The sequence below is a fragment of the Pinus tabuliformis genome, chromosome 1_2, assembly GCF_031772625.1.
Source record: "Pinus tabuliformis cultivar Carrire ecotype Pingquan chromosome 1_2, CPIR1, whole genome shotgun sequence".
Classification (NCBI taxonomy): domain Eukaryota; kingdom Viridiplantae; phylum Streptophyta; class Pinopsida; order Pinales; family Pinaceae; genus Pinus; species Pinus tabuliformis.
In genome coordinates this window covers 512902764-512974852 of record NC_142298.1, presented here as the reverse complement: position 1 = coordinate 512974852, position 72089 = coordinate 512902764, and the positions used below count along the sequence as shown (strand labels likewise).

Genomic DNA, 72089 nt, shown 5'->3' with positions numbered 1-72089 from the left:
CACAATTTGTAGGAATTCCAGGCAAAATTCAATAGTCTTCTTAGGACTTCAAATGACCTCACATGGAATATACAGTAGGGGCACATGCTTGGAATAAGAACATATCTATATAGAGCACAAAGGGATAGAATATAGAATGAAATAATGGTACAGAATATGTTAATGAATATGAGTTACAAGAGGAGAGAGTTGAATTGGAACCTGTTGCTCTGATACCATGTCAGGCTAGGTTTGTAACTCCGAACCAAATTGTGTTTTTCATTAAAATAGAATATGAATATATACAAGGAGAGAGAGACTATTGGGTTTCATCTCCTAATGTCTCTTCATCTTTTATCTTCCTTTATTTTTGGCTATTTAGAAAATTTACATAAGTTTTCCTAATCCCAAAGATTGGGTGTCAACATTTCCTTTTTTGTGCATGGAGTTTCCCTAAAATTAGGAGTGCATGAGGCAGTTAACTGATGTGTTGAAGTTGAAGGCAGAGTTTTGATCTTCTAGTGTGAGTTGATTAAGGAAAAGCATGAGTGATTGAGTTTCAAGTGGTTGACTTGAAATAGGACATGTTGCATGAGTATTTAACTCATTCTAACTCATCAATCACAAAAACACTTACCTTAATTAGAAACTCACTAATTTTAGCCATTTGAATTGCTTTAAAAGGAGCGAAGGCACAAGATTAATCATTATTTTGGTGAGCACGAGTTGGTGAGACCAAGCAATAGGAAGCACAAGTTTGTGTGTGGAGCTTGTGAGAGGAAGAGTGTGCAAGAGAAGCTTGTGCACAAGTTAGTAGAGGGCAGCAAAGATCAACAATCTTGCAAGGGTTTCATTCTTAGATCAAGTAGGAAAGACAGGTGTGTCTTTCAGATTGAAACAATTGTATTTTGTAAGAGATCAATTGCTCAATTTTTGTTATCAATAAAATTATCATCAAGCAAAGGGTTTTCCTAGTTGGATTTCCTAGTAAAAAAAATGTTTTGAATTGTGTGACTCTGTTTTATTCTCCGTTCCTATTCTGTTGCACTCTAGTAGAGAATTTTTGTGTCTTATGAATAGAACTAGGTTCAGATTGTTCATAGCAACAGATCAAATTCATGGAAAATCTACACTCTACATGTCTTGACTTTGCCCAATTGTCAAGTCATGGACACTACTATGTGCATCGACAACCCTCCTCCACAAGACCTCAAAGTGGATGTTGCAAACATGGTCCCAACCCTACATTTTTTTCATGTTTTCTATAGACTCATCCACTTGACAAGTGTTAACTTTCTTCCATGAAAGTTTTCATCTATTATATGTATTTTTAAACTTTATAAGATGTCAAATTTAATGCCAAATTTTATTAGGGAAATTTTCATTCGTGAAATTTTGTCAAACTTCAATGTTGTCAAGCTTGAATTCAAATTTGAACTAGGTGACTTTGGCCTACTTTGAGCTTGAACATTGTCCTTTTTCCATCTTGTAGTTGTAACCATATCCTACCACCACTTCCACCTAGATTGTTGCTAGAGGCTTTGTTGAATATGCTTTGGGTTGATTCCTATCTTCTCTCTGGGTTGGTGGGATCCATGAGGGCCTTTTGAATGGGTGAGGCTTTAATAGATCCCATGTTTGCTCTCACCCTATGGAAGACCTCCAAGGGGGAGTACTTCTCTTTAAAAAAATTGTGTTGCATGCCAGTTGTAAAGACCATATCACCTCAAGAAGTAAGACCAAGGAGTTTTCCTTTTTCCCTTATGATAATCCAATGAGGGGCTTGCTTTAGTGAATTCCCTACCTAGTTTCCTTTAAAAGGGAAGGTGTCCCAATGGTGCTTCAAACCTCTAGATAGAAGTGGCAATTTATGAACAAGTGATTTACCATCTCTCTTTCATGTAGGGGACATTTGGTTGGGCCTTCCAAAATTTTGCATTGAATATTATTGCATTTGAAAATGGTATTTCTTAGTGCCAATGATCCGGATTTAAACAGGAACGCAACAAATTACAGAGATAACCATATACACAAAGATGCAGCGGAAATAATACTTCATTTCATTAATGGAAAATACTGAAATATGCTTACAAACAGAAATGGCAATAAACTAGCTAGGGCGATGGTAGCTTATCTCTGAGAAGAGATGTGATGGCTACATGCCTCTGAACTGTGTTACAATGAGGCTCGAAGGCCTATTTATTGTTGAGAAACAATGGACAACCCTTAACATTCCAAAACCTAACCCTAGGAGATGAAACGCCAAACTGTGGGCCCCGTTTGGGTAAATTGGTACATCAACTTCCCGGGGTCGTAACTTTGGCATACGATCTCCGTTTGACGCGTACAATAGCTCGTTAGAAAGATCTATCCGAGCACTACCACTTTGGGAAGGGCAACATCGGTCCATGGACCCATGTTGCCCCCAGATTTCCCAAAAAACGTCGTTTAGGGCCTCAAAACGGCTCCGGAAGTTCAGGACCCAAAAAACTGCTAAAAATAGTAAGTTGTGCTACAATTAAGGAAACTGAAAATGCTGAGAAAGACAATGGTGGGGGTCCAGGTGGACTTGGCAGGTGGCCACCAATATCCACCTGGATCATTCCTCCCCCCTTAGGAAGCAATGGTCCCCATTGCGTTGAGCTCCTCCATGAGATGAGGAAACTTCTGCTGAACTTGTTCCCTGGTGAGCCACTTGCCCTGCTGAAGGAGTTGGCCCGCTTTGACAACTCGATAAAGTTGGATATTCTGTTGGCGAGTGTTCTTGATCTGTGTGTCCATGACCCGATCAGTTGCAGCTTGTTCCATGCAATCTGGATTTAATTCTGTGGGTTTGAGCTGTTCTGCAATGTCGGATGTGTCTAGCAATGGTGGAAAGTATGGCCGAAGGCGGTCCACATTAAATACTGGGTGCAGGCCAAGGAATGGGGGAATGCTGAGCTCAAATGCATTGTCTCCCATAGCCTTAGTAATGGTGTAAGGACCATATCGGAGTGGTCTCAATTTCCGATAGGCTCCAGTAAGGCGTTCCTTTTGCAAATGCAACCAGACTTTGTCTCCCACCTGAAACTTGTGTGGCACCCGATGTTGATCATGTCGCTGCTTGTACTTGGCATTTGATTTCTCAAGAATGTCATGGACCTGCTGGCGAATATGTTGGATTCGCTCAATGAAGCTGGTGGCCTTATCTGTTTCGGACTGGACATGAGCTGAATTCATATGAGTAGCTGCAAGTGGCATGGCCACATCAATGGGGCATAGTGGCTGGAATCCCAAACCCACCTGAAAAGGGCTATGGCCAGTGGAGCTGTGAAGAGCTCGGTTGTAGCTGTGCTGAACGTAGGGGAGGCTCTCGTCCCATGTGCGTGGATGCTTTGAGTTATACATGCGCAGAATGTGCACAATCATCCTATTGACAACCTCCGTCTGGCCATCAGTTTGAGGATGGAAGGCTGTGGACTTCGTGAGTTTGGTGTCCAGCATTGACCAGAGACTAGACCAAAAGGTGCTGAGAAACCGACTGTCCCGATCTGAGATGATAGACTGTGGGATCCCAAAGTGCACCCACACTCGTTCAAAGAAGAGTTTAGCAGTGGCTTCTGCTGTGATATTCTTCTTGCAGGCCATCATAATGGCCATCTTTGAGAACCTGTCGACGACCACAAAAACACAGTCATTTCCATGCTTAGTGGAAGGAAGGCCTGACATGTAATCCATGGAGATGGATTCCCAAGGTCGACTAGGGGTAGGCAACGGGGTATAGAGGCCTTGCTTCTTAATGGTCGGTTTGGCAATGGCACAGGCAGTACATGATCGGATGTACTTCCCAACATCCTGTCGAAGATTCGGCCAATAGAAATAGTTTTGCAGTACTGCCACTGTTTTCTCGACCCCGAAATGCCCAGCAGCCCGACTGTAGTGTGCTTCCCAAATCATCTTGGCACACTCGCTTGAAGGAACACAGAGGTGACCGAGGTGGCATAATAGGGCATCCTGGAGGTGAAAATCTGCAACCTGCCGACCCTCCAAGAGTGTCTGGTATGTGTGGCCGAATTCTGGGTCGCTTTTGTAGAGAAGTGGCCAATCAGAAGTCTCGTGCCCGCAAGAGTTGAGCACGGTGGTTAGCGCCATGATCGGTGGTCGACTGAGGCAATCTGCAACATTATTGGTGCTGCCCTTTTTATACTTGATATTCAAGTGAAACTGTTGCAGGTATGTAGACCACTTCTGATGGCGATCATTCTGCAATTTCCCTTGGGTCTGTATGAACTGCAGAGGTCGGTGGTCTGTGTGGATGACCGTTTCCTTCCCCAAAATGTAATGCTTCCATTGTCGGCAGGCCTGTACAATGGAATACATCTCTTTATCATAAGTGGGGTACTTCCGGACTGTGTCTGAAAGTGTTTCACTGTGATATGCCACTGGATGTCCATGTTGAGTAAGGACTGCCCCAATAGCATAGTCAGAGGCATCTGTCTCGACCTCAAATGGTTGTTGTAGATCTGGTAACGCGAGCGCTGGTGCCGTGCAGAGGCGATCCTTCAACTCCCTGAATGACTTCTGTTGAGATTCAGACCAAAAGAATTTTGCTTTCGCCCCGCCCTTGGTGACTTGACTCAAGGGCCAAGAAATATGAGAAAATCCCAACACAAACCTGCGGTAGAAGTTGGCAAGACCTAGAAAGCTGCGGAGTTCTGTTAGAGTGGTTGGAGAGGGCCAATCCCGAATGACTTGGACCTTGGCTGGATCGACATGCACCCCCTGTTCATCAATGATGTATCCCAGATACTGAACCTCGGTCATGCCAAAAGTGCATTTCTCCAAATTGGCACATAGCTTGTGTTGCCGCAGTGTTTGGAGAACCTGTCGGATGTGGTGGAGGTGCTCTTCCCAACTCTGGCTGAAGATCAGAATGTCATCCAAGTATACTACTACAAAGGAGTTGGTGAATGGCCGCAAGATGTCATCCATTAGCCTCATAAAGGTTGCAGGAGCATTCGTCAATCCGAAAGGCATGACCAACCATTCGAAGAGGCCCTCCTTGGATTTGAAGGCAGTCTTCCACACATCTGAGGGTTCAATTGGTACCTGGTGATATCCTGACTTCAGATCGATCTTGCTGAAATATTTCGCCCCCTTTAGTTGGTCTAGGAGGTCATCAATCCGAGGGATCGGGTACCTATTACGGACAGTGATCTTGTTCAGTGCCCGATAGTCAATACAGAGTCTCCACGTCCCATCCTTCTTCTGTACCAACACTATCGGGCTCCCACAGGGCGAAGAACTCGGACGGATGTGACCTTTCTGCAGGAGCTCCTGAATCTGTCTCTTGATTTCATTGTTCTCCAGAACGGAGCGCCGATAAATTGGTCCATTGGGTAGCGGCGCACCTGGGGTCAGATCGATGGAGTGCTTGACTTGACAGTGCAGAGGAACCCCTGCCGGGGAAGTGAAGATGTCTTCGTACTCCTCCACAATCTTGTCCATCTGTAGCTGCCATGCAGAGGAACCCCGTTTGGAGGCCGCGGCCACTGTCTTCTTCTTCCCTTGAGGGCGTATCATCAGGAAAACAAATTTCCTGGTTTTGGAAATGATCTTACTGCATTGTTTTGCAGTAATCAAAGAGATGGCGGCAGGTGGTGCTACCTCTGGTATCCTGAACAACTTATTTCCCAATGTAATAATAACAGCACGGGGCCTTGATTCATATACAGCATGTCGCTTCCACAAGTATGGTTGTCCTAGTAATACATCACAAACTTCAAGGGGAGCAATGTCACACAATACCTCATCCGTGAAGGGCTTGATGTTGTATGGAAGGCGACACTGCTGGCTCACGCGAAGATCTCGCCCTTGGTGAAGCCACCCAATGGTGTATGGTTGTGGATGTGCTGTGGTCGGTAAGCCCAACCGCTTCACGACCTCTGCCGAAATGAGGTTCTTTTGACTCCCGCTATCAACAATGAACTGTATCGGGGAGCCCCTTACCCACATCTGGGAGTGGAAGAGACGCTCCTCCTCCTCTGGATCTTCGGGTTCATTTTTCTGGATCTTTGCGGTAGCAACAGTGGCGCTGGGATCCGCATCAATGATCTGCTTCCCTTTTTCATACCCCTTATCGGGTTCTGACTCAGAGTCGGAACATGCATCTGATTCTGAAACCTTTAGCTCAGCCACCAGTGACTGCTTGGCCCGACACTCACTTGTGTTGTGAGTGGAGCTCTTATGGAACTCGCACCATTTTCCAGTGTCCTTTCTCGGCTTCGCGGCGTTGCTCTTTGCTTGCAGCTTCGGCTGGTTGTCTTGGGCTGTCCCGCCTTGGCTTTGTCCTTTGTTCTGTGGTTTAGGGGCACCTTTCCCCTGCTTTGGATTCGCAGATCCAAAGTCTCGCTTCTTTTGTTTAAACTTCTGCTCGACCTTGACGGCATACCGGTATGCTGCGCCAAGCGAGGGGATGTTTAAGAACTGTATTTCTTCCTGGATGTACTTGTGCAGGCAGCCACGGTATTTGAGTATCAAATGTTGCTCCGAATCCTTGATACCCAACTTTGTGCGAAGGGTATGGAAAAGATTGGTGAACTCCGGCACGTCTTGGTCCCTTCCCTGCCGCAGCGTGGTCCACTTTATGTATTCATCCTCATAGCTTTCGACAGGGTAGTACTGCTCCTTGATGGCATCTCGGAACGAATCCCAGGTGGGTGCGGCTGAAAATAGTGAGCCAGTACTTTCATCCTTCTGCTCGCAGTAGGTTTCCCACCAGTCCTTGACGTGGGGGGCTGCTTTGAGAAGAGCAAAAACAATCTTTTCCCGACGCGAAAATTCATGAACAGAAAAATAACCCTCTAGCAGATTTAACCATTTATCTACGGCATCGGCGTCTATCTGACCCTCGAATATGGGGATTTCAAAATTAACTTGTACCTTAAAGGGTGTGGCGTTTCCAGAGGAGCTACTGGAAGCCGATGCGCCGCTTCTGGGTAGCCGCTGAAGGATCTGCGCAAAGCTGTCCATCATCGCGTTCCGTTGTCGCTCGAGCGCTTCTTCGAGCAAGATTTTGATGGGATCTCCTGCCCCCTCGTCTTTCTTCTCGTCCGCCATGGGAGGCCGTCGGGATTTGCGAGGCTGGTCTTGCAAAGGTTCAACCAGTTCAAGCCCTAACTCCTTATATCCCGACCTTGTTGGGGACATGCAAAGAAAAACAGAGAAAAAGCAGACCGCTCTGATACCACTGATCCGGATTTAAACAGGAACGCAACAAATTACAGAGATAACCATATACACAAAGATGCAGCGGAAATAATACTTCATTTCATTAATGGAAAATACTGAAATATGCTTACAAACAGAAATGGCAATAAACTAGCTAGGGCGATGGTAGCTTATCTCTGAGAAGAGATGTGATGGCTACATGCCTCTGAACTGTGTTACAATGAGGCTCGAAGGCCTATTTATTGTTGAGAAACAATGGACAACCCTTAACATTCCAAAACCTAACCCTAGGAGATGAAACGCCAAACTGTGGGCCCTGTTTGGGTAAATTGGTACATCAACTTCCCGGGGTCGTAACTTTGGCATACGATCTCCGTTTGACGCGTACAATAGCTCGTTAGAAAGATCTATCCGAGCACTACCACTTTGGGAAGGGCAACATCGGTCCATGGACCCATGTTGCCCCCATATTTCCCAAAAAACGTCGTTTAGGGCCTCAAAACGGCTCCGGAAGTTCAGGACCCGAAAAACTGCTAAAAATAGTAAGTTGTGCTACAATTAAGGAAACTGAAAATGCTGAGAAAGACAATGGTGGGGGTCCAGGTGGACTTGGCAGGTGGCCACCAATATCCACCTGGATCAGCCAACTATGTGAAGCAGATATATTTGGGGGGAGCCTTGACCTTCAGATAATGCTTCGCTACGAAGGTGGTGGGTCTTGGATTTGTTGGTGGTTAAAAATCAATTCATATGCCAATTTAATTGAGTAGGTACCCTAGGTTGGATTTTCACTCCAAGCATTTGAATCCTCTTCTCACCTTCTCTTGATTCTAGCCTTATTTGGTTGAAGCCTCATCTCCTCCCATTGGATTGTTGCTAACCGTATTAGCCCCAAGTTGATATTACTACTCTAGACCTAATCTAGGGATTGGTGAGTGTGTGGGAAATATAGATCTACTAAGTGCTAAATGCCTTTAAAGCTTAAAAGGCTCCATGAGCTGACCTAGGATTTTGTAGTGTACCTCTTTGCCTATCCAAAAATTTGTAGCCACTTGGATTCTAGCCTTGTTTCCTACTTTCCAAATTAGGTAATATCTAATTAAATGGTAAGAAGATGATATATCTTTCCAAAAAAATTACCCCCTTTTTTAGTTCTTGTATGGGGATCTCATTCAATTTGTGATAGTTCTGAGGGAAATATATTTTAGATGTAGGATTTCCTGCCATAATCTTTTTCTTGTGAATAATTTATAGCCTCCAAATTATTGAGCTTTACATTAACTGCTGGCCAAACCTCCAAAGCCTCCGAGAGCAGCTTTAACATCTCTCTGTATATTGTAGACATTTCTTTATCCTTGGGTTCAAAATTAGGAAGGCCACTTTATTTTTTAACTTTCTTGGTCAAAGAATCTAGAAAGCCTGAAGCATCAGATGGATGTTTTGCATGTACTCTTACTCTGATCATGTAACCTCCTACAACTGGAGTCAAAAGTGGCATATCCATAGACTAAACATGCCCCTTTGTGTCTGATGTTGCATGTGCTTCTGCTTGATGTTGTTTTTCCCATGCAACAAGAAGCCCAACGAGCTCTATAGCTAGATGTTTTTTCTTGGGGGAGTGTTTTGATACAGTCCAAGGTGACAGAGAAAATTTAGCATCTATGACACAATTTGGGCTTGGTAGCTATAAAACAAGTTTGAATGCCGTAAGTAAGCTGGAAAATGTGAACCAAATTAGAAATTGAATGGCACTCTTCAACTAGTATTTCCTTCATATAATGGATCCTTAGAGGTATCTTGCTTTCTACCAAGAGAAATATATGTGATAGTTGTGGTATGAATATATGCAGAGCTCGGTTAACTATATCCTTGTTCTCTGGTTGGGACATTTTTTAAATCTCAAGAAATGTGTGAAGTATGGTTTTCACAAGAACTTCATGAGCCTGAAGATATTGGAAAAACATAACAAAGGCACACAACTTGCTGGCACTTTCCTTTTGAGTGAGACAGTTTTCCACTAAATTTTCAAGTTCCTTTTTACGTTCCATAAGATCATTAAGGACATACTTCAACAAGTGCATTGCTAGCTGCAAAAACTCTGTCTTTAAGGGCTCACTGTATTCTGCACTTATCCTTTCAAGTGGATCAATCATCTTTTCAACAATGGTTTTTATAATAGAAGAATCAATAGCATGACCATTTTGAAAGGCATGGACCAACATAAGAAGAATCAAAATTTGCATAGCAATGACTACTTCATCATGTGTCAGTTCCTTGGACCAAAATAAATTTGAAAAGTGCACCAGAAGTGCCTTCTTCATTTGAGGATTGTATCCTTGTTTATCAGGTCTTTGACAAGCCTCTCACTTTCTTTCACCTGTTCCAAGATGAGTCTTTGTTCATGACATATGCAATTTTGTACATGAAAATTATTGTTCAGCCAATCTAGCAGCAATTTAACCAATGTTGACACCTATGAAATTCCCTGGAGATGGGCATCCTGCTACATGGTCTTCCTAGTAGTCTGTATGTAACCATTACCCCAAACTTCCATCACCTGAATGTTGACATGCCCCGGTGAAAGAAGAAGAATGGAGCTTGTCTCCACAAATTTTCCATTTCCCTAAGTTACAAATAAAAAGAGTCTAATTCTATAGCCAATAGACTAATAACCTCTTGAAATACCTTTAGTGAGCTATGCATAGCTCTCACCTATCTCTATGGCTCAATTTTCCCAGCTAGACTCATAGTGCAAAACCCCAAAAATCTATTTTATGGGCTATTGATGCGACAATTCACTAAAGAAACTTTACCGACTACCTTCAATGGTTATGTGCTTAAACCCCATGATAGGAGAATAGTAGTATTCAAAGGTAATGAGTGAAGCCCAATAAATTCCATACAGTTAGAGCTAGATCCTTCGAAGGAGAGTCTCAAAATTGACCCTATCTTTGTGACTCATCATTCTCACTCATGGCTAAGGTTGGATCCACACTTATGTTGACCAACCTATTGAAAATGATCTATTAGCTTTTCCATAACATAAAATCAACAAAGCATGTTGAAACATAGCAATGGATTATGGAAGTGGGATAGAGCCCTAAGGAAAAACTCTCTAAAAGGTACTAAAAGAGTTAATTGATTAGTTGCGTGTAAGATCATATTATCGGGGGCTTATGGTGGTGGATCAACTACTTCTGGCACAAGGTAAATCGGTAATGGATCTCATGGATATGGGTAAACTATTGTCTCTCCCATTTACATTCCACCAAATCGTTCACAAATCATTTTGATGATGCGACATTATTTGATTGCACAATCCTATGGTATAAACCACTCAAGCTAGGACAATCTAATGCAATTTATTTAAATCTACCCATAAGCATCCAATAAGCATGGTCATGCCATCCCACCAATGAGCATGGTTCATTCTCTACAAAATCACTCTCAAAACTATCATTTATGGACAATATACAACAACCCAAGTCCCGATCCATGCTATAAATGGGAATTTTTTTGGTTACTGAGCATCACTCAAATAAATCATGTCGAAACATAGCAGCGAATTATGGAAGTGGGATAAAGAATGTGCTAAGGAGTTGCTGCATCAGTTCAAGATGCTCCTTTGGTGATGAATGACTGTTGAGATTAGTGTCTGTATAAATGAATTCCTTAAGCCTTGAATAATGCCTCCAAACTCCAATCTAAACACATAAATTCAGATAACATTAAAATTCCTATTAGCATGAGGATGGGAAAGATGAGAATAACTAGCATGAGAATGGAGAAGTTGAATAAGCATACTACAACTAATTTCATATAATAAAAAGAACCATCTATTTTTTTTTTTTTTTAAAGCTTGGTAGGACTCTCATTTTTCGATTTTACATGTTCATTATTCACCCCACAACGAGGGGAGGGTAGTACAAGATTCGAACCCAAGATCACTAGTTCAGTAAGACTTCATACCATGGCCATCACCAGTTGAACTACCCCAAGCAGACAAAAGAACCATCTAATTTAAAAAACAAACATTTAAAATAATCTATTTATTTTTTCAATATATTTTTTCATATTTTCTCTAAAAAAACAAAAGTATAATTAAAAGAACATTTTAAAATATGATTAAAAAACTTTATATATATATATATATATATATATATATATATATATATATATATATATATATATATATATATATATATATATATATATCTGTTTTTCATATTATTTTAAGAAAGTCAAAAAATAATGTCTCTAGGGAGAAAAATAAAATTATCTATTAAAAAATGTAATTAAAAAATATTTAAAATAATTTATTTTTTTTTTAATATATTTTTTCATCATTACTATGAAGCTTTTAAGAAATTTCTTTAACACAAAAATATATTTTGATCTTAAAATTAGAATTTTGTATTAACTTACTCACTTTTCAATTATTTTAAATAAAAAATCGCTCACCTTTTCCAACTTCTCATGGCTGAGCATCCTTTCATCTTAAAATGAAATTTTTGTCTTAACGTATTCACTTTTCAATTATTTTAAATTAGAAATGGCTTGTAGTTTCCAATTTTTGGTCTTTTCTTAGAATTTTAGGGCTATAGGATTTATTTCTTTCGCATGGAAGTTATCAGGGCATGGATAGTTAAGGGGGTTATAAAATTTCACTTTCTTCACACCAGAGTTATCAAGGCACTAAATGGTAAGAGGAGAAGATCAACGTTGCCCATGGCTAGGGTCAACACATGATTCCTGGTGCGTGACTCATATACATCTGTTTGTAGGTGAGCGAGGGAGGGTTGTGAGATGTATCCTCAGGGAATCGATGACCAATCCAAGAGGCACTTCTCTGTAGCCTGGTCTGTGGAAATTGGTAACTGTAGATGTGAAATTCATCTGCACTGATTTTGTTTTTGATTCTTTTCCTCCAATTATTTAACTCAAGGGACCTCTTTTTTGATGTAGAATGTGCTTCGGCTCCTTTCAACCACGACCGTTGTGGGGTTCCACCACCAGGGAATGGCCTTTAAGTGAAGGGAGGTGAGGAGGAGGAAGCTCTCCTTCTCACAATCTATGTTTAGGTAATGTGTCCAGCAAGACAAAAGAGCCTATGCTCATGGAAAATTTCATTAAGTTTGGGGAGATCGACAACATAGTCATTTACCCACAACGGAACCACACACTTGTGTATTTCAAGCCCATTGAGCATGCCAAAGAAGCCAAGGAGTGTCTGCAGGGTTTTTCCATGAGAGGCAAATCTTTCTTAATTGAATTTACTGAGGTGGTAAGTATTTTACATTTCATTCCTCTTTGTTTGTTCCTCCTCTGGTGGAGGTATTTCTGTTAGTTCTCCATACACCCTTAGCTTAGCTCAATATTGTGATAAATGTTTTGCAAACCCTTGATTATCAAAATATATTTAATCTGAACACTATTTCCCAGGGGATTTTATCAAATTTCCTCTAATTTTTTTTTATTTAAAGTATATGGGTTGAGTTCTTTCAATTTATTGTTTGGTTGTTTCCTCTTAATGCTTGTTTGCACATGAATTTGATTTATTTGCATATTTCAAAATTTAAGGAAAGATAGGAAGATGCTATGATATTTCTTCTTTCTTTGGAGTGCAAGCCGAAAGATTGGTTCAAGCACTTATGCATCCTGAAGAGCATATCTTCTATGATAGCTCTCATTAAATGTTTTCTCAAATATTGGGGCCTGGAAATGCATATTTTTGGAGACACCTACCAACACTTGTTGGTAGGTTTAGAAAAGGAAGGTCTTCTTGCTCACCATGAATGATACTATTAAAAAACCTTCTTGTGATAAATCTACTACTTTGAAGGATAACATAGGCCCAAAATTTGGACTGAACAATGTTGTTTGCTCTAGGGATAAATTCTGTACTAAAGAAGCTATCCTTCACCATTTTTAAGACAATAATGTGCTAGATCTAGGAGGAAGCTGCCAGGGTTGTCCTGATGGTGAATGTAAACATAATTAAGAATCTGACCCTCAAGCTTCACATATGTAACCCTCAAGCTTTTCCGTTGCTTTTTCGAACCATGTAATGCGCAGAAATCCCAACCTCCCTTACCATTCAAAAATGCGCAGTGGTTTCCTCCAGTGTCCTTCCCTCAGCCAGAACCCACTGTCTCTCAAAAACTATGCAATTTTGTCCCTTGACTACCCAGTCTGCCTTGCATCCTGAAATTTCATAGATGTGTTCTCCCAGGGCCTCGTCCCATAGTAGTGCCTTACATCCTAAAACTGTGTAAATGTGTCCTCCCAAGGCCTCATCCTGCAACAGTCACTGCCCATTGAAACTACACAATTATGTCTCTCACGGGCCACGAAGAAAGATGACATGATAGATGACTCTCAAGGAGCTAAGGAGAAAAATAAGCAGACCAAGAAACCCAAGGTATGGTAGAATATTAGGACCACATGAAGACTCCATCTGATGCCTAACCCTTTGGAGGCTACGTATGGAAAACAAAGCACGTATTTTGAAGTACACCTCTTAATGTAGCTTAAAAGTTTGCTTATCATTGTCGTATCATTTCGTCTTCAATGACATTCATGGTTGCAAGAACTAAAATTCATTCCATGTGTTTGCTCTACGTGTCTTGCTCCCTTTCACTTGTTTATTACATATCTTAGAAGATGAAGAGTATTACCACTTGTTGATTTAAGCTATTGAGCTTGTGACCAACATGAACTTATGACTAACTAGGCACGATGCAAGGCATCCTAAGTGGGATGAAAGATGTTTGATGATATGTATGTAGTCAGTACACTCCTCTGCATTACTCCTTTGCATTAATCCTTGCTATGTATCTTGCATGTACCCTCACCGCTTGTCAGATTCGGCTGCCTGCTGCCAATAGTCTCTTAGCTCTTTCCTGACAAAGCAGGTGAAGGAATTTCCTTCAACTTGATTTCTTCAAGGCTCTTCATAGAAATTATAGAGCTAAGAGAAGGAGATGTGGAATCTCACTATCAAACTCTTGAAAATACTTTGCATGATCGAATATATCCAAACAATTAAGCTACCACTCAACAACATTGTCAATCTTGGAAGACTCAAGAAAGATCACATCTCTAGATATTATAAACGTCTTATTCACTACATCATAGAGATGGTATGCTTTGGAGGTATGAGTACCCAAAGAAGATACATTTGTAACTCCTTGCACTGAGTTTTTTTATCTGTTCCTTAGGTATGAAGGCATAATATGAGGAACCAAAAACCCTGAGATGCCTCACTGAAGGAATGTCACCATACCACATTTCATAGGGTGTCTTGTTTCTAATAGCAAGAGTTGGACACCTATTATTTATATACACAACACATAGAACCACATCAGCCCAAAACCTTATGAAATTAACATGTGAACTATGCCAAGTTCATAGTGAAAGTAATACATTCCAATGAACTATGTGTTGAAAAATGCAGCAAGAAATTCTCAATTTGATTTTTCCTTTATTAAATTGAAAAAATTCAAATTTCCACATCAACAGACAACTTGGATGATGTTAACTTGTGTGACATGGCTTGTGTCACCTAGCTTACTCAATAAATTCGAGTTGGAGGAGTTAGAGTTCAGTTCTGCATATGCGATTGCTAACTTGTGGCAATAAAGGTCAATTATCTCAGGTTGTTTTCAGTTAAACTAGTTCTAACTTTTGGAGGAACTAGTGGAAGGTCATTTAAGCAGTGGAACTTCAGTCAAACTCGGTGATCATCTAGTTAACTGATGAATCCACCCAAAATAGTTGGGGCATGAAGAGAAGTCAAGTTCCCTAAGATTGGTGGAGATTCAAAGGTAGTTTTAATTTCTTGTAGCTCACACAGTTGCAAGAACTTGCTATAACCATAGTGGAGGAGGTAGCTTGATTAGGAGCTTCTTGTGAAATTAGAGAGCGAATGATTGTTGGTAGCATTAATAGCCTACCAACAATTTTTTTTTCACCACACTTCAATGTTTTGGGCATGGTTTTTGAGGGTGGATAATTTTTTTTATGCTTTTTGGTCATGCACGTCCTCACTAAGTATGCATGTCCTCACTAAGTATCTTGGGAGGTTTGTAATAGTTCCTTGCATGCACATCCTCACTAAATATCTTTTGGGATGTCTGTACTAGGTCCTTGTAAATTTTTATTTGCCAAGGCTTAACTACTTATGATCTTAGGTGCTCACAACAATTCGATAGTTTATGGCACTTTCCAAATCACCATTCCTGAAAGGATCCAACAAAACAACTTCAGAGGAAGATGAGAAGGGAAAACTCTTATTGGAACTAGCCTAGAACTAGTGGAATTGGTTGGTCCCAATGGTTTTAGAGTTGTACTAGTCTAGTTTGGTGGTTCAGATTGGATAAGGTTGGTCTTGTATTGAACTAACCTTAAAACACCAAATTCACTAGTTCGCTAATAAACTAACCAATTATGAAGAATGTAGTGCAACATAGCTAGTGACCACCAAATAATAATTTTTTAATAAAAAATATTGAAAAGGAAAAAAAAGATTATTAAGTCGAGGGCCCTACAAAACCTAACCCTAGTAATTAATGGTAATATTTAATTTTTAAAGTTAAAGTAAAAGTTGACATTCTCCTTATCTTTCCTTTTTGAAAAGGAAAGATAAGGATAATGTTAGATTTTACTTAAATTTTTAATATTAACATTAATTGTTTCGACTTGTTTCAGAGTGGTTCCAACTGCATTCAATTTTGAGAAAGTCAAATTTTAGATCCCATTCAAAACTTAGTGGTTATTGTTTGAACCGCTTCTTTATAATGAGTCCTAGAATTTGACTTCCAATTTTTCAGGTGCAGTTATTGCATAATCATATTCCTCGTGAGACTTTGCAGCAGAAGTTGATCTTTAATCCATTGGAAGCACTTTACCTAGCATAGGGAACCATCAGCTACCCGTCCCAAGTTGCACCTCAACATTGAAATTTTATTTTTCACTAGACATTCATTTTATCCATTAGATCATTTCTTCCACTGTGATAGTCCAACAACACCCCTGCCAACATATGCTTGACAATCCATCTCATCTTTACTGCTACCTTATAAACACTCTTAAATCTTGTGTCTCCAATATAAAAGAGGAAGAACTAGAAAGGGCCTTCTTGGGCCTCTTCACAACCCATAATATGTTTAGCTTCTCTCTTGTGCTTACACTCTAGTCTTCTCGCAGCTTCAGAATGGTGAATCTTAAACACAGTCTCATGATGTCCATTCAGCGAAGCATAATTCACCCTTTGTTTGAATCAAATTACCCCGCTAGCATTCCCTTTACCTTTAAATGCAAGCATATATTTTCCTTCTGGATGATTGTTAAGCTTCCCATCTCTATTTCACCTCCCTCTCCTACCCTCATGAACCCGATAAGCTAAATTTAACTAATCTCAATGTATCTGAGATAAACAATCCATCCTACTGGGTAGATTGAGTTGAGACCCTTTGAGAAACTAAATCCATCCCTCCACAATGATATATCCCTCCCCAACAACATCATCATGCTATGTTAGAGATCTATCATTCCCATGATCACTATAAATTTCTGAGTCCTTCACTTACATATTTGGTAACATCATCATTCAGATCACTTAAACTTTGTTTTGTTGTTTCTTGTGTTATGATTTCCTTTAATGGAAATATCTCCCTAGTAGGCACGAGTAACTAAATTCAATTTCTCATTGAACTCTTGCATTAACATACTTAATTTTCATTTTGACCTATTCGGTTTCAAATTCTTCTGTGGTTGGTTTACTGGTAGACTACTAGCATTCACCAAGTGGTTATTGATGATCATGGTTAGTCTAGAGTGAACGTTGGACTTTGCCTTGAAAACCAAGCCACAAGAATAAGCACTTATCATGGAACATTTCAGAGCCCATACTAGTGGAAGGCCAATTGTGTAGTGGGACTTTAGTCAAACTCAGTGATCATCCAGTTAATTGATCAATCAACCCAAAATATCTAGTGCATGGAGAATTCGAGTTACCCAAATATGGTAGAGATTCCAAGGCAATGTAACATCAATTGTAGACTAGCCTTGAGTGTACAGGTGTTGCATGTAGTCACATGATCAACCTTGGGAATTTCACAATCCATTTTGTAAAAGTTCCTAAATAATAGTGGCCTAATTTCTCAAGGAATTGCGCAAGGAAATATGGGCTCAAATAGAGGTAGAAATTTACTAAGTCTGGGTTATAGCTTTTCAGTGAGACGAGAGACAGGTTATTGACTTGTAGGTTCTGCTCTGTTGAGCAAATAAATTGAAATATTTTTCTATTCATCATATTAATGCAAGCAGAGATTGGGCTTTTTAGCATATTTCTTTCCTCGGGAAAAATTATGTGTGCATGTGTGTTATTTCGTATTGCATGTATGAAATTTTTGTTCTAAATTGTGAATTAACTTTGAGAGAGCAATAGAGTAGGTTTGTGTCTTCTGATTTTTATTAAAACTTCATAAGTAGTTGCAACTCTACACCATAATTTCTACAAGGATGGTGGAGGCAAATTACAGAATATTTTTTAGTAGACAATATCCCTACTTAAAAGTATCTATGACAACTTTTGCAAGAAGAAAACGTTGAGGATAAAATATTGGATTGTGGAAGAATTAGTCATAAAATTCACAAGGGTAGTAATTTTGGTTGTAGGTGTGGAGGAGGATGGATTAAATGTAATTGTGTAGTAGACAAGTCACAGCTACTCCTTTGATATTTGTTGATGATGTGTTACTATTTGGTAGATTAACCTATTTTGATCAGTATCTGCACCCCTTATGAATAATAATAAATCTCATATGATTTCTTCTTACCGAGATGATGCATTGGTACTGAAGATTTATCATAATTTTGGTGTTATCTCCACTACATTGGATGCATATTTTGAAAATCTTAGATTTATGCTCCAACCTAATTATTATGGAATTAAGGATTGGAGTTGACTTATACAGAAAATCAACTGTAAACTTTTATTATGGGCACAGAGGTGGCTCTCCCTAGGAGGCAAGTTGACTGTAGTTTGAGCAGTCCTTCAGAGAATCTCTATATATTGGCTTCATATTTTCGCTCTGCTTAAGAATATTAGTAAATGTATATTTTTGTCTTCATCTTGGCATGAGACAATGTGTCGTAAAGGACATAGTGGGCCTGGTTGTTGTTTACAATGTATGGAGGCGATGGATAGCTAGAGTCATCTATTTCTTTGATTCTCCTCCTAAAAATCATTTTGGAATGGTGTATTTAATATGTTGCATTTACAGGCAGATTATAACTACTCTTTTGTGGTTGATTGTATTCGAGACTGGATTATTGAATATAAAACATTTGGACCACTTCCAATATACAATGGGGTTTCCACCCAAAGAATGCATTATTGTCTTGAGCTCCTTTGTTGTGATACATCCACCTGCATCCTTGTCAAGAAAGCTAAAAGCCTCCCTGAACTTAGACATAACCTCCATCCCATATTCCTTTAGTAGATAAAACCCTTCTCTCATTTTCTGACCATGGCAATCTACCCTCCATCCCATATTCTCTCAGGAGCCCTGTGTAAACCACCATTTCATTCAAGGATGGGGAATTTGATGCGTACTCTAACCATATTTGCTAGATACTTTCCCCCTTTTCTTGCTTATTCATTCACTGCCAAACACTATACCACTAGTTCTAAGAATCTTGTGGATACTATCACCACAGTAAATGTATATTTTATTTTATACGAGACAAGAATTGTATATTTACCATTGGGACACTCCAAAAATATTTTGATGCACCTTTGTGACCTTTATGACTTTATGACCTTAATTCCCATTCCATGTTCATCCATGTGGACGCACTTTATGATGTTCTATGAAAACCCAATGTCCTTGTCAACTTGCTCTCATCTTCCTTGTCATGTTTTCAGGACTTGTGTATCCAACAAGAAATTTGGGAGATGAATGCCATCAAGGTAGAAAATCAAGGGGGTTTCAAGTCATTCATTTAGGGTTCCCACTAGCATAGTCCCACCATATGATCCACCCAACCCTAAATTGGGGTCTACTGCTATTTCAATTAATTATTAGATGATCATGGTGGGCCATAATTCCAGGTTAAATATTATGACTCTTCATATGATATTATTTGAGATACTTGAGGAGACATCTTTTTGGCTAAAGGGTTAAGGGAGGATTTTGACTTCAATATAGACCCATCAACCATATCCTCAACATATCTAACCAACAAGCAAGAAGACAACTAAGGTGAAGCATGGGCATCCTCTCTCACCCACGTTGTTCAAGATATATATCAATCTATGAATGCCTCTACACTCCGCCAACTGTGCATCAATAAAATTTTGGGTTTCCCCACTGTCCTCCAAGATGGATATATGTTGTCCCTACATTGTGCCTTCGATTGTAGAGTGGCTAATAATCATAGTTTATCGTGGATGATTGTGATCATACATAATATCCATGGTCCAATTCATTTGTTTGGTGCCCAATGTTGGTGAATCATTGTATTGCATCATGGTAGCATATAAATTTCCTCTCATATTTCAGCCGCCAAGAAAAAAAAAAAATTCCTCCCATATAAATTTCCTCTCATATTTCAGCTGCCAAGAAAAAAAAATATTTCTAGGGTGCCTAAAGAAAATAAATGCAACCATGCAACATTCGTTATAGTGCAAATAATTTCCAGAGCAGTTGTTGTAGAGTTTTAAAGATTTCTTTTTATTTTTTGTATTTTTTTTAACTCATAAATAAACAATTTATTATTTAACCATAAATTATATTCCAAATTAACTAGTTATTTAACCAAAAACCCATTCTTAAGTAAATACCGAAAACCTATGATTTAACTAATAACATGTTAGTTAAATAAAATTTAAAATTTATTTATCAAAAACCCGTAAATTAACTTAATACCCAATTCTAATTAGCAACCCGCAAGAAAATAGAAAGCCAAAAACAACGTTGATTTTAACCAAAAACTAGTAACTTAACCCAATTCCTTTCTCAAGCACACTAAAGCATTTCAAAAAGAAAAACAACTTTAGAGCAAAATACGTGGAAAATTAATGATTAACTTTCCATTCGCAAATTGGATAATTCATAAATTCGAGAGATACAAATTGGAAAAAAAGTTAAGAGAATAAATAATAAAACACTTAAAAAACAATAAATATTGTAATGTAATTTTCCAAGATCTACATGCACATATGGTAACTTCCAAAAACAACGTAAAGACAACGAGACTTTATGGCAGCATAGATTTAAGATCATTATAGCAACAACCATGGTACTATAAAAGAATAAAGCCTATTACTTATAATTTTGGATTCAAAACTTGTATAATTATTGGTGGACAAGAATATAAAAATCCAAAGGTCCAACATAGTTAAAACTTAGCTCTGATACCATATGTAACAATCCAAAAATAAATATCTAATTTAACATTAATTTAAATGAGAGTGGCACTTACCTAGCCCAATAAACATGTAATTAATTAACTAAATTCGATTTGAATGAATAGTGCTTACCTGTTTACCTGAAGTAGGCCTACCGCAACAAGGTATTGGGGACGACTCTCATATTTATATGCTCATATGATTTCCTTCTTTTTGATAGTTTCCTTATTCTTATCTAGAGCTTTAGTATGGTTATTACTATTTTATTTTATTTTATTTTATTATTATTTTTAATCTTATTTATTCTTTAACATTTATGATTTATTATTTTTATTATTATTAAGTGATTTATTTATTATTATTTATAATTTATTTGATTAATTATTATTTTTGTATTATTTTTTATTTTTTATTTATTATTAAGGGGAGGGATATTACAATAGTCCCACCATATGATCCACCCAATCCCTAAATTGGGTTCTACTGCTATTTCAATTAGTTATTAGATGATCATGGTGGGCCACAATTCCAGGTTAAATATTATGACTCTTCATATGACATTATTTGAGATACTTGAGGAGACATCTTTTTGGCTAAAGGGTTAAGGGAGGATTTTGACTTCAATATAGACCCATCAACCATATCCTCAACATATCTAACCAACAAGCAAGAAGAAAACTGAGGTGAAGCATGGGCATCCTCTCTCACCCACGTTGTTTAGGATATATATCAATCTATGAATGCCTCTACACTCCGCCAACTGTGCATCAATAAAATTTTGGGTTCCCCACTGTCCTCCAAGATGGATACATGTTGTCCCTACATTGTGCCTTCGATTGCAGAGTGGCTAATAATCATAGTTTATTGTGGATGATTCTGATCGTACATAATATCCATGGTCCAATTCATTTGTTTGGTGCCCAATGTTGGTGAATCATTGTATTGCATCATGGTAGCATATATTTCCTTTTTTAAAGCAAAAATATATCGAAAATAAATTAATTTATGTCTCATGCAAATGTTCAATATTATTGTGTTGTGAGAGCTTTGCATATTATATGTATCATATATCTATAATCACTTATTTCAAGCCTACTTTAAGAAATAAAGGAAGAGGTGCAAGCCCTTGCCATAAGGACTCCCACCAACTCCTCTTCTCGTAGAAAACTTTCAAACGTTAGCCCATAAATCAAACACATGCCCTTGTTTCTCTAGTTTGGAAACCCTTGGATGTTTTTGACAATGAACTCCTGCAAACCACTAGTTTAACCATCTATTCAATGCCTTTGATTGGTATGTGTAAATTATTTTGATTGATTCCTAGAGAGGTGTGAAATCTAATTCTGCATGACATGATACAAACACCAAATTTAACCCATGGTAGTCAAAATTTTAGCCTTACAACTCTCTCATCCAATATTAGATACTTCACTAATTATTCAATGGGTAATCTACTTAACAATATATTAAGTATTAGAAGCATTCCTATTAATATAAAAAATAAGAATAGTATTTAATATTAAGTTATAATGCAAGTAACTACCAAGTTGACATATTCTCTGCCTTGGAAAGTGAATAGTCATCTTGACTTAATGTTCGATGTTAGTTTTAAAACAATTAAGATAAAATTGTTTAAGAGAACTCACATAGATCTATAAGTGCTACGATGATAAATATGATGCAAAAATTTGCTCAAAAGTTCACATTGTAAAAGAGGTTTTCACTTATAGTAATATGACTCCATTCCTCCCTTGATAGATCCAAGGTTAGTATATTTGTACCAATATAATAAATGTGTTTCTCTTTTATATTATTAAATTAGTTTTCTTCAATAATCATGTCCTTATCGTTAAGGGGAGATTGTCTTAAAGTAAGTGTTGTCGTAAGTAGTGTGATAGAAGTAACAATGGGAAACTATATCTATATGTTTTTTTATACATGTGAAAAAGTAATCCCTAATTTACTTATGTCCATGGTAGTGAAAATCTATTTTTTATAGTGGTAGCTCAATTATTTGTCATGTTAGTATGAGTAGTGGTACCTTGTGCTCATTGTATTATGTTTAGTAGATATAGTAATAAATGGTGTAATTTAAAAATTTTAATTTAGACTACATTTACATCATAATGTGATACTCTATAATTGTACCAAAACTTAGCAGTGAAGACATGACAAGTAACTAGATGTATTCAACAAAATCTTAATGCTTATCATTGTGTCTTTGAATAATATTTATAGTGCTAGCTAAATTGGGTAGTATTGACTTACTTTTATGATTCACATAGATATCATCATAACTCGTTGGTTTTGATACTTGATTATTTGAAAATAAATGCTAGTTAAATTAGGTAGTATTGGCTTAGTTTTCCAATGCTAGTTAAATTATTAACTCAGTTAATGCTATCTTAGAGAAAATGTGTAGTATTTAATCTTTTACATGCTCCATGTACCCATTTCGATTTCATGTTTTTTAGAGTTATTTTGCAGCCAATGCACCCAGGTTTGTTTTCCCAAGGTTGATGTGCAAAGGTTTGATTTCATTTTTACACACTCGATGTACTCATTTTTTATTTAATATTTTTGAGGTTCAATTTTGCAGGTTAGGGTTTCCCTAAATATGATTTCCTCATTTTAAATGAATTAAATTGAACAAGGAACCAATGTTCGATTTAAATACAAATTTATTTCCAATTGCGTACACAATCAGTTCTAAATTATTCTAATATGGCGATTCCACACTTAGATTCTCAAAGCCGCTTGTAGAAACACGTTGATCTATATTAACTCGTGATCATATTTTTGCACTAATGAATTCATCTGTCAACAATGGCGATGGCTTTGCAAGATCACTCATGACTCATTGGTTTGATACCTTAATTACTTTGGTTTTTCCAATTTGTATTCAAAAGTATATACAGGAACATAGAGGGTTTCAAGGAATAGAGAGAGTTTCTGCAAGGAACAGAGGAATGAAAAAGATTGAGAAATGTTTGTAGATTCACGAAGATGGTGACAATGCCACACCAATGTCACTTTGTTTCTGTTGTGCTAAGATATGGCTAGAGAATCACCTCAATTTGTTCCAGAGGGATTCTACAGACAGCACGAGAAATTGGGCTTTTGGGAGGAATTAATGGAACGGAATCCAGCGGTGGGCCTGGGGGAACTACTCCATTACCTACCTGATTCCTGCCATGACTTTCCATTACGAATCCACTGGAAAATGGTGTTGCATATTCATCAACCAAAACTTCCCCCACACTGCAATGAACAAACACCTTTGCTTCTACAACCAAACCTTCCTCCTCGTTTGCCCCATTGCAATGGAGGGTTTGTCGAGAAAATGGAGAGACAAACACCAATGTTTGAGAGCCATGAGACTAGGGTTTCTATGATGGGCATTAAAGGCATGAGGCCCAATGGCAGCAGAGTACATACTCATTTATTCGTAGGTGGTGGGAGATAGATATTAAGACCCTCATTCTTCTAAAAAGTGGGAGACATGGGCGAGAAACAACAGGAAATAACGGGCTAGGCCATCTTAAAATGGAAACAAGACAGCTGAAACCACTGAAACTTTTTTGGTGTAGAGGCCAAAAATCTTTTTGGTGCTAAATTGTTTTAGTTTTTATATGCTAGGGCTTTCACTGTTATTTTGCAAAGGAACTTGAAGATGAGCTAGAAGTTTCAAGGAAGACAGCGAAGGGTTTATTTTCCACGGGTATTTTCCTTTCAATTTGATGTATTTCCCTTGCAAAGATGTTGGCATTGGTATTATTTTCCTTGTGTAGCTGTACTCATTGGTATAGTTGTAGGAATTGGGATTATTTTCATGGTATATATGTAGGCATTGGGATTTTTTCAGGCTATATTTGGATTTGTGAGTATAATTTAACGTGTTTTCCAACTAGGGAAAGTACTTTTGAATTATAATAGTGCATGAACATGGAACCCCAACCTAATTTGAATTAATTGGTCTCTAGAAGAGTCTATATATTGCATTCATGTTCATCAATAACATATTATTATATTTTATTAGAAATTTGAATTGTCTCTCTCATTCATTAGTTAATTTCTTAGTCGTTTTATTCTCTCTTGTTTCTTGTTTTGCAAGTAACTATCTAGTAGTTTTTCACACTTATATCTTTCTATTATAGTTTTATCTTGGCTAAGAAACTCATCTTGGTACCATTTCCTAAAGTCTTCGATTATTGTGATTTGAATCTATTCTACTTCAAGGAAGTTTTGTTCAAGAATGCTTATTTTTATTTTTCTTATGTAATTCACTCTTGGAACCATTTCCAAGAAGCTCATATGAAATGACTATCCCAACCTTAGACGAACAAATAATGATTTGTTACTAGATGTATCTATCCTTTTAGCATGGTGAATTTTTATGGAGGTGATTTTCCTCATTTGTGTTTTTTAACCTCTCAACGAATATTTACCTTTGAAATTAATCATTGGCATCATTAGGTCTTTGTAGCAATTGCTTCTAAATTTCAGATAGATTTTCTAGCAACAATGCATTCAATTCTAATGGTCTTTCTCTCTCTTGCATTATCCTTTCATTATCTATCACGTAGCTTTAGAGTATTTCTTTTAGGATCCTCACTATTTTTGCAAGATTTAGGAGTGTTTCTACTTTAGGATCCTCACCATTTCTACAAGATTTAGGGGTTTTTATACATTCATCCTCTCTTGATATTCCTCAAATTTGACATGGTTGGTTTCTTCAAGAGGATGTCATACCACATTGGGTTTTTCTTGTGATGTTGGTTCCACTTTTTTCACTCAGTTATATTTTCTTTTTAGTGTTGTAATGCAAAAAATTCAATAATTAGTTGTAAATTAGCATCACAATTTAAATTAATAATGGAGTATAACCTTTTATATGCAATTGTGTCTTATAACATGATAGTGTTGAACCCTAACCCAATATACAACATTGTAACAATCCTAGTTCCTTTGGGTGTGTTTTGAGAAATGAGGTCATCCTTTTATGAAAATGCAGTCCCCATTGGCTCATTGCTATATAATTCAACTTCTGTGCAATGAATGGCCACATTGTGTCACTTGATATCTACCATTCTAGGAGATGCACTGGGATGATCTTTTGCTTGGATATGTGATCATATGTTTGGCACTAGACTCTAATTCTTTAGCATGAAATAGGTCCATATCGCACACAACTTTCTTTTACCAGCAAGATAAAATCACATATAATATGGAAATTTTCTTTATCAATAATATAGGAAATGGTCGTTGTAAGTCCAATTGCAAATTTTGTAATCTATTGCTCAAAGTCAGTATTCTGTCTACAAGTTTGGTTCTTCTTGAATCCCCTTTACTAGGAACATTCATATCATCCAAAATAGTATAACCCTCAGCTACTTCTCTAGATTCTACAGGATTTTATGTGAGGAGAATACTTTCAGAATGATTTGTCCCATCAAAAAACATAGCATCCTTCTCCATGACACACACATGGTCTCCAAGTGGGATATGCAATGACAAATATTCAGTCTCTGATGTCAGATCAATTTCTATAAGCTCAATATTTTTCACTAGGTTATCATATTCTGGTCCCTCGGCATGTTCAAGCCTCTTCAATGGATTATCCAAGGAAAGTTACTGATTGCACACATCCTTGTCTTCTAGAAGAGATTCATTCATACTTAAACAGGGGGATATATTGGAACTTTTTCTAAGTTCCTAAACTTTTGGATGGAATACTGGAGTCCAGGCCAAATCAAGTTCCTAAACAAGGAGATATATTATATCCCTCCGTAACCTTAGGGATCCTCAATGGAGTATCAAATTGGGAAGGTTCCTGCTTTCTCACCAAAATCAGTATATTTTCTCCAACTTTGAAATTTTGGGTCTCTCCAGCTTCCTGGCCATTGTTTCCCTCAATTTTGGCAGGGTCAATGAATCACTCATGTTTTTCGTTGTTGTCCATATCAAACAATTGTTCTCTAATTAGACTTGCATCAGTTATGCCATCAATAATAAAAATGCTTTCTTGGCATGATCCATATTCAACTTCATTCTTTTCCACAACTATATTAAATCCCTCTGTAACCTCAAGGGTCTTCAAAGGATTAACCAATGGTAAAGTTCCTACTTGCATGTAGCTTCTGTAACAATCTCTGAGATATTTTTTGTAAGAGAATCAATTATACCTTATCAAAATAATGCATCATTACTCTCAATAATCTTGGGCATATCTAATGGATCACTAATGTCCAATCCAAACAAAGAATTCAAGCAAGGAGATGCACTTGATATCACTTGAGTCACTTGATATCTACCATTCTAGGAGATGCACTGGGATGATCTTTTGCTTGGATATGTGATCATGTGTTTGGCACTAGACTCTAATTCGTTAGCATGAAATAGGTTCTAGAGGGGTGTTATGGAAATATGATTGATTCTCCTCTGAACATCTCAAATATCCAAAAATCTGCACATAGGTATAATACCAAGCCATGATATTTGTAGCTTGCATCTTTGAGAAGTATGAGGCATGAAATTGGCATTATTTGATTTAATCCCACACCAACATTTACTCATGAATTGATGAAACCAGAGCTCATGGGCATTCACTGCATTGTCATTCTTTTTAATTCACGTATTCCATGTGTGGTTAACTATATTGGAGGGTTAAACATAATTCTGGGTTTTTATACCCTCTCTGCCACCAGTACTCTACATTATTTTATGTCTTTTCATTTTCCAAGCATATTTCAGGGTTCTTTATTGCATATTGGTGCTCTTCTAAAGCAACACACCTTTATGTATATGGATACATAAAGGTAGTGGTTTGCCATGTGGTCTTAAGTGGAGATTACCCATACTCTAACAATTAATCAATGCTCAAGCACAGATTTAGTGGCTGGGTTGTGTTTCATTGAGTAAAAACACTTATAAATGTGGAGAAAACACATCATTACTATAACTATAGAGGAAACCCATATTTTTTCTTGAAGAATAATACCTGAACAAGGGAACAAATCTATATTGTCTTAAGAATTGATTTTATTTTGAACGGTCTCCTCGGCTATGACTTCTTTTTCAAGAACATATTCATCCATACCTGAACAAGGAACACATCATTACTGTCAATAAGGTTGGGCTTGCTTAATGGAGTATTGAAATAGTTATAGAAAAGGGAACACATCATTAATATTAATACTAAGGGAACTAGAACAGAGTCAAGGCATTCCCAAACTAGCGAACACATCAATACTGCCTTCAAAACTATTTGAAGAATCAACAATTTCCTGAGCCGTGTCTGGTTTTGTTTCTTTATAATTACATGAACAACTTAATTTCTGCTTTGAAGTATCACTCTCTATTTGTGTGTAGACATGAATCCAATCAACCTTGTAATGAGATGACTCACCTGCATGCTGGGAAACACTAGGCATTGGCTCATACATACTAGAGACATTGTCCACTTTTGAACCATACAATTCATCAAGGCCATAAAACTGTTTGTCATTGTATGGATTCTCAATAATGAAATTCGTCTTCATGAACTTCATCCTCAATAGCTGAGTTATGAGGTTGCAGACCAACATCTGAAACTCAAATATTCTCATAAGCTTCTTGAGGTTCATCATATGATGAATGAATCAGTTGATTATCTCCAAATTTCAAAGAAATTGCATTAGAAAACAAGGGAAAACCATCATTTTGGCTATTGTTGTAATTCTTATGTGATTTTCGTTCTTCATCATCGTGAGTTTCACTTTTGCAAACCTGTTCAATTTGCTCTTCTTTTTCAACTACATGATCTTGATATCTTTCAATTGCATCTGAATTCTTAAACCCATAATCGTGAGTTTCATTATTAACAAGTGAGATGGGATTTTCCTGAACAGAAGTAGCTGAAATGTACTGTATGGTGCATTCTTCACCATCTCGAACTTCATTGGATGATGCCTCCTTTCTAAATAACAATTATTTCTTTTCAATGAAAAACTGTCTCCTTTCTAATTAAGACAAGAAAAGGAATTTTCTTTATGTATCCCATGGAGTATAACCTTTTATATGCAATTGTGTCTTATAACATGATAGTGTTGCACTCTAACCCAACATACAACAGTGTAACAATCCTAGTTCCTTTGGGTGTGTTTTGAGAAATGAGGTCATCCTTTTACGAAAATACATGTCCCATTGGCTCATTGTTATATATTTCAACTTCTATGCAATAAATGGCCACATTGAGTCACTTGATATCCACCATTCTAGGAGATGCACTAGGATGATCTTTTGCTTGGATATGTGATCATGTGTTTGGCACTAGACTCTAATTCGTTAGCATGAAATAGGTTCTAGAGGGGTGTTATGGAAATATGATTGATTCTCCTCTGAACATCTCAAATCTCCACAAATCTGCGCATAGGTATAATACCAAGCCATGATATTTGTAGCTTGGGTCTTTGAGAAGTATGAGGCATGAAATTGGCATTATTTGGTTTAATCCCACACCAACATTTACTCATGAATTGATGAAACCAGAGCTCATGGGCATTCACTACATTGTCATTCATTTGAATTCACTTATTCCATGTGTGGTTAACTATATTGGAGGGTTAAACATAATTATGGGTTTTTATACCGTCTCTACCACTAGTACTCTACACTATTCTATGTCTTTTCATTTTCCAAGCATATTTCAGGGTTCTTTATTACATATTGGTGCTCTTCTAAGGCAGCACACCATATCACTTCATCTACCATAATAATTCTTTGGACTTCGATTAGTAGTTTCCATGCATGCTTAATATGCTTCATATGCATTGGTTTTCAAATGTTGATTTCATAGTTTAATATAAATTGGTGATAATTTATTTAAATATTTTATATACAAAATGATGCTTGTTTGTTAGGAACACTATTTATTTTTTGAGCACCATATATGGAACCTCGTAGGTCTCAATCCATAATTGCAGAGAGTCAACCAACCAGACTTTCATTTAATTTTCTGAAATCTCTCACTTTAATCCAACTTCTGAATGTTGTTATATAAATGATCGAACAGACACTAACTGTGGCAGCAAACTATCTTGAGGCATTATCTGGGCAGTGAATCATCCCTGAGACATTATCTGAGGCATTGGCCTATCTCTAAGGCATTATCTATAGCAGCACATTAAATTTGAGGCTTCACTGTGGCAGCAATATGTCTATGAAGCAATTCTGAGATAGAAAGATACCTCTGAGGCACTGTTGATGACAACAGATCATCCCTGAGGTATCAATTGTGGCAGTGAACCACCTATAAGGGATTGTTTGTGGCAACGAATCACCCCTAAGGTTTTTATGTGGCAGCAAATCATCTTGAGGTATGGTCTGGGGTTTTGAGGCAAGCAAGGTCTGGTTTGGAGTTGATTGTGGCTGCAATGAGATAATGAAGTAATGTTTATAGGCAGCAAGGAGATATTCTATAGAGATTACTTTTCATTATGTGACAACAATTTAAGACAGTGCATTACCCTTTGTAATATAATCCAGAGAGCTCCTCAATGAAATGAGTATTACATTCATAGAAGTTTAAACCAACATATTTTAGATAATTTTATGGTTTTACACGTTGTCATATATTTCAACATTTATTTATGTAATGATCCTAACTAGTGTCCACAAACTTTTCTTCGCAAATTTCTATTACATTATTCTATACAAAATGGCAGACTAGGTATTTATGTTGCTTTTGTTATTTTTATTATTTATGTTGTTGATTTAGTTAGAGGTTGGATTTGTTTTTATATATAACTTTCAAATGATACTTCAAAAGTTTGTTTGTGACTAGTTAAATGCTTATTGGAACACTCTGATAAGCTTGCCTCAAAGTATTGGACAGATCTTCAATGCTCACTCAAAACATATTTGGTGTTACCGATTCTATTTTCTTATCGGTTTTTTGATCAAGGTTTTATTATTTTTATGTTATTATGTGTTTTTTTAAGAATTTACCCATGGGTGTTACCAATGCTACTATGGGGGATTCAATGATATTCACTACTTTTATGGAAATGTTAACAAATGGACGAGGGCAAGATGATGCTATGATGATGCATGAGGTAAGCTTGAATATTGTCTTTTATATGTTCAATTATCTTATATTCCTTATTATATTATGCTAATTTATGTTTTTGGAATGCAGGCAATCGCTAAAGTCATTCCAACCCCTATAACACCTTATAAAACATCTAAGGTAATGATAGTGGTAAAACTTGATCAATATTTTTGTGCATTTAGTTAACTTATTTCACTATATATATTTATTAATATTTGTGTTTTTACTAAGCATGCATTTTGTTGGCATGCAGGATTCATTTATGCCCCTTAATACAACCAATGTTGGCATGCAAGGATCATTAATGCCCCCATATACATCTAATGTTATGCAAGATGTAAGATTCAACCATTTATTTATGTGAGTTTTATTATGTTATTTGTTGAGAAATATAGGGCATATATTTAATAAAGTTTTTGCACAACGACACCATGATTTATGAGGTGTTACGAAGAGCTACATCATGCCTTCAAGTGGATCACCCCATCCATTTTTTTCTTCTTGTACATACAATACTATTTTAACAAGTAACCCTAGCAATATATTATTCCAAAACATGATGTCAAGTTACTTTTTTAGGGTTTTTATGTAATCAAGAGGCCTTTTTAGGGTTTCTTAAATTCAAACCTTAGATCATACTCTTTTCCCTTTATATCACTCTAGAGTTTATCCCATGCCCTAGAAATCAAACCATAGGGAACAAATACCTTAAGATCAAGGTTTCTAAAAACTAGGGCATTTCTTAAAATATAAACCCATAAATTCAACCCTACTATATCTTATGATGGACCCTTTAAAAAAAATTATTATACATACCTCATGGACACCTATCTGTACTAATTAGTATTTTGGTTGCCATGATTATTTGCAACTTTACTATACATTTCATTGATCATTTGTCACCTTCATGACCTTCTTTTAATGAGTCTTCTGAGATATTGTCATTCTATAATGGGACTTGCTTCTTCATGAAACCCATGCCTCAGTCATAACAAAAATAATCTTCTTTTTCATTTTTTTACATAAACTACATAGAACTGTGATTAGATATGTCATTATGAAGACCGAACCTAGTTACATATTTCAACATTATTCATCTGTTATTCCATCTTATTATTTATATTTGTGCCTTGCAAGATGTTTCTAGGGTGACTCCAACAAGTATACAATCTGTTTGTATAGAGGGTCATGTTATGCCATCTACACCTAGACCAGAACCCCATAACATGCCCTTTACACAATCTATTGGTATAGAGGGTCATGTTATGCCATCTACACCTAGACTAGAACCCCATAACATGCCCTCTACATCAAATGTGGGTCTAGTTAGCATTCTCCCACCAAGACCAGAACATGTCTCTTTGAGGAGTCTTATAGACTCACAAACAAGAATGTTAAGGCTTCTACCAGATATTCCTACAAATGTTCAAATCAGACAAGAAATAATTGAACAAATTCAGTTATGGGAAATGTCATTGTTGGAGAGTGTAGCTCCTACAAGAGATCAACAGGTAAAATTATTTTATTTTATTTTATAATTTCATTTGTTATGTTTGGGATCATTATTTTAGAAATGAAAAATAGTGTCATATTTTGGTTGGGTTCTTAATAGTTCCACAATTTCATTGTAAATGCAGGAAGTAAGTGACACAGTGCCTAATGTATCCATAAGGTAACGTTCCTCAATCCCCAAGACTACAACAATATCATCGGTGACCACAAAAGGAATGAAAGAAGTTACAATCTTGCTCACTTCAGAAGGAAATGTCTTGAACGATGAAACAGGGCTGAAATTTTATCACTTTATTTTTCATCGTGGAGAAAAATTATTTGGAAATACCATCCAAATGGATTGGAGGAAACAAGCCAATGCCAAAAAAGAGGAACTATTTAAAGATGTAGTAATAGCATTTCGTAATCCTGGATTTGATAAGGAACTTATTTTACAGATTGCAAGTAAATACATGCACTCAAAGAGGTCCAATTTAAGGAAAAATTTGACAAAAAACTTAATGTATCCACATCCAGCTTGGATCACAGACCAAGTAATGTGGGATGAACTTATGTAAGATGCCAAGTTTAAGAGGAAAGTCCTCAAAAATCCAAACTATACTCCATCTACAGAAGGAGGAGCTAAGAGACACCTACGAGATACAAGAAAAGCAACCCAATCTAGGGTGTCAAAAATTGGATCTCACAAATTAGGCTCTGGTGGATATAATAGTATTCATGGTGGTATGGTAAGTGATATTTCCATCTATTATATTTTCTATTTTAGGCAAAGTAAACATGGTCACGTTGAGTTAATTGTATCTTATTAGTTAGTTTACCTTATAGATATGATTATCTTTGTTAATGTAGGATCACCAGTTTTAAAAGGAAGCTTTAGAGGAAGACCTAAAATATGCTTTATTACATGGTTCACAAGGTCTTCACCAACACATGATAAATCGAGGGGAAAAATTAATTACTGGTTATGGATTAGAGGTTAGTTTTTTATAATATTATATGAATAATGCAATAAATCAATTGGAGTTTTTAATGTTATTATAACAAGTTAAAGTGTGTTGTGTATAGGAATCAGGTGAAACATTTGGGAGTGAGCATGGGGAGGAGATACAAGCACATGATGATTTGCTTGTTGCAAACAATCATCCAATAGTCTTTCCTGAACCTTGGCAGGAAACCATTGTTGAATTTCAGCGAATGGGAGACAGAAATAATGAGGAGGGTGTTCAACGTGATGAGCATTCCACACCCACAATTAATGTAGCGCCTCCCAAAAACAGGACAAAAAGGATTGATATGTGTTAAATTTTAATAACTTGAACGTGCATCGTTCTAGCTTCTAAAGAGCGCACTAGGTTGTGAGGGTCCAAACATAAACTAATTGTGTGTGCAACAAAACAAATTTTGAAGATACTTTGTTTTTTTGATGAGTACTTACATATTATGGGCATCACTAAGACTGTTGTAGGTCCTAACTTGTATTATTTGTTTGATTATGATCAATTTGATATGCTTATATTTGTGTTGTATGTAGATGACCTGGTCCTAAAAGTTAGTTAAAAAAACTCTATCCCATGGTGCAAGAAGAAACTGGCAAGTGAAGTTGACATGAAGGACATACACCTCATGTGTTATTTCTTGGTCTTGGAGGTTTGGCTGAGTTGAGGTGAGGTGGTCCTCGAATAGGGGTAAGTAAGCAATTGAGATTCTGAAGAAGTTTCAGATAATGGACAATAAACTATAGGCTACTTTTATGATAAATATTTTGAAGTTATCAATAGATTAAGATTCAGATTTGGTTGATTCGGCAGCGTACAAAAAGTATATAGGTTCCCTAACATGTCTAGTAGAATTCAGCAGTCAAATTTTTTGTGTGCATGAGATCCCTCGTCTCACAAAAAAGGGGGGGTTAGACACCAATTTAGTGCCTATATTGGCTGCTAATATATGGTTGAGCTGAGGTTGCTACAAATATGCTCCATAGTCTGAGGTATGCGAGGTACTTAAAGGGCACACTGGCACAGTGCTTTGAGCTGCTGCATGCTTTAGTGAATTTTGACAGGGCCAGAGATGCAGGTGGTAGGAAGAGTGATTCATGGTTTTGTTTTAGCTTGGGTTCAAATATAAAATCTTTGTTAGGATGGTATACCCATGTGTGCAAGTTGAAGAAGTCCCTTAGTGGGCTAAAGTAGCCTCCTTTACTTGGTACTCATGGATTTATGAGTACTTGCAAATTATGGGAATCACTAAGACCGTTGCAGGTCCTAAATTTTATTATTTGTTTGATTATGATAAATTTGATATGCTTATATTTGTGTTATATGTAGATTACCTGGTCCTAACAGTTAGTTTAAAAAACTCTATCCCATGGTGCAATAAGAAATTGGCAAGTGAAGTTGACATGTATTATTTCCTGGTCTTGAAGGTTTGGCTGAGTTGACGTGAGCTGGTCCTCGAACACGGGTAAGTAAGCAATTGAGATTCTGAAGAAGTTTAAGATAATGGACAATAAACCCTAGGCTACTTTTATGATACATATTTTGAAGTTTTTAGTAGATTCAGATTCAGATTTGGTTGATTCGTCAATGTACAAAAAGTAGATAGGTTCCCTAACATGTATGGTAGACTTTAGCAGTCAAATTGCTATGTGGATGAGATCCCTTGTCTCACAAACAAGGGGGGATCAGACACCAATTTAGTGTCCAACTTGGCTGTTAATATATGGTTGAGCTGAGGTTGCTGCAAATCTGCTGAAAAATGCATGTGCCATCCTTAGATGTGTTTTTTCTATCCAATTTAGTTAAAAAATTATTTTCTTTAATAACAGTTTTGCAAATGGTTTTTATTATTTTGGATTGAAATGAAAAAGTAAACCTCTGGCTCATGTACCTGCTTTTTATTTGGCTCTGCTTTTACAAATCAACGTCTTACAATGTTTCCAGTTAGCCTACTCTATTTTCATCTATCAATTTCTTATGCTTTGTTTGGTTAGTAAGCCAATAGGCCTTCCTATGCATCAAGAATTGTCAACACTTTTACCCTACTCCGTTTGATCAAGTGAGACACTTTCAACCGTTGATTTGAAGTGTGACTGCTTTTTCCAAATATCGGTTGAGTTTTTACTGCTTTTTACCATTCTTTTATGTCACTCTTGGCCTTAGAGTTAATAGTTTCTTTGGTCTGCCAGTTGTTGTTGCTGTTCTTCTTCCCTGCCTTTTGGCAAGCACTGTTCTTCTCCACTTTCACTACTCTGTTTGAAGAATGAAACAACCAACCATTACAGGCATTCAAGTTTATACACTTTAGTTATTAGTTCTTCATCATAAACTAATGTTTTCTCCATTCCCATTCCCATTGCATTTGTGGAGCTGCAACTACTCAGAAGGGTTGTTGAACTCTTCCTATAGGGTTTCTACCTGATTCATTAATTAATAATATCAAAGGCATCATGGAGAGAAGAGAGTTAAAGTCTTTAGAGGGAAGAAGTTGCATGCAGAATTGCCATATGTTGATCAGGAATGCAGCTGGGTTTTTCTTGGCATTAACTATCTTGGCTATTGCATTTTCATCTGCAGGTGATGTTTCAATTTAGGGGTTAAATTTTGCTAATTTCCATTTTACATGTTTAAATTTTGCAGTTTGTTTTCTATAATATGCCAAGATTTATAATATAAACTTATTTTTACCATAGAATTCGGCAAAATTTTAAGTTTTAAGATCAATTTCCATTCTTAAACTTTTCCATCCTTATCAAGGATATGAATACAATATTAACTTAAAATTTATCTACATTGTATGCTTTACAGGTGCTTATGATCCACTGGATCCAAATAGTAACATAACGATCAAATGTGATATTGTGTCTTGGACTGCAGATGGATATGTTGCAAATAATGCCCTTTCATCAAATAGGTCTTGAATTATAATTCCCTTTCCTCATTTTCCTAAAATAGATGTTGAACTTTTCTGAATTTCATTCCTAGTAGCCTATAAGTTAAATTCTCAAAGCTTGACATGATGAAAAATTTGGAAAACCTTCAAGTCAGGTAGAGTTTGTTTTCATATTGATGAAAATTTATGTTAAATTGTGTTGTATTGATTGGTATGTTTGATATTTTGAGTAAATGCTTCACTCGTTTTTAATTAGCTTTATGTCCCTGAAATTAAGTATTCACTAGAAACATTGGTACAATTTACTAAAAAATCCCTGAAAATCTTTATGCTAGAACTTATTTTACTCTTTGCTGAGTTGAATGAGCTTCCCTCTGTAGGTGGCCATGACCATGCACAATTTTCAGCAGTACCGCCATGGTTAGCATTGAGCAAAAAAGGAGGTCATCTGGGCTGTGGTTGGTGGCCAAACAACAGAGCAAGGAGATTGCTCCAAATCGAAGGCAGGTGTTCCACATTGTTGCAAGAAGGACCCCACCGTTGTTGATCTCTTACCAGGTGTGCCTTACAATCAGCAATTTACTAACTGCTGCAAAGGTGGAGCATTGGCATCTTGGGCTCAGGATCCTCCAAATTCCATCGCATCCTTCCAAGTTAGTGTGGGAATTTAGGGACCACTAACAAAACTGTCAAATTTCCAAAGAATTTCACTTTGAAGGCTCAAGGACCGGGTTATAATTGTGGCCCTGCTAAGATTGTTAAACCCAGCCTGTTCTTTAGTCTAGATCGCCGCAGAACCACTCAAATTCTGAGTAATACACTATTATAATCCCTCATAATTTATATATTTGTGAATGTTATGTGTTTCACTTTTAGCTGGCTAAGTCTTATATTTGAATTTTCATTGTCCTTGTGCAATGACATGGAATGTAACATGCACATATTCTCAGTTCCTGGCTGAGAAAAGTTCAATATGCTGTGTCTACTTATCATAGTTCTATAATGATACTATAACACCCTGCCCTACTTGTGCCCGCGCTTGCTGGAACAACATAACTCAACCTGCTTGTATTGAGTATGATTCTTATTCCCTTGCAAATTCATTCAATTAATTTTAAATTTGCATATTTGTGAAATATTTTAAAATCTGACCGATAGCAGCAACTTCTTTTTTCTTTCTGGTTCATTACATTCCAAAATATTTTCAACAATACGAAGTCATTTCTATCTTTATGGCAGATTGGTAAAATATTTTAAAATCCAATAAATATGTAATTAGGTTACTATTAATAAGATTTCAAAATATTCTTAAAATCTTCAATCAAATTAAATTCGGCAAAAAAATCCTGATCTTCTACCAAATGTAGATGCATCAGATTCTAAACTGTGCTGTTAATTTGATGAAGTACCAATTCACCAGTTCTTAAGTTGCTAGGGAAAAATTTTGCCACAAACACCTTGCAGCCACCACTTCTACAGTGCACCCGTCATATGTCCCTGATCAGAGTACACTGGCATCTGAAGTTGAATTACAAAGAGTACTGGAGAGTGAATATCATAGTGACAAATTTCAATTACAAAATGAACTACACAGACTGGACATTAGTTGCACAGCATCCAAACTTTGATAATGTAACCCAAGTTTTCGGCTTCAACTATAAATCTTTAACTCCATATGGATCAATCAATAAGTACATATTTCGAAAACATTTACTGTTATTGATTTTAAGCACAGTTAATTTAACTATATCTATCAAATCAAATTTTCAGAATATTTTGGAATCTGCAATCAACTATACAGACTTTTGGTTAATTGTGATTAAAATATGAATTGATGCTATTCACCTGAAGTCCTTATTTCAGATTTAGGGATATTTTAGAAATTTGATAGAAATGTATGAATTCATCTCATGACCATCAAATTTCCAAGATCTTCTGAAATCTGCAAAACTGTTAATTGTAATCTGTATATGAATACTAATACTGTCAATTAAAACTACCTGCACTTGATCTGGTTCGACGTCTTCTCGTCCAATCCAGCTGAGACGCAGACCCAAACTTGGTTAGATTTTCTGCTTTTCACCCATTGGGTGACGAATAAATCACTGCTGTTCAGGTTATTGGGAGGTAGGACAATCAAACATTCAATGTACTCCGCTGGAGTCTGAATGTGCAGATCCTATCATCTTAAATATTTCCGTCATGTAATTCTCTCATCTTGGAATTTAAAATAGAGTTGGATCTTGTTATATTTATTTTGTTGCCCATAAATGTAATATTGGAGGGCAACTCGATTAATGGCAATAATTGATGTCATTCGTCATTCAATTTTGATGGCTTCCAAATTTTACAAGCGGTCCAACCAAATCAAAGAAAAATGGAGGAGGTAGTGCAGGATTTAGGGTTCACAGTGATAGTTCTCTGCTTCTTCCTGCTAGGTAAATATTGTGCTTCTGCTGGTTGGTTAATTTTTTTTTGTTGGTGAGTAGCCAAGCCAGCTAGCCTTTTCACTTGGTGGACTTCGTGGATTACATAGTACTTGGCCTTCGTTCCTTCTATTTTTAACAGCTCAAAATGTTGTTTAATTTCATTATTTTATCTCAATGGTTGAGTTTACAAGTTTTTGCAAGGCATGAAATAGATATGCTGTGATTTGTGAGCTGCTTTGCACATCAATATATTATTTCCATATGACCAGGTACATGTAGATTGATACCTTACATCTAAATTAATTAGGGAAATTGGTCCTGATTCATTTCATAGAGTTCTAACCAACCATATTCATTAAGTAGAAGTGTTGAGAGTGGGGAATGTATGTCAGAAGGAATCATAGTAGTTGATAAACATCATGGGATCATGAGCATATCCATGAATGGCTCTTGCTATGCTATGAGAAAGAAGAATGTCTCATGGAATTTGTTTGCAGATATTTCTATTCATAGTATTCTCATTTCATCTACTCTACCAAATGTTAAATTGTTATTCTAAAGCAACTTATGATTGGACTGTACAAGAAACCTGACATTGTTGTATCTATTTTGTGATGCTATATGTTAATCATTAACAATATTTGATTTCATACATCTGATTCCAATGGTTTTCTATTTTTTCAGGTGTTTATTTATTTATTTATTTTTCTAGCAGAAAAAAATGGATAGGGCATGGGCATGTTGAGATCATGGAATCGAATAGATGGATGGGACTTATAGGGTTTTCAGTAGTAATTATCATCTGCTTCACCTACCCACCAGCCAGGTAGATTGTTCAATATTTTACTTTTTTGTCCATGGGTCTATGTTTTCATCCTTTGGGCGACCGATAAATGATTGTTGTTTGGGTTTTCTGAAGGGAGGGAGGGAACTTAAACATTTGATGAATTCCACCTCAGTCTGAATGTGTAGATATCTTAAATATTCTCATAAGTAATTCTCTCATCTCAGAAATTGAAACAGAGTATCAATTCACATCTTGTGTCAGTAGGAGGACATGTTATATTTATTTTGTTATTAAAGCATGGTTTGAGTTTGATAGGCAGTCAGTTGTGACTTCCCATGCTCCTTCAAAATCTCCAAGGTGGAAATCATTTTGGAGTGATTCTGCATAAGAGAGGTCCAATTCTTCTCTCCACATCATTCTTGAGACATCTGGTAGCTTTTTTTCCTTGAGCTTTACTGTGTTATAAAAAATCCCTATTTCTTTCAAGATGAGTTATTCTCAAGCGAGTGTGTTCGAAGATATCTACATGGATCTTTGGAAATGGTCTTCAATTCTCTAAATTGGAAATTGGCTCCATGGTATGTTTGCATCTTCAAGATAGGTTTCTGAGCAAGATGAGCTCTTCATTTCATCATTTTTCCAGGGGAGCGTGAATCATTTCTTGATTGCATATCTGCTTCTAATCAACGGATATGTTTGAATGTCTTCCTTTCCATTTTTATTGGGCAAGTGACAAGACCTTCCGTCATTGTGAGACACAACCTTCGATTATAAAGTAGAGGGCACATAAAGTACCTGGACCTATTATGCAAAAACTCTGATCAGATTGCCACTGGGGGAAATCTTAGGTAGATCCTATTTCCAGAACTGGGTTGTCCAATTTTGTTCCGCCGTAGGACAATGTTGCAGCTTTTGAAGTCGACATTCTTCTTTATGTGTGTGAGAATGAAGCCTCCTAGGCGAAAGGCGGCCGAAGAAGGCCAGAAAAAGGGTCACTATCATCTCCTTAACTGGTCATCATCTTTATTTTCTTGATTTTTCAGATGGCAATGATTGGTTTGCGTAGTTAAGACTGTGGAACACTGCTGTTTATATTTGCTACTTCTTTGCTTTTGAATGGGGATAAAGCTCTGGCATTGCAAGGATGGGTTTTGTTTTTTGTGGTTCTGTTATGGCTCATGAATGGATGTGTTTATGGATTGAAATTTAAGGAAAATATGGGTTTACTGTAGCATATGAATGGGATGCATCCAAGCATTGAAATTTCATAAGTTGGGTTTATTGTGCATATGAAATGGCATGTGTTCATGCTTTTGAAATTTTACTCAGAGAAAAGAAAATATGGATCTGGTATTGCATATGAATGAGATGTATTCTTTATATATGCTTGGCTAATGGCCATCTATAAAGGTTTCTTGATTTTGGGTAATTAACTTAACCTCTTGATTTTAAGTGCTTAACTTACTCTAAAATGAAATAAGACACTCAATGTGTTCCTTGTAATATAGATATAAATAAAACATCTAAAGAAAAATAATTGCACAATGATCTAGTCCAAGAAAAAAAGGTTTCCCACAAACCAATTAACTCTTCTAGAAAAATTCAACAATTCCAATTTAATAATCCTATCGACCTCTCTTTGTACCTTTTGGGACAATTGCTAGTTATTTGGTTGCTTGCCTATATGTCCTTGAAATATTCTTGGATTTTTATCTCATATACAAACATAAGTTTTTGGTTTTGATCGTTTATGTAATTCACCCAATTGCAGGTCCAATCAATTGTAATCTACCAAGGATCAACTGGTAGTCCTGTTACACATTTAGTTGAAGTGAAGACACTTGTTTTACTATATTCAAACATGACTCCACGTAGTGCTGATGGTCGAGCAAAGATACCTGTTCCACCTAGTGCTGAAGTTCCAAGAAATGGAGGAGAATCACACTTTCCTCATCCACCTCTGAATGAAAGGATTCTTTCATCTCTATCTCGATTCGGCATATACATGTGTATACTTCCGTCCATTTTACCTTGCACTGAGTGGATGTATGCCCAGGGTGTATTTATATCCTATTTTAATTTTTTTTTGCAATTCCTGTATACATGCTGTACATCCACCATTTTTTACATTCACCATGGAATAGGGCTGTTGGTCTTCCCTTTTGTTCAGGAGTTGGAGCATACAAAGCACACGCATCTATTTTCAGTTAGTCTTTAGCGAATGTCAGAGTCTCTTCATACAAATTCCCTCGCCATTGCTTTATTGAGGCTCGCAAGTGATGATGCTCAATGTTTTTTTTTCTATTAGTCCTAGACTGCCAGCATTTCCAAACATTTTTGAGGTGCTACAACTCTAATTCATGAAATTATATATATTCGTATCATTGATTTTGCTAGAAATCTAAGGTTGCTAGCATTTCCATGCATTTTTTATTCTACTACAATTCTAATTCATGTATATGCTCTATATATACGCCATTTTTCACATCCAACTGGGTAATAGGTATATACAATTGTTACACATTCGTTCTATTTATGAGATGGAGCATGCACAAAACATGCACTCATCTATTTCCTGTCAGTCCTTTTCTAATGCTCGAGTCTCTTCATACAAATGCTTGTGCTATTTTTTTTATCAAGATTCATAAGGGAGGATGTCGATGTCTTGCTATAAATGTAAGGCTACCAACATTTCCAAACCTTGTGGCCAGAGGATGTATTCTAAGCCTCGATAGGTTTTTAGCTTTTAATTTTACCATTTACAAGGGGTTGATATAGGTGCACCCAGTGGACAGTTAGAAAAATGTCCATATTTATTTGAATATTTTCAAGATTACAATGACTGTAGGGCTCACTAAAGGGGTCTTCCATGGCAGATAGTCCATGCCATGATAGAATATGGACTCCTAAAAGGTGTGAACCCTGAGTTTAACCAATAGAAATTCAAAATCATATAAGCCAATTCTTATTGGGCACAACATTCTTAACATTCTTTGCAATCACAACACCTATGAAACCTGGTATCCAAAAACAACATAATAAAACAGTGGAGAAAAAATATGGCTATCTAAATTGATATCAGGTAGATTCCTATTTCACATCTAGAGGGTACCTTAAACTTCCATTTAAAAAAAAAAACTTACTTACATTGGATGTTTTCTTGATTTTCCCATTTTGTTATCCAATGCTTCTCATCTCAAATCCCTCACTTTTTAATTTGGTTGGTTCCTTCAGATTAATGCTTTTGCTTCTCTGTTTCAGCTTTAATGCTTCACCTGTTGCTTCTCTGTCAAGGATATACCTGTTTGTATTCTTTATTTCTGTTCCTGATCATTTCTACATCTACGAGATGGCTTCAGCACTTCCTCATTGCCACTATGACATGATGTACTTTCTATCCCATTAACTATTTTGGTCATCTTTTTTTCACATGCTTTGTAATACTAAGTACTTTTCTTGTCTATCAGTGGAAATCATTAAGTTCTATGCGTGCAAAGGAGTGTGCTCCTGGATAGCCTTGCAAAAGAATTGGCTCCAGGAACAATTAGATTCAATGTTAAAGTCATTTCCATTCAAAAGTCTACATATTCTTCCTTAACTATAGTAAAACTGGGAGATGGAACGCTTATCAAAGCTAAGGTAGCATCTTAAATCCAAACTTCTGACTCCCATTTGAAGTAGTAAAACTTCGGCGTAAATTTAGTAATGAATTGAATCCCCTCTTGCTAAACAAAGGTAATATTAATAACCCATATGCGCTGGTTTCTATCAAACAGGAATTTATATGGTGGTTTCTCTCATACACCAGTACTAGATGTCCTTTTGTATTTGAGAAAAAATAATAGGGGTCTGTTGAATGCAAGTTTGATCATTAAATCTATCTTCTATGTTATCATGTTTCTCTCAACCATTTGGAATTTGTTTCTACTCACAGGTACTGATAGGTTGTGATGGAGGGAATTTCGTAGTCACTGAATGGCTAGGTCTTCCAGCCCCTAGTCTTTCTGGGAGATCTGTTATTAGGGGATTGGCAACATACCCTGAAGGACATAAGTTTGGGCCAAAGGTGCAGCTATTTTGGGGAGAACATTTGAGGGCAGGTTTTGTTCCATGCAATGAGAAGGATGTTTACTGGTTCACAACCCAGAGTTCACTTCCTTGTGGTATAATATTATAGCACCCTTTGTTATAATTGTTCTGTGGATCATGTGTAGGTGCAGGAAATCATCAATCTTAAAAAAAGATTCTTCAGAAATTATTGAAACCTTCTATTATATTCCTTTCAGATAATTTTGAACAATTGCGTTGCATTTTAATTTTTTTATCTTGATATTATAATCCTCATATAGTAGTCACAAGCTCTGTGAACTATTTGACAGAAAATAACAAGAATATAAGGCATGCCTAACTGGATGTGTTGTAGATTCAGATATTGGACGTGATCCAAAGAGTATATTGGAAAATGCAATGGAAAGACTTCGAGAATATCCAGAGGAGGTTCTGGATATAGTAAAAAAAACTCAAATAAACACTTTAACATTAACACACTTAGCTTGAGGTGGCCATGGGCAGTGTTATTCGGAGAACTATGTAAGGGAAATGTCTGTGTTGTAGGGGATGCAATGCATCCTATGACTCCAGACTTAGGACAAGGTGGATGTTCTACACTTGAGGATGCAGTGGTGCTAGGAAGGTGCTTGGGAGAAGCAATCACAATCACGAATGATCTAGAAGAAGACAAAAGAATTGAAGCAGCACTAAAGAAATATGTGGAGGAGAGGAGATAGAGAGCATTTGGGCTGATAAGTGGAGCATATATAATAGGAATAGTGCAACAAGGATCTAGGGGCTTTACACATTGTTATAGAAGCTATAAGGAGACTCACAATTTAAAGTAAGCTACTTTAGCTGTTCATTAGGAATTACTCAATTATATTATTTATTTATCTGTATGCTCCAAACCCTGCATTCTAGCACTTGCCTCATGAATTCATAATTTACATTCTTTGTTTAGCGACTAGACAATATATTCAAACTATCATTTGTGTCTATAGACTACTATGGAGGGCTCTCGATGTTCTCGGTGTTGCAGAGTCCCTTGACTTGAAGCATCCGCAGTTACAAGGGTATTTTCATTACATCATTCAATTTGATCCTCTGTACTTTACCTCCAGCTGCTCTTCCCATTATAATTTAGCTTCTTGTATGCCAATTTACAGGGCACAAGTGACTTACTTCCCTTCAGCATTTACCAAACAGCTCTCGTACACCGGCTTTGGAAAATGGTAAGTACGCCAGCATAACTCTTGGCTGATAAATGTCTTGGAAGGCATGCAAGACCATAGCAAACATAGATGTAGAAATTATAAAAGCTCACCGTATTATTGTTTCCGCCCTCTTGCATTCAGGATTTGATCGCTAAAACAATAAGACCACAATGGCCAACACACAACTTATCTTAAAGCATGCAACATTGTGTTTAGAGTAGAAGCTATAAGGAGACTCACAATTTAAAGTAAGATACTTTAGCTGTTCATTAGGGATTACTCAATTATACTCTTTATTTATCTGTATGCTCCAAACCCTGCATTCTAGCACTTGCCTCTTGAATCCATAATTTACATTTTGTGTTTAGTGACTAGTTGATATATTCAAACTATTATTTGTGTATGCAGACTACTATGGAGGGCTCTCGATGTTCTCAGTGTTGCAGAGTCCCTTCACATGAAGCATCCGCAGTTACAGGGGTATTGTCATTACATCATTCAATTTGATCCTCTGTACTTTACCTACAGCTACTCTTCCCACTATAATTTAGCTTCTTGTATGCCAATTTAGAGGGCACAGGTGACTTCCTTCCCTTTAGCATTAACCAAATAGCTCTCGTACACCAGCTTTGGAAAATGGTAAGTACGAAAACATAACTCTTGGCTGATAAATGTCTCGGAAAGCATCCAAAACCATAGCAAACATAAATGTAGAAATTATAAAATCTCGTCGTATTATTGTTTCTGCCCTCATGCATTCAGCATTTGATTGCCAAAACAATAAGACCACAATGGCCAACACACAACTTATCTCAAGGCATGTAGCATTGCATTTAGAGTAGAAGCTATAAGGAGACTCACAATTTAAAGTAAGCTACTTTATCTGTTCATTAGGAATTACTCAATTATACTCTTTATTTATCTGTATGCTCCAAACCCTGCATTCTAGCACTTGCCTCATGAATTCATAAGTTGCATTCTTTGTTTAGTGACTAGTTGATATATTCAAACTATTATTTGTGTATGTAGACTACTATGGAGGGCTCTCGATGTTCTCGGTGTTGCAAAGTCCCTTCGCCTGAAGCATCCGCAGTTATAGGGGTATTGTCATTACGTCATTTAATTTGATCCTCTGTACTTTACCTCTAGCTGCTCTTCCCACTATAATTTAGCTTCTTGTATGCCAATTTACAGGGCACAGGTTACTTCCTTCCCTTCAGCATTTACCAAACAACTCTCATACACTGGCTTTGGATAATGGTAAGTATGCCAGCATAACTCTTGGTTGATAAATGTCTCGGAAGGCATGCAAGACCATAGCAAACATAGATGTAGAGATTGTAAAATCTCAACATATTATTGTTTCTGCAGCTAAGAGATTGCTTTAGCACTCCCTCATTGCCACTATGACATGATGTACTTTCTATCCCATTAACTATTACCAAACAACTCTCGTACACCGGCTTTGGAAAATGGTAAGTATGCTAGCATAACTCTTGGCTGATAAATGTCTTGGAAAGCACGCAAGACCATAGGAAACATAGATGTAGAAATTGTAAAAGTTCACTCTATTATTGTTTCTACCCTCATGCATTTAGGATTTGATCGCCAAAACAATAAGACCACAATGGCCAACACACAACTTATCTCAAGGCATGCAGCGTTGCGTTTAGAGTAGAAGATATAAGGAGACTCACAATTTAAAGTAAGCTACTTTAGCTGCTCATTAGGAATTACTCAATTATACTCTTTATTTGTCTGTATGCTCTAAACCTTGCATTCTAGCACTTACCTCATGAATTCATAAGTTACATTCTTTGTTTAGTGACTAGTCAATATATTCAAACTATCATCTGTGTATGCAGACTACTATGGAGGGCTCTCGATGTTCTCGGTGTTGCAAAGTCCCTTCTCCTGAAGCATCCCCAGTTACAGGGGCATTGTCATTATATCATTCAATTTAATCCTCTGTACTTTACCTCCAGCTGCTCTTCCCACTATAATTTAGCTTCTTGGATGCCAATTTAGAGGGCACAGGTGACTTCCTTCCCTTTAGCATTTACCAAACAGCTCTCGTACACTAGCTTTGGAAAATGGTAAGTACGCCAGCATAACTCTTGGCTGATAAATGTCTCGGAAAGCATGCAAGACCATAGTAAACATAGATGTAGAAATTGTAAAAGCTCACCGTATTATTGTTTCTGCCCTCATGCATTCAGGATTTGATCACCAAAACAATAAGACCACAATGGCCAACACACAACTTATCTCAAGGCATGCAACGTTGCATTTAGAGTAATAGGTTTTTAGTTTTATAGTTTATAGGGGGCTGATATAGGTGCACCCAGTGGACAGTTAGAAAAATGCCCATATTCATTTGAATATTTTCAAGATTACAATAACCGTAGGGCTCACTAGAGGGGTCTTCCATGGCAGATAGTCCATGCCATGCTAGAATATGGACTCCTAAAAGGTGTGAGCCCTAAGTTTTTTTTTTTTTTTTAACACTAGGACAATCGGTAACTGGTGAGAGTTATCCTGGGCAGGCCCAGGATCAAATCCAACTGGCTGCCACTATAAACCTAGGCTAGGTGCAGCAACCTGCAAGCCACACATAGCAAGAACTTATGCCTCAACAAGAGCCGAGACGTCCACTCTGGGGTCGCCTACTCTTCTAGCCAAGACACAACAGGCCATGTACTCAACGAGATTTGAACCTCCGTCTCGTGGGTTTCACCCAACGAAACTTACCGTTAAACCCCATATCACTGTACATGAACCCTAAGTTTAACCAATAGAAATTCAAAATCATATAAGCCAATTCTTATTGGGCACAACATTCTTAACATTATTTGCAATCAGAGCACCTATGAAACCTAGTATCCAAAAACAACATAATAAAATAGAGGAGAAAAAATATGGCTATCCATATTGATATCAAGTAGCTTTTTATTTCGCATCTAGACAGTACCTTAAACTTCTATTTTAAACACAAATCTCACTTACATTGGATTTTTTCTTGATTTTCCCATTTTGTTATCCAATGCTTCTCGTTTTAAATCCCTCACTTTTTAGTCTGGTTGGTTCTTTCAGATTAATGCTTCTGCTTCTCTGTTTCAGCTTTAATGCTTCATCTGCTCCTTCTTTGTCTAGGGTATACCTATTTGTATTCTTTATTTCTGCTCCTGGTCATTTCTACATCTAGGAGATGGCTTCAGCAGTCCCTCATTGTCACTATGACATGATGTGCTTTCTATCCAATTAACTATTTTGGTCATCTTTTTTTCACATGCTTTGTAATACTAAGTACTTTTCCTGTCTATCAATGGAAATCATGAAGTTCGATGCATGCAAAGCAGTGTGCTTCTAGATACCCTTGCAAAAGAATTGGCTCTAAGAACGATCAGATTGAATGCTAAAGTTGTTTCCATTAAACAGTCTACATATTATTCTTTAAATATAGTAAAACTGGGAGATGGAACGCTTATCAAAGCTAAGGTAGCATCTTAAATCCAAACTTCTGACTCCCATTTGAAGTAGTAAAACTTGGGCATAAATTAGGGGTGATTTTAGGGGTGAATGTTCGCCCTTTGGCGAAATTAAGGGGTTTTAAATTTTTAGTGGGCAAAAATTTTGTATCATAGTACATTTTTACAAATCACCTCAAATAGCCCACCTTATTTTAAGGGAGAGGGTAAAAAAGGTAAATTTAGCGCTTGAAATCAGGAGTTACAACCTTCCATTCGCCCATTTTGAAGAATAGGTTTTACTTAAGTGAATCCATTCGCCCATTTTCAAGAATAGGTTTTATTTAAGTGAATCCTATGGGCCAAAGGCCCAAATACCATAAATATAAAAGAGGTATGGTAAATTAATAAAAATATAAAATAAATGAGAGGTATGGTAAATAAATAAAGCATTTTTTATTCTTACTCCATAAGTCACCTTATATACATGCAATGGTGTAAACAAATAAAAATATAAGTAAAGTGGAGGTATGGGAAATAAATAAAACGTCTTTTTATACTTACTCAAAAGGTATGGTAAATAAATAAAAATATAAATAAACTAGACACATGGTAAATAAATAAAACCTCTTTTTATATTTAGTCCATAACCCTCGTTCTATTTATGAAGGCTCAAGAAAGAGGTTTTATTTAAGTGGATCGTATGGGCCAAATACCATATTTGTAAAAGAGGTATGGTAAATTAATAAAAATATAAATAAGGGAGAGGTATGGTAAACAAATAAAACATTTTTTTTATATTTACTCCATAGGTCACCTTGTATTTATGAATGGTATAGTAAATTAATAAAAATATAAATAAACGAGAGGTATGGTAAACAAATAAAACATTTTTTTGTATTTACTCCATAAGTTACCTTATATTTATACTATGGGACAAATACCATGGACTAGATTGTTATTAATACCATGCAAAAAAACATTATAAAATGGCACATGGTATTGACCCATGGTATTCACTTGGAATGTAGCCTATTTAAATGGGGGAATTAAACCAGCATAGATCCATCTTTACTCTGGATCTACTAAGCAAACTAGCATAGAGTGAAAAAATATTTGATCCGATCAAGAGTAAAAATGGATGTTGTAATTTAATGTATGTTAAACATTTTAGCTTGGTTAAAATAAAAATAAAATAAAAATCAACTATTAATTTTATTAATTTTATAAATTACTAATAGTAATTTTTAACCTCCAGGTTTATGATAACCCATGGTATTGACCTATGGTATTCATGTGAGCATAGACTATTTAAAGGGGAAATTCTATCTTAGGTCCATCTTAATTCTGGGTCTACCAAGTGCTCAGAGGGATAAATAGATTTCATCCCCCTAAGAGTGGTAGATGTGGAGTTAAGATGGATATAGGTTGGTTTTTATGATAATGAAGATATTAAATAGACTTAGGAAATTATATTGTAAAAACATCTTAAGGTGAATGGTTAAATCATAGACATTGGACAAGTATATTTGTATACTTCTGTTTTAAACTGAAACAAATTCAGGGCTAAAAGGAATGGATTGATTGCACTAGTCATCCTTCTATAACTTTCCAACATATGCTCGAGTAAACTGATTGTAATTTGGGTAATTTTTCTAATTGCAAATGGGAACATACTTGTGTATTGCCAGGGTAGTTACGAGGTCCCTAGAAGTGGAGTAAACAAATTGTAATTTGGGTAATTTTTCTAATTGCAAATAGGAACATACTTGTGTATTGGCAAGGTGGTTACGAGGTCCCTAGAAGTGATGAATTTGAATTTTTCTTGGTTTTATATATAGTATTAGGTTTTTCCTCATGCTTTCTGTGAATGGCACGGGTGAATTTTATCCTACACCCACTAGGTTATGGATATGTAATTTCGGTAATTTTGATTTCAAAAGATATTTTAAAGAAATGCAATGATTTCATTTTTGTATTCAATAAACACAAGATTTTATAATTGAGTAAAATATTCGCCATGCCTGGTGAGAGATTCGTCAAAAAATTATATATACATATCATATTATTGATAAAATCGCCTTCCATTTTTCCTATATACCATGGAGAATCGCCCATTTATTATACATGTAAATTTAGGGGGGGTTCTTAAAATTTTCCCTGGCGTAAATTTAGTAATGAATTGAATCCCCTCTTGCTAAACAAAGGTAATATTAATAACCCATATGCACTGGTTTCTATGAGACAGGAATTTCTGTGGTGGTTTCTCTCATACACGAGTACTAGATGTCATTTTGTATTTGAGATAAAACAACAGGGGTCTGTTGAATGCAAGTTTTATCATTAAATTTATCTTCTATGTTATCATGTTTCTCTCAACCATTTGGAATTGTTTTCTACTCACAGGTACTGATAGGTTGTGATGGAGGGAATTCCGTAGTCGTTGAATGGCTGGGTCTTCTAGCACCTAGTCTTTCTAGGGGATCTGCTATTAGGGGATTGGCAACGTACCGTGAAGGATATAAGTTTGGGCCAAAGGCACAACTATTTTGGGGAGAACATTTGTGGGCAGGTTTTGTTCCATGCAATGAGAAGGATGTTTACTGGTTCACAACCCGGAGTTCACTTCCTTGTGGTATAATATTATAGCACCCTTTGTTATAATTGTTCTATGGATCATGTGTAGGTGCAGGAAATCATCAATCTTAAAAAAAGATTCTTCAAAAATCATTGAAACTTTCTATTATATTCCTTTCAGATAATTTTGAACAACTGCGTTGCGTTTGAATTTTTTATCTTGATATTATAATCCTCATATAGTAGTCACAAGCTCTGTGCACTATTTGACAGAAAATAACAAGAATATAAGGCATGCCTAATTGGATGTGTTGCAGATTCAGATATTGGATGTGATCCAAAGAGTATATTGGAAAATGCATTGGAAATACTTCGAGACTATCCAGAGGAGATTCTAGATATAGTAAAGAAAACTCAAATAAACACTTTAACATTAACGTACTCAGCTTGAGGTGGCCATGGGCAGTGTTATTCAGAAAACTATGTAAGGGAAATGTCTGTGTTGCAGGGGATGTAATGCATCCTATGACTCCAGACTTAGTACAAGGTGGATGTTCTACACTTGAGGATGTAGTGGTGCTAGGAAGGTGCTTGGGAGAAGCAATGACAATCGCAAATGGTCTAGAAGAAGGCAAAAGAATTGAAGAAGCACTGAAGAAATATGTGGAGGAGAGGAGATGGAGAGAATTTGGGCTATTAAGTGGAGCATATATAACAGGAATAGTGCAACAAGGATCTGGGCAGCCCAACAAAAAATTACAAATATTAGATCCAATTTTTGGTGGTTCTGTAGTTTGGTCTACAGTCTTTACCATAAATATGCCCATGGACAAAACTTCAAATATGATTTTCTTCATCAATGGGCATATCTTGGGTTGTGTAAATTAGAAAGATAATATAATGCCTTAAGTGTTAAGGGAAATTTTTTTATTTCCCCTTTCTTTTTCCTTACCTTCTTAAAATCAATTTTCTGATTAAATCACTCTAGGAGATTCAACCACCATTAATTGCTTATACTTATTTTTTGGGATTCTAGGAACTGAATCTTTTCCTTAATATGAAGAATCTTATTCATGCCTTGTCATAATTCTCTTTGTTGGATCCTTTAGTAGAGGAGCGGTCTCTTGGGACTTTATGAAAGTAGTGTTTTTCGTCATCCTCTGCAGGTGTAGTAGACACTTGTTTATTGGAGCACTGTACATTTGAGCTTTTGGGGTGCCTTTTCAACCTTTTGTTTAAAAAGGTCCTACATGGATTTAAACTTGGATCGATCCCAAGAGAACTTTCGACTTATCAATTCTATTTTCCTGTGTTGATATGTATGTAGTGTGGGCTCAATAGCAACACCTTTTAACCTCAATATCAACGACAATGGAGTAACTATGAGCCCTTTTTTGGTTCCTTTTTATCAGCACTCTATTTTACTCATTTATGTCTCTTTGTTTTGAATTTTAATTTAATTTAGTTTTGAATTTATAGACAGACTATGTTATTGGTTGTTTTGATCAATACTGGTTTGCTTTTCCTGCTTCTATTGGCATTTTCCTTGTTGAATTGGCGAGGGTTCTGTATTTTTCCACTTATATTTATTTGAATTTTAATTTAGTTAAATTTTGAATTTATAGATAGACTTTGCTATTGGTTGTTTTGATCAATATTGGTTTGCTTTTCCTATTTCTGTTGGCATTTTCCTGATTGAATTGGCGAGGGTTCCATGTTTTTCCACTTCTATTTATTTGTTTCCTTCTTATTTACTGATTGGGATTTTGTTTGTTGTAGTATTCATGGGCAATGTGAAGTTATCATGTTTGATGTTACTACATGATTGACTTACAATAATGTCCCAACATGGCACAGAGATCTTTGCAGGTATCTCTTTTTCAATGGGGTTGGATCTCTAAGTAGAAATGAAGGTTCCTTAATTGTGTGGTGGCACAAATGCTTGAACCGAATAGCTAAATATCTTTGTGAATTTCAGGGTGTGTGAAAACATTCCTATTGTTCTTTGTGGAAACAAGGTTGATGTGAAGAATAGGCAAGTGAAAGCTAAGCAAGTTACTTTTCATAGAAATAAGAACCTTCAGTACTACGAGATATCTACAAAAAGTAACTACAACTTTGAGAAGCCATTCCTGTACTTGGCACGGAAGCTCTCAGGGTGTGCCTTTAATCTAGTTTCTGATGCTCCCTAATATGAATGTTATATTAAAAAATTTGCATTGATTCTATAATGGGTTATTTTTATAGGGATCTAAACCTTGATTTTGTGAAGTCACCTGCTCTTGCTCCTCCTGAGGTTCAGATAGACCTTGCAACCCAGCAACAGTAAGTAGAATGCTATTTTCTTATTAATTTTTGTTAACTGTTATTGAAATAATTTGTTCCATTTCTAAAAGATTGAAACTTTGGCTTACAATCTTTTATGTTGTCAAGTATGAGGCAGAACTTGTAGCAACTATGGCCTAACCCCTTCCAGATGACGATGATGATGCTTTTGAATAGCTTTGTTAAGATGCTTTTGCATATTTAGGGATTGGCGGATTCACTTAGTTTTGTATCATTGGATTTTTCTCTTGAGTTCCGACATTTAATTCCGATTTGTATTTGGGGCTTAGAATAGCATTATCGCATCTCTCTATATGTGATTTGGGTACTGTGCAGATGTTTTCATTGGTGGAGTTGGCTAAGCTATCTTGGTTCAACTGCATTACAGAGCTATTTTTATATGCTAAGACATTTTTTTCCGTTATATATTCTTGCACATTTTGCACAAGAACTTTTTGTACTCTTCAAATATTTCAAGAACGATCAAGTGCCTTTCGTTGTGTATTGTTGGGGGAAATACTAGTTGCGATGATTGTTTCTTGTAATATATTATGGCTTGTTAAAACTTTCTCTGAAAATTCTAGCTATGTCTGAGGATTTATTTTAACTCTGAAATTGGTTTACATAGTTGATAACTGTGGCCATCAAGCCTGCATGAGTACTCTTGTGGGTATGTTGTCTGTCGAACACATAAAGGTATTGCCATTTCATTAATTGGGCTCTTGATTGATTTCTGCATAAAGATTCGCATTGTCTAAATCTAAAGCCATTTCCATTCAACAGTCTACAAATTCTTCTTTAACTATAGTAAAACTGGGAGATGGAACACTTATCAAAGCTAAGGTAGCATCTTAAATCCAAACTTTTGACTCCCATTTGAAGTAGTAAAACTTCGATGTAAATTTAGTAATGAATTGAATCCCCTCTTGCTAAATAAAGGTAATATTAATAACCCATATGCGCTAGTTTCTATCAGACATGAATTTCTGTGGTGGTTTCTCTCATACATGAGTACTATTTGTGAACTTTGAATGTGAAACTACTTTGAAAGAACATTCAAAATGATTTTATTTATTTATTTTCAAATAGTTTTTTATATTGTCTCTAAGAGTCAATAGTTTGAATTATGGACATATAGTCTCTATAGAGACAATATGTTTTTAATCTCAGCTATTGTCTCTAAAAAGACAAAAAATGTAATTGTCTCTAAAGAGACACAAATGAAGTTGTCTCTAGAGAGACAAATCAAATTGTCTCTAGAGAGACAAATCAAATTGTCTCTTAATAGACAATAATTCTTGTCTTTATAGAGATAATAATAATATGTGTTCTATATTGTATTTATAGAGACTAATTTTTGAGACATTATATTTTGAGACACCCGCTTAGAGACAATATTTAAGACAATACACAAGTTTCTTTTTGTATTAAGTTAAGACAATTGACTCAAATATTGTCTTAAAACCCCCATACATGTAGTAGTGAAACAGGAAATTTAGTTGATCCTTTCTATTTTTTCCACATTAGGCCTTGAATATGTTGTTTTCATTTCTACATTTCATATAATTAAACTTGGAATTGGACATAAATGGGAGATTCTCAAATGTATCTATTTATTGAGTCTCTCATTCATGAGTAGGATAAGCTCATCAAAACGGGTTCATTAAAGTCTCCAAATGCACATGCACTTGCCATGCATGAGAAAGGAAAGTTCAACTCGAAACCAAATCAGCAATCCAAAGGCAAAGGAAAGGCAAGAGATCCACATCCAAGAAAGGGAGGAAATCCAAAACATCCAGATGGTTCTTCTAGCTCCAAGGGTAAGAATGGAACTAAAGTAAACTCCAAGTGTCCTTATTGTAATAGAGGTTATCATTATGAATCCTCTTGCATGGAAAGGACTATTTATCTCATGACAAAGATTCTTCAACAAAATAATCTTGGTCCTCACATTGAAAGTGCCAAGAAAAAGATGGAGGAAACACCCTTAGAAACAAGGGGTAATGGTCATGCTTTGATTGCCCCTCATTCCAGACCGCAAGAATGGATCATCAATTTAGGATCTTCACATCATATGGCTTCTTTAAAGGAATCCTTTTCTTTTCTACATGCATACTTTGGACCTCCTATTCACATGGGGGGAATTCCGTAGTTGAAGGAAATGGACAAGGAAGAGTGTGATTCGAATATGGAAGTTTTGAGAATGTCTTGCATATTCCAAGACTCCTTATGAATCTTCTTCCAGTGTATGAGATGACACACACAGGCACCAGAAGGAAAGTGGAATTTACCCCTAATTCCATAAAGGTTTACGATATGAAAATGAACTTGAAGATTGAATCTCGGAAGTTAAATGATCAATCTCGTCTATATACATTTTCTGATTTTGTTCCTCAATCAGATTCTATTTTGCTACTTATGAATGCAAATGAACAAAGTGGGATTGGCATGAGAGATTTGGGCACTTTAATTTCATATATATGCATCAACTTAGCAATAAAAGGATTATTAAATGATTGTCGACCATTGAATTTTCAAATGGTGTTTGTAATGGATGTGCTCTTGGAAATCATCCATAATACAAGTTCGAGAAGTGGCTGCCGAAGAGCATCTTCACCTTTAGAGATTTTACATAGTGATCTCATGGGTCTATTTATTATACTTTAAATGAGAAAAGCATGATATGTGTTGCCATTTATAGATGATTACACGAGATTCACTTGGGTTTACTTCTTGAAATTCAAGTCTGAAGTTTTTCAACATCTAAATATTTTCAAAGAAGACATAAAAAATTAGTTTGGAAAATGCATCAAGATACTCCAAACATATAATGGGAAGGAATATGTTAACAAAAATATCAAAAACATTTGTAATGAAGTAAGCATATAGTTTCGGCATACAATTCCTTACACTTCGCATCAAAATGTGGTGGCTAAAAGGAAGAATAGATATTTGAAAGATATGGCCAATTGCATGTTGCATGAAAGATATCTTTCATCAAAATTATGGGTTGAAGCTATCAAGTGTGCCCCATACATCCAAAATATATATCATCGTAAATATGTTATGAGAAAAACACCTTTTGAGGCTTGGGCTGGCATGCAACCAGAAGTTAGTCATTTCTATATTTTCAGATCTCGAGCATGGGCTCACATTCCTACAAAGAATAGAAAGGCTTTGGAGCCTCAATGTAATGCATGCATGTTTGTTGGATATTCTGATGAATTTAAAGGGTACAAATTTCTTGATATCAACACTGAAGTGCTCCTTATTGCAAGGAGTGTAAATTTTGACGAAGATGCTTTTCATGAACCACTAGATGAACCTGTTACAAAGTTTTTTTCACCATTAATTAATAAGTATGCATATGAAACTTCAGATCAGAATTTTGATCTAGATGATCCTTTTCCTCCGACACTTTTTGGACCACCAGTTGTTGAAATCGAGATCATACTTCCTTATGTAGTTCAGAAGTTTCTTGACCGCTTTTAGCACAAAAATAACATAGCATGAGTGATATCCTAGATGATCCTACCACTATATCTCATTTTGAGGAAGATCCACAAGAACTCTTCATTATCGATCCATGCATGCACATCCACACTTATATGATGCATTCACATGATCCATAGACTTATTCGGAAGAATTTGGGCATCCTGAATGGGAAGCAACTATGGATAAGGAATACACCTCTCTCATTGAGAACCAGACTTGGGATCTAGTTCGACTACCTTCCAATTGTAAACTTGTGAGCTACAAGTGGGTTTACTTGACGAGGAAAGTAGAAGATGGACAAGTTAGCCTATATAAGGCATGGTTGGTGGTGAAATGTTTTTAGTAGGTACACGGCATTGAATATGATGAGACTTTTTCTTTAGTGGAAAAAATGGATTCCATTCAGCCAGCTCTCTCCATTGTAGCAACAAGAGGATGTGAGGTGCATCATATGGATGTAAAGATTTTCTTTCATCATGCGACCTTGAGGAGGAAATATACATGGATCATCCACAAGGATACGTGAAAAATTCATCTCTGGTATGTAAACTAAAGAAGTCTCTCTATTGCGTTAAGCAGGCATCTAGAGTGTGGTATGCAAAGATGGATTCTTATTTGTTATCTCAAGATTTAGTACACTAAAAATATGATTCGAACGTTTATTTTTTGAAGAAAATTGACTCCTTGTTGATCATATTACTCTACGCAAATCATCTTTTGATAACAGGTACTTCAAGTTCTGTCACTAGTCAGATTAACACTGCAATGCATAAGCAGTTTTCTATGACATACACGAATTGCCAAATTTATTCCTTGGACTAGATATCAATAAAAGTGGTTCTTGGATGACTATTTATCAACAAAATTATGCTAGAGATATTTTGGAAGGATTTCGCATGAGTGACTACAAGCCAACATCCACACCTTTCTTATCAGGGACAAATCTTGAGAATGGAAAAGAAACACCATTGGTTGATTACACATTGTACCGTTAGCTTGTGGGAAGTCTTCTTTATCTCACTCACCCTCTTCTTGATATCTCATATGCCATAGGAGAAGTTTCTAGATACATGCAAGAGCCACTTAAGTTACACTAGAAAGCTGCAAGGTGCATCCTTCGATATGTCTAGGGGAAAATCACCTATGTGATTCATTATGCAGCAAATTTTTCTTTGGAACTCATTGTGTTCATCAATTCATGTTGGGATAGTGACAACATTGATAGAAACTCCACCTTAGGTTATGTACTTAGTTTGGGATCTGAACCAAATTATTTGTTGGTCAAGCAAGAAGCAAGCTACCATTTATTTATCATCAACAAATGTTGAGTACAAAGGAGCTGTTATAGACATTTTTGTGCCTTACAGCATGAAGCATGAAATGTCGATAATCTAAGGGATCCAAAGTCCCTAAACATGTTGTTCCTACCCCTAGAGGAACAAGGTCAGCAAACCACAGCACTAAAAATCAGTTCTCCACCTGAAAACACTAAAAAACAAGCTAATTCTGGATCATGTCAACTGCTCCACTGAGCATCTGCGCTGAATGTCAACTGCTCCACTCTGTACCTATGCTGAATGTCAAATCTAATGAAGGCTACCTCCGCTGGGCGAGATTGGCCAAGTGGCACAGTCATTCTGCAAGGTGTCAAATGCCCAGGAAGCTTCCAAAATGACACTTGGATCAGGGAATTCGCCTTGTGATGAGTAAGAGGATCTAGATCTCCAAGTGGAAGCAAGAAACTCCAAGTGGACTCAAGAACTGAAGTATAACTGAAGTGGGAGAGGACACTAGTCAGCTTCATGCCAAACTCAAGCTGACTCATCCTTTCTCCAAATCTCCTATATATAGAGCTCTCTCATGAGGTCTATAGAGGCTGGAATCTTGTGAATGTAAGGAAGTGCTGTTGGTTTGAGTATAGAACTATTGGGTGATTGCTTTGAGGGAGGTGAAGAGGAGATTTCTTTCTGCTGGGAGGTGTTGCTGGATTGGGCCTATTATGGTTGTAACACTCTCAGAACTTTACTTCTTCCATTAATAAAGCATTTGAGGTTTTTCTATATGCATGTGTCTTTGTGACGTATTGATGCTTGTATATTTGATTTATTCTAATCCTTGAATCAGTTATGGATGTATGCTTCTTGTAGTTTCCCTTTCTTGTGCTTTTGTAGGATCTTTGTGTAGCTGGGCCAGTGAAAGAGCAAGGAGCTGGGAGCAAGCAGCAAGGAGAGAAGATTGGATCAAACATTAGAGGAAGATAATGGTTAGTGGATCTCTTTCTCCCCTCTCTTACATCTCATAAAGAAGTAATCTTGAATAGCTTTGCATTCGGTTGTTGCTGAGGTACTATCACCCTTAGAGTGGGATAGGGTCATTCCGTATTGGATACTTTTCCCAACAACAAATTGGCGACTCCGCTGGGGAGCATATCTTGTTGGTTGTTTGTGTTTTTGCTATTCATTTCATAAACAAAGGGAGTACCGAATCGAACTGCATTTGGATCTTTCAAATGCAAAGTAGAGGGCAGCTACTCTAGCTCAGTTTCTGGGCAAGTTTATGGTTTGAAGAGTTGATCCACAAGGACTCTAATAAGCTCTTAGTGATAGCTTTTCATCCTCCTTGTCATCCCTTAGTGTGTCCTTGACTAATAGCTTCTGATTTGGCCAAAAACTTTGAATTTTTGAGCAATCTGTGACCCGGAAACCAAGAGAAACGAAAGTTTCGTTCTTCAGTGCAACTGCTGTGAAGGTTGTCTGCATTTCAGCGCAGTTCCCGAAGGGGCTACCTGCGTTGAAGGTCAAACAGACAGTGTCCCACCTGCACTGGACCAGTCTTGCCTTGTGCTACTGGGGGTTCCTGCTGTTTCTTGCCCTGTTTTCACCCTTGTTTTTGCTGCCTGTTACCAGTCAATGTGCCTATTTGAAATCAAATTTCCTTGCCACTATTCCGCCTCGGTTGTATAAAAAAACTGTGTTTGTTCTTTGTGTATTTCTTGTATCATTTACAGTTTCCCATAACGAAAGTGAACTAGTCTTGCTGTGGCCTCTTAGATCTAGACCTGTGATAAAGTGTCGTTTTGGTCTTAAGAGTTAGTTTGTTTGCTGTTCATAGCTGATTGAGCTTTTGCTTTCGTCATATGGTTTGAATTTATATATTTCTAGTGTCGAAACAAGTATATCTTAAGGTGTCTTTTGATTTTGGACAAGCTTGTTTGCTTTCACTTGAAATTGAATTCGAAATTATACAACAGCTTTCTTTTTGCATTACGCCAACATTAAGAAAGAGAAAATAAATACTTGCATTGTGCATGTGCATTATGACAGTTTGCATGTTGATTTAGGAAAAAGTGCATTAGTGTGTGCTCTATGATCTGTGTGAAAAGATGTTGTCTTTCTTTTCCCTCAGTAGTTAAGATTTTCAAAGTTGAAAGATTGAAAAGCTTGCTTATCATCTTAGACTGCATTTAGGAGTGTTACTATACATCTCGTGGTGATCCATAAAGGAAAACTGCTAAACAAGATCAACCTTAAAATAAATTGAATTTACATAACAATGCATTGAAACATAACGCAAACACATAGAGGTCTAAGCTAGAGACGTGTTCCGGCGTCGTTAAACGTGATATCTTAGCGTTGAGTGGTTGGGTGATTCCTCCACGGTGAAGCGATAAGTATCAATATGGACTTGTGCTGCCACGTACCGTCGCGTATATATTGGGAGACCCCTATAGGAACAAAGCCTTTATCCAATAGGAAACCGTGTCGGCCGCCCTACTGATCGCAATGCAGTGAACACAGCATTCACGAAGATCGACCACTCGTACCGTAAAACGTATTCTGTGGTTTTGCGAAAAGTTTGGCACACCCTCTGCATAGAACTCCAGAGCAGTTTCTTTTGGCCTTTTTCAAACTCTATAACTGAAAAAGTCCATCCGAGCATTTGTCACTTCGGGCTTGTTAAAACATCGAAGGAGACTAGAGTCATCTTTAACTTTTTCTTGACTCTTAAAAAGTGAAAAAGCAAGTTGTGTCTAAAGCGTCGTTATAAAATTTATTTTAAACGGAACATAATCACCTCCTATTCCCGCGTTGATCTGTAGGTTGAGAACATGGAACGCCCTAACCAAGGAATTCCACATGATGGAAATCCTAGTCCATTCTCCTCTTGGGGAGAAATTGGTGCGCCCCACATGGCCACATTGTCGCTTCCAGGACTGACAATTGGCCTGCCTATTTGGCTATTCTCAACTAATGTAGTTCATACCACCATGGTTCCTGAACAGTCGAGTCAACAGTTAGATGAGTCTAGAGCTGCCCACCAGCCTTCAACTTCCTATAACTCTTCCTCCAATCCTTCGTCTTCGCAAGGTAGAGCAGGCAAAAGCCAAGCTCCCATGGAGAAGAAGGAGAAGAAGAAGAAGGAGCCTAAGGCGACTGGGGGCAAACAAAAGACATCTAACAAAAATCCACACACAGCACAGACCGGGCCTAAATCGCCATGTGTCATATGTAGAGGAGACCACTTCCATAGAGATTGTCCCTGTATTCCCCGGATACTAAGGGACTGGTCCCCTCGGTTGCACAATTCGGGAGCATCAACCTCTGATAGCCATGTTGAATGCTTATCGTCAACCAGCGAAAGTGAAGGTTCAAGACAAACAGGGGGAATAAGATCCCCCTACAAACTATGTAAAGGCGATCACGCCATCCACCGTTGTCCCTTCTTAGACGAAGCGAAGAGAGTTTTGGAAGATCGTCCGGTTTCACCGTTGAGACTTCCTCCTGGATACAAAAAACTCGTGCCAAGTCCTTCGTTGGTTGAAAATATAGCTGGCCCGCTCAAGTGGTCAGCTGAAGCGTCAGTCATTGAAAATGAACCTACTGAATCCAGACCAGACGAAAGTCTAAAGGTCGATACGGCAGTTGACCTGGTTCTTCCTTCAGAGGTTTCATCCTCAAATGACACCGTCACTGAAGATTCATCTTCAAATGACACCCTCACTGAAGAGAATAAGGATGACACCATCCAGATTCTTTTCATCAACACCGACTCTGATGAGCATCAGGGCAATGCGCCCATTCCTTTATCGCAGGAAGGAACATCGTCAAGGTCATATCCGACCGTGTATTCGGTCCCACCACCAAGCAACCTGGTTGTATCCTTTGATTGGAACCAACTAGGCAGACCTCGGTTACCAGCCAGTATACCATTCAGAATCATAGTCCAAATTTACAGGATGGTAATGGCTGGAACCATCATTGATGAAGAGGCATCTGTGAGTATCCTTTCCTCTATTGCTTGGAAAGCACTGGGTTCCCCAGAGCTTTTGCTTGAGATAAGAAATCTCTCGGGTTTTGATAAAGGAACCAGTCGACCATTAGGGATCCTCCCCAATGTGCCTGTTACATTGAAAGGGAAGATCGTTCAGATGAACGTGATGGTTGTTCAAGGACCCTTGGATTATAACCTACTCCTCGGACGAGACTATATATATTGCATGGGAGCTATAGTATCCTCACTCTTTAGAGTAATGTGTTTTCCACACGAAGGAAGAATGGTCAAGCTCGTAGACCAACTTTCATTTCCGGGATCACGCATCGCAAATAGTCACATACCAACCCTCAATGGTCTATTCACCCAAGAAATGTCTCCACCCCCAGTCCTCCTTCCCGATGAGTGCGAGTGATTCGGAAAGATGGGACTGGAACCCAGGGGGCATGCATCCTGGTCTGCTTCGGGCAGAGGAAACCTTGGGTATAAGGTAGAATTTCCGCGAAAGAATATGACTAGTCCGTACCCCGTCCGTGGAAGGAAGAGGGGTTGTTCTAGAACAGGATTCTTTTGTCAAGGTTACTTGTTTGACAAAGAGTCATTCACCCTTGTCTATTTCGGTAGACATTGCCGAAGAAAGAGATTGATTTGCGGCAGCAAATAGAACCATCTTTGGGTAACCAGAAAGAGGCAAGCCTCACCCTTTAAAACAAATGTTTTATCGGATAAGTAGGGGCAGCCTTGAAATTATACCTTACACCTGGGGGCATGCAACCTTTTGGAGTGCAAGCAAGGGACGACTATTTCTTTTTTAAATTTTTAGGTCCTCCCTTTAAACCTGTAGGTCTAACCCTTTAAACTCGTAGGATTAGCCGTTTCCAAACTTGCATAAAGAAAGGATATGAGGAGCATAGCTTCGTGAGATAAAGCTCCATAAAAAATAGCTATCTCACAGGAGACATTTCTTATCTTATGACTGATATATCGAGCAGTTTTACCGCGGAATTTATGCTCGTTAAAAAATAGAAAAGCGAGATCCGAGCAGTTTTAGCGTCATAGTTCATGCTCGTTAAAAAATAAACATAAGCTTTTGAGCAAGTTTAAGCTCGTTAAAAAATGAACTTCCCGGTAAATAACCATCAAGAATGTACCCTGATCAACCGTAAAAAGACCTTGGTCGTGTTTTGCTGCAGCCACCACCTCCACCGTTCATTTGGCCGATCGTTTACCTCCATATGATTGTTTACCCATTTTGAGGAACAGCTGCGAAGAGTGATTTCACTTAGCCATCCTGATGACACTGCCGTGATTGGAAAATTCCAACCTGTACCTAGAATCTGCTGCTATCCCTGTTTATCACTCGTTCCTCAAAAGACGAGTCTTCTTTGAGCTCTTTTCATCTGACTCGTAAAATATGAAAAGTTTGCCGAGTTTTGGCCTTCCAGCTCGTTAAATTGACCGGAAGAGCTATCCCTCTTCTAGATTTTAATCTTTATGGACCTGAGGGATTATTGCACAAAAAGGTCGAGCGCTTGTTTTATTCGACTCATTAAAGTTATCGAAAACTCATCCCTTCTATATTGTTTTATACTTTTTCGGACTTAAGGGATTAGATGACGAAAAAGGAATTTTGGAGTTAACTTTTTGTACCTTTTCAGACTCTCTAAAAATGAAAAGGACCGAGTTTTCCTTGTCGTTAGACTCGTTAAAATGATTAAATAGCGACAAACTTGTCTTTAGACGAGAACGAGTTTCCCTATCGCTAGGCTCGTTAAAACATAGCGATGGGCTTGCCCGAAGGGCAGGTTATAGAACAAGCATATGTTATCCTCCTCAAGCTTGACAAAAATAAAGAGGTACTGGTCAGAAATGACTGGGGAAAAATTTGGAGAACCTCAAAGCTTTAATGGTAGCAAGTCGCTCTTGAACATGACACTCTGTCCTCCGTATCACATCGGGTTGGGTTGTTTCATTCACCGGTCTCATCACCATGGTCCTCGCCAAACCATCCACATTTGGGGTAATGCTACCGATCCATCACATCAGTGTCGTTATATGTTCAAGAGATGTTGTTCAGAAAGAGTCAACCGTGTCCCATCCACTGCCATACATTATCCTTCATCCACCCATGATCGCCACCCTGAATCATATTTCACAGATTGTTTTCACCTCCACTAAAATCATTAGCTCCGTTCTGTGTCACTGATGTGGGATTCATCAAGGCCCTCCTTTGACGGATCGCTTCTTGTCGACTTCAGCTCATTATCCAAGAAGTTGATCTAGGAACAACCCCCTCAGTACTTTGAAGCTTGCATGCCTCAATGGCAAGTTTCTCACTTCCGGCGACAGGTATACATCAATGACCTTCGACCAGAAGATTTTGCGTGGTGTTCGACGCCAAGTCCTTTATTCACACCACGTGAATTGTACTGCAGTACCTTGAGGGTCATTGTCATTATTGGTGATTCCTCTCGCGCTTGTTAACGGTTTACATTATTGACCGGTAATCAAGCGATGTCTTTCCATGTTCGACTTCAGCGCAATTCTCACATGGATCGACTTGTACTTAGAGTGAAGATCGAACGAGTTTGAAGACCCCGGATCTAGTTTCATCCATCCGGGCTGCGATATATATTCAGGAAATATAAAGACATTTGATATGTACATCATTACAGCAGATGATCATCCTACTCAAAGGATGATAATTTCAGCAGAGAATTATCAGTCTACCATCAGACGATCGTCTTTTCTATGTACCAAAATGAATTTATAAAGCTGAGCATGGGAATGCCCGTCTTAGCTAGATCATGAAAGCAGAATGAAAAATAATGTATTGTATTGTATTTTATTACAGGGCACCTCTCAGCGATTGAATGAACTTCGGATCCTCCTGATAAAGCATTTCACTCGATAAATGACCTCATACTTTAGGGGGCAACTGTTATAGACATTTTTGTGCCTTACAGCATGAAGCATGAAATGTCGATAATCTAAGGGATCCAAAGTCCCTAAACATGTTGTTCCTACCCCTAGAGGAACAAGGTCAGCAAACCAAAGCACTAAAAATCAGTTCTCCACCTGAAAACACTCAAAAACAAGCTAATTCTGGATCATGTCAACTGCTCCACTGAGCATCTACGCTGAATGTCAACTACTCCACTCTGTACCTGCGCTGAATGTCAAATCTAATGAAGGCTACCTGTGCTGGGCGAGATAGGCCAAGTGGCACAGTCATTCTGCAAGGTGTCAAATGCCCAGGAAGCTTCCAAAATGACACTTGGATCAGGGAATTCGCCTTGTGATGAGTAAGAGGATCTAGATCTCCAAGTGGAAGCAAGAAACTCCAAGTGGACTCAAGAACTGAAGTATAACTGATGTGGGAGAGGACACTAGTTAGCTTCATGCCAAACTCAAGCTGACTCATCCTTTCTCCAAATCTCCTATATATAGAGCTCTCTCATGAGGTCTATAGAGGTTGGAATCTTGTGAATGTAAGGAAGTGCTGTTGGTTTGAGTATAAAACTATTGGGTGATTGCTTTGAGGGAGGTGAAGAGGAGATTTCTTTCTGCTGGGAGGTGTTGCTAGATTGGGCCTATTATGGTTGTAACACTCTCAGAACTTTACTTCTTCCATTAATAAAGCATTTGAGGTTTTTCTATATGCATGTGTCTTTGTGGCGTATTGATGCTTGTATATTTGATTTATTCTAATCCTTGAATCAGTTATGGATGTATTCTTCTTGTAGTTTCCCTTTCTTGTGCTTTTGTAGGATCTTTGTGTAGCTGGGCCAGTGAAAGAGCAAGGAGCTGGGAGCAAGCAGCAAGGAGAGAAGATTGGATCAAATATTAGCGGAAGATAACGGTTAGTGGATCTCTTTCTCCCCTCTCTTACATCTCATAAAGAAGTAATCTTGAATAGCTTTGCATTCGGTTGTTGCTGAGGTACTATCACCCTTAGAGTGGGATAGGGTCATTCCGTATTGGATACTTTTCCCAACAACAGGAGCAGTCAATGTAACTATTCAAGAAATTTAGCTACAACATTTCCTATCTGAGCTTGGTATCAGTGTTCATCGTCCAACTGTCATCTGGCATGATAGTCAACATACACTTTAGCTTTGTAAAGATCAAGTTCAGCAACAAGAAACAAAACATATCGAGATCCACATGCACTTCATTAGAGAACTAATTCATGATGGGATAATTTATCTTTGGTATTTTCCCAGTTCTAAGCAGATTACCGATATCTTCACCAAGACTTTCACTGAGCATAAGTTTCGATTTCTACGTGATCATCTTAGGGTGAAGGAAACAATTGCCTAACAATTGTCTTCTCTCTATGTTTTGCATTATATTTTATAGGGGGTATTCTTCCCACCGTGTTTTCCCTCTTTCATTTTTTCATGCACTGTATATGGGTACATAAAATGACCTCGTTGTTGGGACTCATTCATTTTGTATCATACTCACCTAAGTTATGATTAAGCGGGGGTGTTGATGTACATGCACCTAGTTAGGCTTAATTAGCTTCAGTTCAACACCAATTATTGCATGTGATGTGCACTTGAATTTAGTTAGTTAACTCTAGTGCTTACATCTGGTGTTCAATTGGATTTAGTTAGTTAACTCGAGTACTTACATGTGGTGTGCACCTGGGTTTAGTTAGTTAACTCTAGTGCTTACATGTGGTGCATGTGCACATTAACAGAACATAAAGCACACTTAGATTTAGCTAGCTTTAATCATCTATATTTATTGCATGTAAAACTAAGCTTAACTTAGTTTCTTTATTTATTGGTTCTCAAACCAATATTGTGTAATCAAATTCATTCTCGATTCCAGTTTTCTTTTTCAATTTCTTGCAATTTTGTGCAATTATTCTTCAGCTAGATCCATATTTGTGATATAATAATTTAACATGATATCAGAGCTACAGGAGCTTGGGGAAGGTGAATCAAAAATATTTTGCAAGTTTGGAGATCAAAGAATTGGAAATTGTTTGGAGATTTCATTTGAAAATCAAAATATTGGAGAACTTCCACAATTGTTTCTATAGCTACAAGATAAAATAATGGAGTTCTCATCTTCATCTATTCTTACTCAGTATAACTACTTCTAGTGGAAGCCAAAGATTTTTCTTCAACTGAGAGGCAAAGGCTTGTATCAGATAGTTATGAATAAGGAAGTTGAACCAAATTATGCCATTAAAAAATCCAAATTCTTCAACTGGATCGACAAGACTTTTGGTATTATATTATTGTCTATATCTCTAGCATTACATTTCTATGTGGACACATGCAACACTGTGAATGAGGTATGGACAGTATTGTAGAATTTATTTGGAAATAAAGATGAGATGCGGGCTCATATTCTTGAAAATGAGCTAAATTCATTAGATCCAAACAACTTTGAGAACATTCAAGATTTTTTTATGAAATTCAAATCAATGCTTCTACAATTATATGATTGCGGGATTGATAAATTCAAACAATAAAGTCAATTGATCCTTTCTATTTTTTCCAACTTAGGTCTTGAATATGCTATTTTCATTTCTATATTTCATATAGTTAGACTTGCAACTGGAGATAAATGTAAAATTCCCAAACTTGACACGTTTATTGAGTCTCTCATTCATGAGTAGAATAAGCTCATCAAAATGGGTTCATTAAAGTCTCCAAATGAACATTCACTTGCCATGCATGAGAAATGAAAATTCACCCTCGAAACCAAATCAGCAATTCAAAGGCAATGGAAAGGCAAGAGATCCGGATCTAAGAAAGGCAAGAAATCCAAAACCTCCAGATGATTCTTATAGCTCCAAGGGTAAGAAGGGAAATAAAGGAAAGTAAAAGTGTCCTTATTGTAAAAGAGTTTATCATCCTGAATCCTCCAACATGCAGAGGAAAATTGATCTGATGGCAAAGACTCTTGAGTAAAATAATCTTGGTCATCACATTCCAAAAAGTGCCAAGAGGAAGATGGAGGGAAAACCATCAGAAACAAGGGGTAATAGTCATGCCTTGATTTCCCTTCATTCTACACCATAAGAATGGATCATCGATTCAGGAGCTTCGCATCATATGGATTCTTCAAAGGAATCCTTTTCTTCTCTACATGCATACTCAGGACCTCCTATTCTCATGGGGGAAATTTTGTAGTTGAAGCAATTGGAGAAGGAAGAGTGCAATTCGATGATGGATGTTTTGAGAATATATTTCATATTCCAAGGCTTTTTGTGAATCTTCTTTGGGTGTATCAAATGACACACACAAGAACCATAATGAATGTGGAATTCACCCCTGATTCTGTGAGAATTTATGATATGCAAACAAAATTGAAGATTGCACGTGGAAAGTTAAAAGATCAATCTCTTATGTATACATTTTCTAATTTGTTACTCAATAAGATTCTATTTTTCTACTTACACATGTAAATGAAGAAAGTAGGATTTGCCATAGGAGATTTGGGCACTTGAATTTTATATATATGAAGAAACTTAACATGCAAGGGATGGTTACAGGATTTCCGGCCATTGATTTTTCAAATGGTGTTTGTAATGGATGTTATCTTAAAAAACATCCAGAAGACAAGTTTAAGAAGGGGCATGCATGGAGAGCCTCTCCATCTTTGGAGCTTTTACATAGTGTTCTCATGGGTCCATTTCCAATACTTTCAATGAGAAAAGCAAGATATGTGTTTCCATTTATAGATGATAACACGAGATTCACTTGGGTTTACTTCTTGAAACTCAAGACTAAAGTTTTTCAACATTTAAATATTTTCAAAGCACATCTAGAAAATCAGTCTAACAAACGCATCAAGATACTCCACATAGTTAATGGGAAGGAATATGCCAATAAATATATCCATAATCTTTGTAATGAAGTAGACATACAACTGCAGCATACAATTCCTTACATTCTGCAACAAAATGGTGTGGTTGAAAGGAAGAATAGACCTTTGAATGATATGGAAAATTTCATGTTGTAAGCAATATATCTTTTATCAATATTGTGGGTTGATATTATCAATTGTGCCTCATACATATAGAATAGATATCCTCATAAATATGTTACTAGAAAAACACCTTCTCAAGCTTGGACTAGCATGCAACCTAAAGTCATTCGTTTTCATATTTTTAGATCTCAAGCATGGGCCCACATTCCTATAGAGAAGAGAAAGGATTTGAATCCTCAAGGTAAGGCATGCATATTTGTTGGATATTTTGATGAAATTAAAGGGTATATATTTTTTTATATCAACACTGAAGTTTTGTTTATCGAAAGGAGTTTGTTGAATACCAACATTTCCTCTTTTTGACACCTTTCCTTAAACTCCATTTAATCCATTTCCTTCCTTTTGACCATAATAATCTCAATAAGATGTCATCTTGCAAATCTATTAGAAAAAGTAGGTACTTAATCATATTTTATTTATAGTTTGATAGTTTTGCTTATTATTTGATTTAATATTTGCATAAGCTACCAAATTGCATCAATTTTGTAGCTAATGATAAATTTTGCAGCTTACTTGAAGAATTTGTAGGTTCTGAAACACCATTTGAGGAACAAAATGTATGGACAGGTAGCTTACAATTGGCATAATGATATATACCTATCTCCATTATTCAACAAGATGATAAGTATTTCATATGAGTAGGTCAATGTGGCAATCAACCTAGTGGAAAAGGAGCCAAATATGAATCAAGCGAGTGAGGGGATCAATGATAAGGATGAAGCTAATATTTTTCCTCATGATTTTCTTCTCCTATAGGAAATAATGAAGAATCTTTAATTTATGTTATCTTATGTTACTTTTAGAGCTCTTTCGAGTAGAATACGCTTAGAAATCTCCAAACAGTTTAATGAAGGAGCTTATAAAACCTACCTCTCAGCACGACGATGGGATACACAGTCTAGTTATTACTTTGAAATACTCCTTGCAATTATTAGAGTGATCTTTTTATTCCTCATTGTGGTTTGTTTAAATGTGTGACTATTCTATGTTGATCATTGCATACCTACAACTAAGAGGAGCCCCCTCAGGAGTTGCAAGGTTTCATTTTCATTTCAAGTTAATATTTAGGTTTTGTATTTCAGTAATATACCATTAGATTATCACAACTAATATTTCATTTTTGATTCTTAGTGAATGCTTTTGATAGTGAGAATGAAGTTTGAAACAGAGTTTGCTGGAGATTTATTTCATTGATTTAATCATTTTGTTGTGTGAAGGATGAAAAAATCATCAAAAGGGATCTATTATGCACACGTAAATTTTGAAGAGTGGAATAAATTAATTTCAAATTGCAATTAGAAGTACAATTCTTCCAAGGATTTATCAGTGTGATTTATATTTTCCAGTGTAATATTTTGGTTTTTCACTTAAGAATTAGTTTCATTTCTGTCAGTGAGAAGTAGATCTAGATATGATCGTGTGATATTTATTTCTGCAATTTTAGGTTAGCTTTCTTTTATGCAAGCATAAGGATACTTTAGATTTTATTTTGTTATTTACCTTTTCACATCAATTTCGTTTTATTTATGTCAGTGTGATATTTTCCTTTCCTACAAGAGTACAATTTCTTAGATAAAACATGTGCATGAAAACATCCTAATTGAATTTGAAATTTACTCACATAATAAAGGATCCAAGCACAACTGGTGGACATACACTTCATTAGTTTACAAGCCATGGTTGATCATTTATGCAATAATTTAAGCTCTATCAAATTACCAAACATTTTGGCACCATTGACGGGGAAGTGTATATAGGATTTATTTTTAGGAGTCTTTTCATTAAAAAAAAGTTTAAAAATGATAAAAACATATTTATGCATAGTGAAAGAGATTCTAGGGGTAGGTTTATAAATAGAGGTAGGAGTTCCATTCCAACATCACCACTCACCCCACCATGATGTTGTAGTGCTACACCATCTACCAAAACTCATATTCTGTCATTTGTGTTATCACTCCAAAATTTCCCTAGAAGTTATTAAAGAAAGAAATGTTCAGAGGTAACCACAAACCTACTTTGGAGATTACGATCTAGCCTTCCTTATTCTCATAGAGGGCTCTCTCTTTTTTATTTAACTTTGTTTTAGTTAATTGATTTTAGGCTAGTTATTGTTGTACCTGGGTTCTGATTTTAATTTGGGTGGTGGGATCACTTTCTTAGATGAACAGAGGCTTGCTTTTACCATTGGGTTATGGGGTAAAATGCCAAAAAAACAGGACTGGATCAAGTTCTAAAAACAGTGTCTATAGGGAAAGATAGAGGAGTTACTACAGATCTCAAAAGGTTAGATGGTGAAATGGTTTCAAATTGGATCTAGGGAGAAATTGAGGGTTCCTTAGGCAGAATTATGAAGAGAAATGAAAAAGGTCAACCAGGATGGGAGTGCAATTAAGGGTTCTCAAATCTAGATATCAGAGGAAAACATATAAATGATTGACTGTGCAAAACAGAGTGTACTTAAACAAATTCTGAGTTAAATTTCCAGTTAATTCATTGAAATTTAGATAACATTTAAGTTTATGAAACACATAATAAAGTAACAAAATAAGACGAAGCAGATACTTCACTGCAATAGCTCATCTCATGAATCCTCTAATGCAATCTTTTTATTACTTGCTACAGTTTGTTGACTTGAAATTTGTACAATAACCCTTAGGTTTAATATCAAAATAACTCTACAAACGTATAACGATCCACACTCAATACTTCGAATTATGAAGTATTTATACAAAAAAATTATAAAATATCCCAAGTTGTCTTGGGAACTAATATAGGAGAAATAAATATCTTCATGCAATAAGATAGAGAAACTCTTTAACTGGTGCTTGTTGTCCCTATCATTTAGGTTCTACTCGCTTTGATCTTTTTCCTTTTAATCTGCTTTGTTATTCGATTTTCACACTAGATGTTATATTTAATTTGACCTTTCATCTGATACAATTTCATCTGATACACATTGACCTAGTTGACCTGTCAATATCCTTTTACTGTGCCCTTTTACTTTTACTGTACATTTTACATTTTTACTGTGTATTTCTACAGTAAATCATTTAGTTTTCCCACTCTTTCAGCATCTGATAATTGGATATTGATCATCTTCCTGTAGATCTCATCTTCCTCTGTATACTTGGGAAAAGTAGGCTTATTGACAAAAAGGAGGTTTACCTCATGCTAGAGGTACAAAAAATTCTCAAAAGTTTGATATAATTCTATGATCTTTTTATTATAGTCCTCCTGTGTCACTAAATTGTCATTTATAACCAAGGGATTTGGTAAACCCTTTTGCCTCAAAATTTCGAACTTCACCATGAATATATCAATGGCCAATTGCATGGCTTGGCACTTATCCTATAGGTTC

The 72089-nt window shown here is 36.7% G+C and overlaps 3 pseudogenes; all 3 read left to right on the top strand.

Moving 5' to 3' along the window:
* The first annotated feature begins 35652 nt into the window (after nt 1-35652).
* Nucleotides 35653-37925, top strand: LOC149206578 (protein COBRA-like; annotated as a pseudogene).
* Nucleotides 37926-41172: 3247 nt separating this feature from the next.
* LOC149206577 (monooxygenase 2-like) lies at nt 41173-44209 on the top strand (annotated as a pseudogene).
* Nucleotides 44210-45249: 1040 nt separating this feature from the next.
* Nucleotides 45250-57438, top strand: LOC149206576 (monooxygenase 2-like; annotated as a pseudogene).
* Nucleotides 57439-72089: the final 14651 nt, after the last annotated feature.